We start from the raw sequence: 60948 nt of genomic DNA, 5'->3' as shown, positions 1-60948 counted from the left end.
ATGTGGCCAGCATGACTGAACACCGAGGTGCATGGAACGCTGTTACCTTTCCCGCCGAGGCGGTATCTGTTTATCTACTTGCAATTTCTTGCTTTCGAACTGCTAGGTTGGCAGAAGCTGGGACTGAAGATGGGAGCTCACTCCGTCACGCAGCACTCGGGTCTCGAACTGCTGACCTGCCGACCTTCCAGTCTGCAGTTCAGCGTCTTAACCACTAAGCCACCGCGGCCCTTGGGTACTGAGTCCAAAAGCAACTGTTGCGAAGATACGAAGCTGCAAAAATGTGTGAAACTGTGATTAAATAAATGAAAACGCCCCTCTGTGCGTCTGTAACTGCGCAGCTGTGAAGGGATGGGGGGAGTAAAGGAACGTCACAGAGTGACACAGGCACTACACACTCCTACAACATGCCCATTACAAAATGCAAGTCAGTTTGGGGAAGAGACAGACCCTAACTGTGGGGAAACCCGTAGCAAACGAAAAACATCGCAGCAAAACGGCTCCTTGGAACTCCGCATTTTCCGGGTGAAAACCATGGATGGCTGCGAAGTGGCAACTATGTCATCTGTCCTGAGGGACCTCGACTCGCACCTGCCCTGGAATAAAAGCCGGGTGTAGGTGGGTCCCCAGTTTGCAGCTTGTTTCAGTCTTAAGATGGTGAAGTGAAGGAGGAAGCACTCTGTAGACTAATTTTGTTAGACATTTTCAGGCCCAAGTTTGATGTGACATGGAGTGCTATGTATCATTCCCCTAACATTTTGTTGCCTCGTGAAATAACTCTAACTGAACAGTGGTCATGTGTTCTACTTTACAGGGGATACCCCTCCTTGACAAAAGGGAAAATTTCTGGATCTATAGGCTGAGAACTCCTAGTCCCAATGGCTAGGAGGACAATTCATAGGCATTCTACCACTCATACCTCTGCTTCTTTTTCTTCTCCTAAGGAACTTTAATCTCCAGGCGTTGCAAACTGCCACTTCTGATATCCATTTAACAGCACAGCTACTGATGAGGGAGGAAGCTGAAATGTTTAGCTTAAATATATTTTGGAATACTCTGCCGTTAGTCTTTCTTATATACATACATTATATATAAATTAGCGTATGCATATTTTACGCACAACTGTGAACTCTTCTGTCCTCTCTTTTGGGGACACATTTCTTCCATGCCCAGGTGACATGTTTGCCAGCTCACTGATGTCCAGCTGCTAAGTCTTGATGGACAACTTCAAGGACCCCTGTTCTCCCTTCTCAGGGTTCTTTATCTTTAAAACAGATGTGGACTGGACAGCTCTTCAAACAGAGGATGCCTTCAGATAGAGGACTGTCCTCTGACTTTCAAATAGAGGAGTATCCCCTGTAAAGTAGGACACATGGCCCCCCTAATGGCAGCTCAAAATATCAGCTAGCCCAGCCAGTTTATTTGTACCATCATCATTGCCACTATCTCATGGTAAAAGCAGAAGCATCGTTATGCAGGAGATACATCCCCACTTCATGCAGACAGTTCTATTTTTTTCATTTCCATCATGACATTCTGGGAATTAAATTGGTATAGGTGTTGATTTCCCACATTACATACTGCATAGACCATATTTGCAAGTTTACAAAAATGCTTTAGGTACAAAAAAAAAGTTTTCTTAGCATGATTTGTGGAAGGGCATGTTTCTTGGTAGGCTTTCCTCTCACCATTGCCTGCTGCAAAGATCTTCAACAAATGGACTGGGACTTTTTTTAAGGAGAGAGAAAGAGAGAAGGAGAAAAGCAGAGAAAGGAAGATAAGATAAATGGACAGATGATAATACATTTTTAAATGGGTCTCATGTTAGAAGTTGCGGCTAAAGATGCATCCCAAGATTGAAAAGGCTGCTGTCTTTTGGGCTGTTGTATGGACATGACGAGATAGTGTTATAGTGCAATCCTATAGATGTCTACTCAGAAGTAAGTGCCATTAACTTCAATGGGGCTTAGTCCCAGGTAAGTGGATATAGGATTGTGATATCCTGTCGTGATCTATGTTAGCACCATTAAAAGGTTTCATATTTGTCAGAAATTACACAATGCTATGGGAAGGGAGTGACTTGAAAATAGCAACAGTCAACATGTTGGAGCTACATAGATATTAAAGGAGTATTGACCTCAACATGGTATACTGTCATTGTATACATTGCATATATACTATCAAAATATTATAGTAATGCAGAAAAGCAATCATAATGAAAGACTTAGTGCACCCTACATTATGTTGAAACTTGGTTTAGATTTGTAATGCATACATGCCCGTGAAGAGAGTCTAACAAATAACAAACAACTCTTGCAATATACATTTCTGCATACTGATTCATAGAGTTAATATTTATTGCTCAAGTACAAACACTGAAAAGTTGGACTGGCAAGTTGTATTGTGCAAATGTATTTTGTTACTTAAAATCAGGGCCAAACTACACCTATTGTTAAATGTGTGGTTTGGAATTCTGTGTATTTTTTAAACTGTAAATATCAGCCACTGGGGGACTTCATTAGAATTGGGACTGTAGTGTGTGGGGAGAGGGGGCTTAACCTTTCCTCTTGTACAATGGTCCCCCCAAAATTTGCCCCCAAGCTTCCCTCCCATGCCAAATAGCAGCTTTGGTGTGTGAGTGTGTGTTGATTTTTGGCGGGATGATGGCATGGGAGGAAAGGGTAAATCCTCACTCTGTGCACTGAGGTCCTGATCCAGACTGGGCCCCCAAACAGCTTCTGTTAAAAAAGAAAAGAAAAAAGACATTTGCAACATAGTGGCCTCCACCCAAGCTTGCATGTTCATTGCAAAAAATAAATAAATGGCCAATGCCTTTTCTTCAGAATTTCTGGGAACAAAACGGATTTCTGAGTAATTTTTTTATGGCTAATTTCACTTCCTTGTTTCTTAAGGCATAAATCATTGGGTTTAGTAGAGGGGTTAGAAAGACATAACCCAATGAGATCACTGTGTCTTGCTCTGATGAGGAGGCAGACATTGGTCTCAAATACACAAAAGAAGCACAGCCAAAGTGTGTTATCACCACAGTGAGGTGGGAGGCACAGGTTGAGAATGCTTTCTGCCTTCCCAAGCTGGAGCGGATCCTCAGGATGGCAAAGAGGATGTAGATGTACGAGACACAGATCAGCACCGATGTGCCAAGCAAAATAATGGCACACAAAGTAACGATCTGAATGTTAGCCAGGTGGATGTCAGTGCAAGCCAGTCTCAGCACAGGTGAGAGGTCACAGAAGAAATGTCTGATTTCATTTGGCCCACAGAAGGGCAACCTGAAAATAAGGATGTCAATAATCAGTGATACGAGATATCCTGTCACACACGATGCCACTACCAGCTTGGTACAAACCCTTTTGTCCATCAGCACCTGGTATTGAAGTGGGTTGCATATTGCTACATACCGATCATAAGCCATAGCAACCAGCAGGAAACAGTTGTTTGCTGCCAAGCCAAAGTAGCAAAATATCTGCACAGCACATCCCGCAAAGGAAATAGATTGATTGCCTGTCCACAGTGTCACCAGCAGCTTGGGGACAATGACAAATGTGGTACAGGTTTCTGAAATAGAGAAGGCAAAGAGTAGAAAGTACATAGGGCTGTGTAGAGTCCGGTCAAGCAGTATGACTGACATGATGGTGAAGTTGAAGGCCAGGATTGTGCTATATGCAAAGGAGAAGATCAGGAAAAGTATAACTGGTTGCTTCCCAAGAATGGAAGACCCCAGCAAGAGAAATTCAGTCACGGAGCTGTCGTTGCCTGTATTCATGTTTTAAGCATCAAAGCTATCTGACCTGAGGGGAGAACAAGGTGAAGGCGAGTAAGTGTCAACATTATTTCCCAAGTGATCCAAAATGTCATCTGATGCTTAATTGAAGGGATTTATCAGAAAAGGCAAATGTGCATGGAATAGGTGGAAGTTGTGTAGAATAGCTCACCTTGCATGAAAAATAATACAACACTCAGACAATACCGAGTTAGATACAGATGAAGTGCCACCTCTGCCAAATTCTGAGGTGACCTCTATACCACCAATTGATGGAGTGCCCAGACCTGCCCGTTCACGATATCCCTGCTTAGTCTTCTGCTAGTGTCTTGGTCTAACTGTAAATGCAACCCACTCCCCCCCCATCATGTATTCTGAGGCTGAATAAACACATCAAAAACAAATGAAGAACCTGGGCCCTACCAATAATTATCTCCCTCTTCTTAGGGTTTGTTATATAACACAGGAAAGAGAGGGAAAAAAAGGGTTATTCTCATTCAAATAGCTGGCATGGTCTTCCACCTTGAAAACATCCAGTATTATTTATTTATTTATTAATTTATTTATTTGGAATATCATATGCTGCTTCTCTATTAATCTTTTTATTGTGATTTTAATAAAACAAAACAAATCAGGAAAAATGAAAAAGAAAAGAAAAAGGACAATGAATTACACGCATATCGATATTTCATTAAATACAACATTCTAAAAACAAGAGTTCTCAAAGACATGAGATTATGTGCAAGCTTCAACAACGAGTTCTCAAAGCAGTTTACACAGTAAAAAGGTGGCTCACATACATGTGCCAATGAGTTCTTTACAGTCTCAGCTGGGGAAGGCCTTCATGTGTAGATCCTCCACCCTTGAACAAAAGAACAGACTCCCTCACCTTACACCTGGCTGTCTACTTGGGTCCTGGCAGTCTTGGAAAGCAGCCCTCCCTGGAAGCACCCCAGGCCAAATCTGGAAGCGATCAGATAACCATCAGGCCAAGACATCAGTGCTGCTCCTGCCACAAAGTTCTTCCCTCAGACAGCCCATTCCCTCAGTTTACATGGCTATGTGTGTCTACCCAGAAGTTTAAATTAAGGGAGAAACAACCAGCCATATTCACATAGAGGTATTCAGGAGTGGTATTCCCTAGTTAATGGAATAAGAAAAAAGAATTGCACAACAATGAAGGTAAAACAAGCTAAGGGATGGATCTTCTCTCTGCAATCTAACAAGGCAGCATCGATGCCACTACTGAAATTATTGCAACTAAGGTGGGAACAACATTGTTATTAAAGGGAATTTTAAGGGGATACGGTAAGTAGAAATGTAACTAGAGATGTCGCATCTTAGTAATTTAGAAACCATTTCTCACATGGTCCTCTCTATGAGGCTTTAGGAGCAAATTCTGTCAAATTTGTCAATACCATTTTTGAAATGAGCATTAAAACAGAGAAGGAAGAAGGATGGATGGATGCAGGAGTGCATGGAAAGACAGATGCCATCACCAAGAATCTTACCTCCAACTAGACAGAAAAAGCTCTACTTATGGTGGACCTGTGTTTGCTTTTGTTACTGTTATTAATATAGGGCTTAGTTCACCATGTGGGATATGTTCCCCTGATAATGTAGGCAACTCAAACTTGGATAAAATAATTCATCTCTGGAGTCAGATGGCAGAGGTGGAGGTTCTGGTTGATAAAGCTGAGTATTGATATGAACTGTGGACATTGCTTCATTTCAATTTTGTTTTATTTATTACATGTCTATACTGCCCAATAGCCAAAGCTCTCTGGGCCATTCAAAAAGAGTGAAACCCTAAAACACAAAGTAAAACATAATATAAAGCCTTAAAAATTTAAAACACGATAAAACCAGAATAAAAACAAGCAGCAGGAAAAGATATAAAAACACAACACCACATTTAAAAACAAAACTAAGGATTAAAAGGCCTGGGAGAACAAAAAGGTCCTCACCTCATGCCAAAAACCCCACAATGTAGGTGCCAGGTAAGCCTCTCTCACAAAGGCATTGCAAAACTGGGATGCCACCACCGAAAAGGCCCTCTCCTTCATCTCATTTGGCAGGAGCACCCAGAAGAGGCCTCTGAAGATGCTGTTAGGGTCCCAGCAGATATATGTGGGAGGAGACAATCTTTCAGATAACCTGGCCCCAAGCTGTTAAGGGCCTTGACAGTGAATACCAGCACTTTGAACTGGGCCATGAAATGGACTGGAAGCCAGTGCAAATCACAAAGCACTGGGGTAATACGATCATATCATCCAGTCCCTGTTAACAACCTTGCTGCCCTAGTTTGGCCCAGCTGAAATTTCTGAACTACTTTCAAAGGCAGTAATGACAGGTTACCAGAGCATGGATAACTGTAGCCAGATGGTCTCTGTCCAGATAGAATCACAGTTGGTATATCAGCCTAAGCTGATGAAAGGTGCTCCACACCATGGAGGCTACCTGTGCCTCCAGTGACAATGGTGGGTTCAAGAGGACCCCCAAACGATGAACCTAATCCTTTAGGGGGAGTGCAACCCCCTCCAGAACAGGTTGAACATCACTTAGTTGTGGAGATGAACCACCCACTAAAAGCACCTTAGTTTCCTCCCATTTTTAGGGAAGGTTCTTGAGAGGATTGTGGCAGAGCAACTGCAGGCACACTTGGAAGATGCTGATTATCTAGGCCCATTCCAGTCTGGGTTACTATCTGGTTATGGGATTGGCTCAGCCTTGGTTGCCCTGGTGGATGACCTCTATCGAGAGAGAGACAGGGGGAGTGCAACCCTGTTAATTCTGCTTGAACTCTCATCGGCTTTTCATACCATTGACCATAGTATCCTCCTGGATCAACTCCGTGGGATGGGTATCAGAGGCAATGTGCTACAGTAGTCCAACCGATGGGGCCGATTTCAGAAAGTAACATTGGGTGACTTTTCCTCAGCCCCTTGGCCATTGATCTATGGGGTTCTGCAGGGCATCATCTTGTCCCCAATGTTGTTTAACATCTATATGAAGCCACTGGGATCAGTCATTAGGGGATTGGGAGCTAAATACCATCAGTATGCTGATAACACGCAGTTCTATCTCCCTGTGACATCTGAATCAGGAGAGGCTGTGCAAGTCCTGGACCAAGCCTAGACTTAGTAATGTGGATGCAGGCTGATAAACTGAAGCGGTATCCTGGCAAGATGGAAGCCCTGTGGATGAGTGGCTCCTGGAGATGGACTCATTGCCTGTTCTGGATGGGGTTGCACTGAAAGATCAGGTTTGTGTCTGGCAGTAGGCCTAGATCCATCATTGTCGTTGGAGGCCCAAGTGGCTGCTGAGGCTTGTTGGAGTGCCTTTTACCAGCTTTGGCTGGTTTGCCAAAGCTGGTAAAATGGCACCTTGGACAGTGGTCTGCAAGAGCTGTTAGGCTGGGGTAGTTCCTTGTGAAAGGAGCTGTTGCTCCAGCAAGGAACAAGCCGCAACTGAAGGCTTAAGTAGGCCAGTCAGCTCAGGTCTTTCAGAAGCTCCACCTCCCACTGGGTACTGACTACAGCCTTAAAGGGCCCATGCTCATTACCATAGCTGTAGGCTCCTATGTGGCTGAGGGACCCAAGAGGTTTTGGGAGAATGATTCTTGAGACTGAGGTGGATGGGAGGGATGAGTCCTTGGGTTTGTGGGGTGTGAGAGTGGTTCCTGAGGGTCCTTCCTGGAGTGGTATGACCAGTATCTCATTGGGTTCAGAATCCTCTGAGCCTCCAGATCTGGGGCCATGACAAAGACAACCAATGGCAATGTTCATTGTATTATTTATTAATTTAAAACATCCAATAGATTCCAGGGAAGTGAACAGAAAATATATCACAATAACACATGGATATATACAAGAAACCATAACATTAATGATAGAATGAGGCAGCAATTAAAGGCATGCAGCAGGGCAAAGCATTTCTCAAATGAAAATCCCTGGGGGTTTGTTTTGTTAACATAGTGCTGAAAAGAAAGGCATGCAGGAGCCAGGCATATTTCTCTAGAAAAAGCATTCCATAACGGACCACCACCACCAAAAAAGCCCTGTCTTTTTTTGTTTCATGGCACACTTGTGATAAGGAAAGTACTTGGAGAAGAGCTTCAGCGGAAGATCTTAAAACATGCAGATTTAGCTGATAAAACAATTGTTACAGGTCTTATCCGTCTCAAACAATTGAGATGTATTTGGAAAAGGGGAGGGGGAATCCCTCAATTTGGCATTTGCAAATGAAACTATAGGGCTTTTTTTTTGTAGGAAATTTAAAATGATAAACAAACATGCAAAAGCTGCCAGTTTGGAAGGTGCGCAATACTGTCTTTTAGCTCTGGTGTCAGTACATGTTTTGTCAAGTTTCCCTAACTATAGGTATCCCTCTACCCTGACTGGAAAATAATGTCCTGAAAAGAGAGAAAGAGGCTGTTGGCTGTCGTTGTCGCTGCTCTTGTTGTTTTGAGTCAGCCTTTCTTTTTCTGCATTGCTGTGAGACATGGCTGTGAGGAAAATGATGGTTTTCCCGCTAAACCATTTCCCCGCTACACTGTTTTCCACTCCACCCCTGCCCTGCAGCTCAAAATCACACATTATTCAAAGGCGGTTCCTCAGATGATTAAAGTATTTCAGAACTGTGCAATTGTTAGCAGAAAGACCGAGGCACCTGCCCGCTCCTTTTGATTATAGGATGCGTCCTGGAAGCCAGTATCCATCCAAGGACCCTTCTCATATTACTTTTGCAGTATGGTAACATCAGAAATGCTAGGTCACATGGATGTTATCCATGGCATACCACCCCTCCTCCCCGTACCTGCCTTTCTGGGACACCACCCCATACCTCTTTCTTGTAGGGGCAGCATGGTGTAAGGAGGAGCTGCAGCACAGGCTCCTCCCATATGACCCAGGTCTACTGAAATTCACTTCGCAGTGCAGGAGGGGCCGTTCTGTAGCTGTTCCCATGCCACGAAAGTAGCATGAGGCAGAGCTCCGATGTGCCTTGCTGGAAGCCATGAGTGCCAGAATGTGTTGACATCAGTGATGATAAGTAGCCAACTGCCCTCCCCCATGGTTGTGTCTTTGGGTAAACTTTCCAGTCTGTATAGTGTGCTTTAAAAAAAGTCTTTAGAGGTTGAGTGCTCTCCCACTGTATCATTCAAGCATGGGAGGAATCACGAAGCACAGCAAGCCAAAACAGTGGCAAATATCAGCAATGCCATCTCTTCCATGTGCAGCTGTGCCCCATCATTCCATTGACCATTTAAATTCCTTTGTTTCTCATCCTATTTTTTTTTTAATTTAGCAAAACAAAACAAAAAGGAAGGTAACAATTGTAGAGGATTCAGCCCTGTTTCAGGCAGCAAAATCTCATAGGCTGGCACTGTGCCCTGGCCCCAAGGAGTTCAGAACAGCATATGTGGCATCCATTGGTGTAATTATCAGACCCAGACCTGCTCAGTAAAAAATGGTCCTATATCAGGTGCCTTCAGATCAGGTGTCTTCAGACTATTGTCTTCAAAAAGCCATACACACCTCCCTGACGTATAATCTGCATGAATTGACTCCTATCCTTCATCTTCAGGTTCTGTGCTTGCTAGGTTTTTTTATCACTATGTTTTTATTTTGATTATGTTTATAAAAATAGGACCAAATTTGACAGTGCATCATATTTATTGTTGACAAAAGAGAATAGAAACTAGAGATGTTGGATCAGGACTTATCTTTACACACACATACACATATACCAATCCCATATTGTGCTCACTATAGATGATAAGTGAAAGCATCCAGGTTTTTCTCTTCTATCCTGGTAAAATAATTGTAGGAGCTCCTTAAGCGATAGGCACTGTCATCTAGTGGGCAATTATGGTAACAGTGTTATAAACTGCACCTGAATTGGTGGGTTTTGGGGTTTTGGGTTGTTTTTTTTTGCTTATCTCTGGGACAAACTACATGTTGCACACAAATGCATCTATCAAAGCCCTCATTGTTTTTTTTTCCCACTCCACTAACTGGGACACCAGTTAGGGGAGGGAACAGTCACCCAAACTAACCTTTCAAAGCTCAGTGGCCAGAGGGGAGCTGGGATGGGTGAATGTTTTAGGGTACAATAACATCACTGACACCACAGGCATACCAGCAAGGGCCAGGGATGTGAGTTATTTTCAGTTGTGTGGGCAAGGAACTGGAAAGTCCTGAGCTGACATCATCAGTCTGGCATGGACCCCTCTTCCCCACACAACAGTATAGTCTCTCACATGTTCAAACTCTCTCTCTCTCTCTCTCTTTCTCTCTCTCTCTCTCTCTCTCTCTCACACACACACACACACACTCACACACACACACACACACACACAGAACATATTCCATTCCTCACATGGGCATAGATATCAAAATATGCACATCTTTCCTCCTTGTATCCATCGGCATCTATCTGGATTAAACTTAGAGAGAACAATATTAAGGAAGAAAAGTCTGCTTTGATGGCTCAAGAATAGGCACTCTTCTTCCCCCCTCCACGCCCCATTTTCCCTGTCTTCCCCCCACCACAAGCTTTTATATCTAATCTCCATGCCCAGATAAATATAGGTCTGCAGACTTAGTTTGGATCTACCCCATTGTGAGGATGGAAATTAATGCTTGCCTTGCAAGGCATTCAAAGATTACAATAAAGGATGTAGTAAGGTATGGGACCACACCCATGACAGTTACTGTCTCTGAGAAACAACTTTACTTTCCAGCAGCCTTTTGAAAGCCTCTTTAACCTGCTTGTTTCTCAGACTGTAGATGAGTGGATTCAACATAGGGATTGCAAGGGTATAAAACACAGAGACAATTTTGTCCTGTTCCATGGAATATTTTGAACTGGGCCGTAAGTATATGAAAATGCCTGTTGCATAGAATATGGTGACAGCTGTCAGGTGGGAGGCACAGGTGGAGAAGGCTTTATGCCTGCCCTCAGCTGACTTGATCTTAAGGATGGTGACAAGTATGTATATGTAAGAGACAATAATGGTCAGGATAGTTACTGATACAATTGCCGTAGAGAAGGTGAAATGAATTATATCAATGACTCTTGTGTCTGAGCAGGAGAGCTTTAGGATAGAAGGCACATCACAGAAGAAATGGTTGATGATGTTGGATCTACAAAAGGACATATTAAATATAAATGAAGTCTGAACGATTGCATTCACACAACTTGTTAGATATGAGCCAGCCACGAGCAGATGACAGCGCTTATTGGACATGATAGCAGTATACAAGAGAGGATTGCAGATAGCTGTGAAGCGGTCGTACGCCATCAAACCTAGCAGAAAGCATTCACAGGATACAGCAATGCAGAAAAAGAAAAACTGCAAGGCACAGCCAGTGAACGAAATTGTTTTGCTTTCCATTGCAAAGGCCATCAGTGTTCTGGGAGCGATGACACTGGAGTAACCAATGTCGAAGATTGACAGATTGCTTAAGAAGTAGTACATGGGAGTGTGAAGTCGGGAGTCCATCCTGATCATTGTTACCATGCCAACGTTCCCCACCAGGATCAGCAAGTAAACCAGTAAGAACACTATGAAGAGAACAAACTGTAGCCTCTGGTTATCTGTGAATCCTAGCAAAATGAACTCAGTCCTTGTTGTGAAGTTTCTCTCTGCCATTTATGCAAAGGATGCTCTCATCTGCTAACAAGAATATGAGAACAATGATGAAAAAGTATTAGCTCCATAACAGTTATGACATGCAGTCACATGGATCAGTTGCTTAACCTTTCCATTTCTCCACTCCAAATCACCCTAGTTGTTTTTTCCCCTGTGTGTGGGAAAATATATAGGCACATTTTTCATTATTCATGTGCATTTGTGAATGCTTTTTTATATCAACCGTGAAATAAGAGTTACAATGCAGTCCAGAGCCAATAGAGCAGTTTCTAGGAAGCAAAGTTCTTAGGCCCTTCCACTTTCACATAACCCTCATTCCCCTGTGAAAGTGGGGGGAGAATATCAGGGACTTTTGGTGTGTGTATGAAAATTGCTTGAGTTTCAGATAAGGGGAACTAGCTACTTACAGTTTTACAAGGTGGAAAGGGTGGTTTTCTTTTTATTTCTTGTACTTTAAAAAGCAAAGCTGCTGCTCCAAGCTGCGGCTTGGCTGAGAGACTGGCAGCCTGGCTGCTGTCATGAAAATGGAACATAGAGGAAGTGGGGAGGTAGCGTCCTTCCCTTCCCACTCCCTCTCTGCTCCATTTCCAAAATGGTAGCCAGGCTGCCAGTCTCTCAGCCAAGCTGTAGCTTGGAGCAGTGGCTTCGCTTAAGTACAAGAAAAAGAAAGACAGAAAAAAAGAAAGAAAGAAAAGAAAAACACCCTTTCCACTTCATACAACTTTAAGTAGCTAATTCTCCCCCCACGCCAAATGTTTGCCCCCATCTGAACCTTCACTTCTTCCTTAACTATAGGTAGATGTTTGCCCCCCACCTCTACCTGAATTTGGCAAAACAAAACAAAATAAAAACCACTTGGCCTGAAATTCTTTGCCCAGCTCGACAAATTCTATTCCTTTTACAGATACAGCCTGTGTGAATATAAATAAAGAACACAGCCATAGGAGCAAGAAGTCTCTGCTATTAGGAAATGCTTTTTTGTGTGTGGTAGATATGAAATTCTTTGATCTAGAACGATATTTGAAGTTCTGCAGTTAACAGTTGTTTATCAATACTGAGATAAACTCAGGAAGGATTTGTAGAAAGTACAACACCCAGATGGTACCATCTACAACAAAGTTCAAATAAATAGGAACCATTCACAACAATGCAATAATGTTGCCCTAGTGGATGTAGGCACGCTCCGGGAGAGAGCGCAGGACAGGAAGGCCTGGCGTGCTGTGGTCCATGGGGTCACGAAGAGTCGGACATGACTGAATGACTGAACAACAAGTGGATGTAGAGGCACAGCTGGAAACGGGTTTGCTGCAAGGCCTAGTCCCTGCTTTCTATGTCTATTATTGCTGTGCCTGTTATTGCTGGTGATATAGAGACATAAATTAGAACCTGCAACAAATCCATATGACAACTCTGTTTCATTCAGGCCAGCGTTATTATATATCAGCCATACTCAGCCTCCAATGTCATATATACCATTACCTGCCAGCCACGCCTTCTCTGTCTCTATAGGACAAACAGGTCTCTATGCTACAGAATAAATTGACATAAATGAGACATCAAAATGTTCTGAAATTGGTGTGTGTGTGTCTCTGTGTGTGCTTTGTACAATCATCTCTGGCAGCCTGTAGTCTCCTCAGCTTCCTGCACTTCAATTAAAGCCCAGGGGAAGACATCATGAAGTAATTCCATCCGTAGGGCTTTTTTTTTCAGATCAGAGCACAGGGAGCCTGGGAGACTGCAGAGTAATGGGGAGATATGTCCCCAGATGTTGGGGACAAACAACAGGGAATGGCCATCAGTGTCATGCCCTGCTTGTGAACATTCTACAGACACCTGGCTGGCTGTTGCTGGAGATAGAATGCTGGACATTGGTCTGATCCAGCAGGGTTCTTTTTGTGTCTCTGCTAGGGATGCATGAGAAATTTGTGTCCATTCATTTTTGATCAGGATTTACCCCGTTCATACCTTCTGGACCGCACATGGACTTGGATGCAAACTGCAGTTGAAGTCTGTATGTTTCTGAGTTTGCCATGTGATTTGAGGACCTCTCCCCCCAGAAAGTGTTTGACAGCATGCATACATTTGAAAATACACATGAAAAACGCACACAAATATGCTTTAATCAATAGAAGAATGCATCAGTTTCAAAGATGCACACAGCTGATATGCACCTTTTGAAAAATACTCATGAAAATATGCACAGATTTTCATGTGAAAAGAAAAAAAAATCATGTAATCTGATATGGACTTGAGTTGGCATGATCTTTGAGATGAAATTTGGAGAACTTTGAGGATCTCGAGTTTTGCTGATTTGCAGATCCCAAGTCTCTGTGTGATCTTTGCTCTTCCCCAAGGTGTAGGGCTCATTGCCTTACCTGATATCCATGGCATTCAGCCACCTCCTTTTGCCTGCCAGGGATCTGCAACATCCACCAACTCTTTCCAACCCATACACGCTCTGTTGGACCTCCTGACCAAGTGGGTCAGCTGTTCCGCTCTGAGAAATCCTCCCATTACACTGAGGCAGTGAACTAGACGCTAGATAATACAATGATCTAAACATCAAGGATCTAATATTTCTAGACTGCCATGATATGGAAACTCTGTATAGCACATTAGACCTACCTAAACAATTCTCCAGCAATGTTCAGAATACTGTTTGCAGCACCACTAAGATTTCCTTTGGATTATCTTCCATGCTAAACCCAGGGAAAAAAAGAAGCATTATGCTGGCAAATGTGATTTTGAGGATATGGTGACTTTAGGCTTCAGATAGAATGGCTCCTGGGTGGAGTCCAAAGAGCATGATCCATCTGTATATGTTGCAGGGAGACTGAAGAAGTCTTTAAGTAGGAGGGAGATATATTTCATTCTTTGGCCCCAGAGAGATTTTGAATACTTGAATGTGAGCTGTTTTGTATTTGTTCCACAGGCGTATCAAAACAAAGTCCCTGAGAGACACTAATCACAAAGTCACAAATAGACAAACTCATTAACATTCTCTCTATATTTAATGATAGCAAATGAAGAGCTTTTTCTTTTTAGCATCCAATTTTTCTAATTAGTTTCCCACCGCAATCAAGCTTGCAATCCCCCTATACTGAGATATAAATTTATTTATTAATTTATTAATTTATTCATTCATTCATTCCATTTCTATAACACCCAATAGCCGAAGCTCTCTGGGCAGTTCACAAAAATAAAGTCATTGATGACAATGGAGACAATCCATCCCCATGACTGCAGCCCTCTTTCCTCCTTGGCCAGCTCAGTACCCATGGTGTGTGTCTCTGTGTATCATGCCCTGCACCTTATGCTACTAGATTGTGTCTAAAAATGGGTAGAGTTATCAGAGGATTAAGTACCAAGAAACCAGACAATGCTGCACCCAATACAGTGTGGATGGAACACTAGAGGTCTAGTGTGGTGGGAACCTATTGTGATGGTGGAATGCAGTATCAAACAAACAAATATGAGAGAAACAAGGAGAGATAATTTTCAAAGAGATAGTTTGACTATTCATGATTGTTCTAGTTTGCACGATTAATATAGAGGCACAGTGGTACAGAGGAGAAGTGTTCTACGCTGAGCAGGTTCGAATCTCTAATCAGCCAGAAAGCTTTTTGGAGGAGGGATAGAATACAAATGTGCTGTTGGTGATGGTGGTGATGATACAGTTATAAAGCACTTACAATTTTCTAAACATTGTATAGATATTAAAACTAAGACAGGCTCACAATATAATTGACACCGTACAAAATGGAAAAGGGATGGGGAGGGAAGAGGACAGCAAAGCCAGCATTGGACTGGAGCTGTTGCACTTTCACTGGCTGATGGAGGATACCAGGTTGGTGATTATTTCTTCCTGATGGAGGGGGCCAAGTTGCCATGTTCTTCCAGAGAGGCAGGGGGTACAAACTCCCAGTGGCCCTTGGTCCCTTGGCCAATGGCAGAGGTCAGAGAGTGTGTCTCCCATCAGCTCTGAAGTCCCAGGGTACTTTATTTATTTATTGATACATTTATTTATTTATTATGTTAAAATGAACAAATATGGACCCTAAAGGCCAGCTTATTGGAAGGCAGCCTAATAATGGTGCAATGGGTGGAGTGGGATAAAATGCAGTCCTCTCCTACTGGGGGCCTCAATAAGCTGAAATTTAGGATTTTTGTATCGCAGTCCACTGAGATAGCTGACATACTGGAAAAGTGCTGCTTTTATTGTGACCCAGAACAGCAAAGCTGGACCCGGAGCTCCTCCAATGGTCCTTTTCTTTTTGTTGTTATTGTGCCAATGCAAAAGTTAGTACCAACACTGGCCCTAGTACAGCTATAGCTAGTTGTAAGTCCAACGTATGTCCTACTTAGAATAGACCCATTTAAAGGAATGAGGCTTAAGTTAGCCATGACTAACCCCATTCATTTCAGTGGTCAACTCTAAGTAAAACATATGTTGGATTTTACAGCTGCAATGTTAAGGAAGAAAATTGCATTGAAAGCAACAGGACTCACTACTGGGGAAACATGGCTGGAATTGAAACAAACATCCCACAGAACGAAATGGCACTTAAATTAGAAATGGAAATAACTTGTTCCATTGGTTTCAGTGGGACTTGAGCACAATTCGCTTTAGCTGAATTGGGATCATTATTTCCATACAGAGAAGAATGGACTGTTAAGATGCGTTATCCAAATATCCCCAGCTCCCATTGCTCCTTGTGTCAAATTACATGTAGACAAAAGCATTTGAAAAACAAACAAAATAACACTTGGAGCAACTTATTACAATCCCCAATAGCTGATTTTTCTCAGCAAAGTTTATTTTTTCACTCCAGAGATTTCAAACATAGTTCTGTGTGTCTATCATGAGAATGGTGTAGTAAATCCCGTCAGGCTCTATTATTCGCTCAGGAAGAAATTCTGGAATTGGTGCAGGAAAGAATAATTCCATGAGGATCATTATGAATAAGACCACTCTGGAGGGGTTTGAGATGTATTCTCTAAATTTGACTTCAGCTTTCCCTTGTGACAAGACATCATATAGGAGCATGTAATACAGAAACAATAATAATTGCTGATTACTAATAGCCTAGTTCAGCATTTTTGAATTAACCAACTGATATGTATGTAGGTGGCTATATGAGGCAAGCACTGAAGGCCACAGAAAGCAAGCTTATTAAGTGTGTCCCATACGTAGAGATGCTGGCAATGCTCTCTGGGTTCAGGCCCAGACAATAGCTTTGGGAGCTTATCATGCTCACTTCAAAGAAGAAGTGTGCTTTTCAACCCCTGAATTCTTCTCAAGCTTTTGCACTAAGAGTTCTCTATGGGGGGTGGAGGGGGTTTGCTCCCCATAAGAAATTTTCTTCTGTACAGCCTGTTTATGTCAAATGCTTTGCATGGCCAAGAGAGATCTGATTATCAAATTGGAGAGAGCGAATCGACTTCAGATTGGCTCAGAAATGAGCCAGCCATTTCCCAGTTCTGGGGGGAAAGGGTTGGCTTCTGGGCCAACCTGATACAAGCCGCCCACATGTCCTGTTTCATTGCAGATTCCATGATCCCTGTCAAGTGATGGGTTAGGTGCCAGGTGAAGTAGGCCTGGAATAGAGCAGGTTCAGATCCCCGAACAGAACTGCAGGAGCTGATTTGGGGATTGTGGACTCTGATTCAAGACCATGGAGAGCAACCCTGCAACTCAGCTAAAGATGAAGTACCCTAGCACTGGCCTAGAACAATTGACAAAGGTGCTTCTTCCAGACAGCGGGTTCCTAGCACTACCAATCAGAAGACAATTTGCAGCAATTCTGTCTTTTCTCCCTTAAGGGATTTTCTTCAGTAAGAAAAAAAAAAAGATGGAAGAAGCAGTGGGAAAACATAGAAGGGTTACAAGTGGAAGCCGAAAAGATCTGGACCCTCTGTAAAAATCTGTGAATGAGACAGGGCAACGGTGCTTTAAAAGCCTTATCTGGAGGCACTCAGGGTTTTATAACCAGTCCAAGAAAGTCCTGTTGGGAGCTCTACTTCTGCAAGTCCTGCATCTGGGATTTTAACGGGCCTGTAGTCCATGGCTTCTTCTGGGTATTGTGTGTCTGAGGAGTGACAAGCTGGTCGGGAAATGCTCCCCAGTGCCTCCCTGCTCACTGGAGGAGTCTGAGGTCCACTTCTTGGAGTCAGGGGGCAGCAGCACCTCCTGAGGATTGATTGTTAAAGGGTGTGGGATCCAAGATTGAGGGCCCCACTTGCAGGGGTCCAGGAACTGGTTCTGACTCCTCCTTCCAGTTGCTGCTAGTGGAAACCTCTGTCTCTGAGGGCTCCTGGTTCCTGCCACCACTGTTGGGTCACTCATCTCTGCTCATGACTCTCAAGATGCCATTCATATTGCTGTCCTCAGATATTACTGAGTGACTGTAATCTTTACTTTATGTTTGTTCTACAGAAACTCACGTTCTGACCTAGCAGAATGAGCTTGCCACCCAGTCCTAATTTCTGTGCACTGGTCATATTTCAGGACCCTTGCCCATCACAAGTAGAAGATATATAATAGACAAAGTTCCATAGTTTCTGTGAAAGTGGAAATTTGTGGTGTGCTTATTTACTCAGAAATAAGTCATGCTGAGTTCATTGAGACTAACTCCCAGGTAACTGTACAGAAAATTACACAAAAATCCCTGCACCTATTTATATGAAACCTGGCAGGTTTGATCCTCTCAGAAGCAGCAACAATTTTCATCCAATTCTGCTAAGAAACAAAAAAAGTTATCAGCAGTTCCCTTTAAAAATAAAAATATAAAGCTACATAGAACAAAGGCCCCTGCACCTATTTTTCTGACATTTGGCAGGTGTAATCCCCCCAGAGGGGCTGCTATGCCTGCAACTTTCATCCAATTTTGACCAAGAGGAAAAAAAAGTTATAGCCATTTTTGGAGTTCCCATGATAGTTAAGGAGAAGCACAAAGCCTGAGATTTCTGAACCTCAACTTGGGTTCAGGATCAAGTTAAAGCAGACAGCCTCCAAATCGGTTTGAGCTGAATCAGGCCATTTTCTGAAGTACCACATCAGGATCTAAAGCAAAGCTGTGGGTCAGTGCACACCTTTACTTCCTAGGATCATAGCATGTATTTATAGGAAATTGTACGTTCTGTGCAAGTTTAAATGATGGCATTCTCATGGCCTTGCCTTGTAAGTCAGTTCATGAATGGCATATGGGAAGGGTCATATGAAGGGCCCCAGGTTCAATTTCAGGAAAAGACCCCCGTCAGAAACCCTGGAGAGCCGCTGCCTGTCAATAGTGAGCAAGATAGACCAAAAGCCTGATGATATAAGGCAGCTTCTTATATAGGCAGGATTTTTCACTTTTTCCCTGCTTTCTCCATCCCCCAAATTCCTTAAGAGCACAATCCTATTGAGACAGTCGGAATTGGAAGCTACTAACTCTCAAATGCAGGGTGGACAGAGCACAGAGGGGATCTTCTCCTCTGTACCTACCCGCCCTGCATTTGTGGCTAGATGCGCGTTGTCATGCATCTAGCTGCAGCTTTGGGAAGGGGGAGGGAACAGGTCTGGAGACCGGATAGGAAGCTGTCTAAAGCAGCTTCTGCAGTCTCCGCCCCTCCCCGCCCCTGGGAACGCCCCCTTTGCCCCATCTCTGCAGTCCATTTCTGAACGTGGAGATGGTGGCAGTGCTGAAAGAACCACGCCAGCTGGGAGGGGGCAGGGGAGGTGGGGTGAGGAGAGTGATTTTTGGAGCCCAAGGTCAGGCAACCTTGGTTTCCAGAAACTGAAAAATCCTATGGCTGTCTAGACAGTGTCTAGTGGCCATAGGATTACTCTCTAAATGACTAGCCACGGTTTTTATGGGCATTCTGTTTTTAATATTTTTTATATGGTGCTTTAATCTTTTATCTTTTTTGCTATTGTACTTCTTGTGTTCACCACTCCAGAATCTGTTTTGGATGAGGAGTGGTATACAAATGTTGTAAATAAAGTAAAATAAAGTAAATAATAAAACACAGACAGATTCAGTTGTGCTTTAGGGGGCTCATATGTGAAGGGAGAAAAATCTTCAGCTGGGGAGGAAAATGTATGTGTGTGTATAAATCATGTTATTTCATTAACAGAGAATTGAGTAACCAATGGAAGTACTATTGCTGAATCTTGAATAAAGGCTGCAGTATTTCTTTGATGAGGTTGAGGATGAGGATGGATGATGATTTATTACATTAATCACCAGACTTCCTTCAAGGAAACATTGGTGCCTTATGCCTCCAATTATACATCATTATATTTCTATGGCTCTCTCTTTCACCTAAACAGGTTTTTAAGAACATTTCATACTAGATTTTGTTAAATCCCTCTCTACTTTCATAGCAATTCCACCCATTTATACGGGAAAAATATTCAGAAATTGATTTATTTATGCTTGTGACTGAACTAAGAGAATTTTCCTTCCTACATACCAACTGCAGGATGCACTGTACCTTCCTGCTATATGGTAACTTGTGTGGAACTCCAGCCATACCATTAAAATAACATAGAGCAATAACATTAAACTATCTTATTCACTAAGATAACACAGCCTTCTGATTTCTTTCTTTAGTGTAAAAAAAAGGGTCATACATGCTACTTTTACTTCAGGAATGTCATCTTGTCTACCATCCTACTCACAGCATCCTTCACATCTTTGTTCCTCAGGCTGTAGATGAGTGGATTGAGCAAGGAGATCACAAGAGTATAAAATACAGAAACTATTTTGTCCTGATCCATTGAGAACCTGGAGCTGGGCCGAATATACATGAAGATGATGGTTCCAAAGAAGATGGTAACGGTGGTCAGGTGGGAGGCACATGTGGAGAAGGCTTTGTATCTTCCCTGGGCAGAGTGGATCTGCAGGATGGCAAAACCAATGGCAACGTAGGAGACCAAGACGACCAGAAAAGTTGTCAGTGCAATTGTAGTGGATAAAATGAAATGCACAGTGTGAGTGACATGGGTATCTGAGCAGGACAACCTAAGCATCGGAGGAGCATCACAGAAAAAATGGTTAATGATATTCGTATTGCAAAAGTTCAAACTGAATATCAAAACGGTCTGCAGAGTTGAACTTGCAAAGCCACAGGCATATGCAGCTACCACTAACATGGTACAAACCTTCTTTGACATAGCAGCAAAATAGAGCAACGGGTTGCAGATGGCTGTGTAGCGATCGTATGCCATCACAGCCAAAAGGCAACCTTCAGTGGTTATAAAGACAGCAAAAAAGAAAAATTGCACTGCACATCCTGTGAAGGAAATGGTTGTATTCCTTGCCACAAAGGTTGTCAATAACATGGGTGCAATGGCAGTAGAATAACCAATATCTACAATGGAGAGGTTTCTGAGGAAAAAGTACATTGGGGTGCGAAGCTGAGCATCAACCTGAGTTAAGATGATTATGCTAATGTTCCCCACCAGCGTGGTAACATATATGGCCAGGAACAACATGAAGAGGGGGACCTGAAGCTCTGGGTGGTCCATGAATCCTACAAGGATGAAAGCTGTCACAGTAGTGTGGTTTTGCTTCATTGTATATTCCTCTCTGATAGGACAGAAGTAGAGAAAGAATGTTTGCAGCAGGATGGCTACTGGAGTGCCTTAAAAAGAAAGAATCAATCAAAGTCAATAATATATTGGAGGAGAACATTAAGAAATGCTGTTCAAAAGCCACAGGCATTGTTACTTCCATAGTCTATTGAAATTTCTGGCAAATTTCCCTTTATTTTTTGAATCTGGATCTTACCCACAGTTATGTTTTTAAAATGCACTGTAATGAGACAAACTAGTAACATTAGGAAAGATATTCACAGCCCGACTTTCCTTAAATCTCAAGAAGAAATATAGGTTTCGATTAATCCTTAATAACGGTTCCTTTGACTTTTCTCTTCAGCTTGATAGATTGCAGTACTTTGCAGACGAACTTTGGCTCGGATTAGGGATGTACGAAAGTCACTTACCTTTTCGTGGATATGATTCGCGGTGAGAGGGGAGGCGCTCCGTCCCTCCCCCCGGAATCCTCGGCAGGGGGGAGGTGATCCGGTCCTCCCCCCCAGAATCCTGCCTGCCTGGCTCTGCTCCGTGGCAGCTCCACGGAGCAGCTGGCCAGGGACGTCTGCAGCCGGAGTTCCAGCCGCGGACGGGCTGCTGCGGCCGCCATTTGCATCCAGCCAGGCTGCTGTGATAGGCTATGTAAGTATTTACAGAGCCCATCACAGCAAGCAAAAAAAAAAACCCAACGCGTACGCAAATGGCGGCTGCTACAGCGGCTGCCATTTGCGTTCCTTATTTTTCGCCGTTTTATCTTACGTAAATATTGACGTAGGCCATTACGGCGAAAAAAAGGGAAATGCAAAAAGCACCCACTATGCTATTTGCATTCCCCTTTTTTTCACCATAATAGCTTACGTAAATATTAACGTAGGATAAAACGGCGAAAAACAGGGAATGCAAATGGCGACCGCCGTAGTTGCCGCCATTTGCGTACACTTTTTTTTTTTGCTTGCTGTGATAGGCTACGTAAATACTTACGTAGCCTATCATGGCCTCCGCAGGGACGCAAAAGGAGTCCCTGCGTTAGCCGTGATAGGCTACGTAAGTATTTATGTAGCCTATCACGGCTATGATGAGGAAGCGAATGGCGGCTGCAGGGCAGCCGCCATTCGCAAGTCAGCGCAGACGGCAGCAGGTAAATGCTCCGTTTCGCGCGCCTTTCGTGGGTTGGGGGGGCGGGGACTTCGTTCCGCCATGGATTTCGGGGGGCTGAATGCACTGGCATTCGGCCTCACCGAGATCCGTGGCAGAATTCTCCACCATCCCTAGCTTGAATCTCACCCACCCTCTCAGGGCTGGGTGAAAGAGTGATATATGCTGCTCCTGCATGTGAAGGTTCCATTTTGCAGTCAAAGGAGGCAAATATGTCAGCTTGCAATCGTAGCAATGGGGCTGAAGGAGAAAGGAAGTGAGCCATTTCGAAGGTGAAAAATGTGTTCCCCCTATTTTCAGTTGTGTAAAGCACTTTAAGACACACAAACACCCCCTCAAGTTTATTTGTTTATTGGAAATGGATGAGAAATGAATAGCAAAATTAACTGAAGCAAAGTTTTATTGATGGGGACAGTGCCACAAACCTAGGTGTTCAATGAAGTGTCCATCCTCCCATATAAAGTGGTGTCCTTCCTGACTTGCTTTTTCCATCCTCTTCAATGCCATCCTTTACTCATTTCCTATTCTCTTCAGTGCTTTTCTCCATTCACTTTGCTGTTCTCCGTACTTTTTCTTGTAACGCTTCCCTGCACCTCAGTGCAGAGCAATCCACACAACTGCTGCCCGCCAAGCCCTGTGAAGAAGTTGCAGAATGGCTTTTCTTTTAACGCAACAGAGAGGCCTCCCTGCTGCCTGTTATGGTGTAGGCTGCTACTAGGCCAGGCATACATGCTCCAAAAATATATGGAAAGCTACCCTGCACCCCACAGTACAGAGTGTCCAACTGGGTAGGGTATGCCAGCTGTTCTATTTTTCCTTTTTGACAGGTGTTTTATTTTTGACTTAACCCTCTACTGGAGGATGGGGCCATTATTATATATGAGCACTTTCTGACAAAATGGTGTCCATGAGCAAAGGAAGGATGCCTCGGTGTCACCATCACTTTGAACATATTCCAGACACCATTTCCACAGCAGACACTTTCCTTGTGAGAAGGCTATGATGTATGTTGTTGTTGTTCAGTCGTTCAGTCGTGTCCGACTCTTCGTGACCCCATGGACCATAGCACGCCAGGCCTTCCTGTCCTGCGCTCTCTCCCGGAGCGTGCTCAAGTTCATATTCATTGCATCCGTGATGCTATCTAGCCATCTCATCCTCTGCCGTCCCCTTCTCCTTTTGCCTTCAGTCTTTCCCAGCATCAGGGTCTTTTCCAGGGAGTTTTCTCTTCGCATTAGGTGGCCAAAATATTGGAGCTTCAGCTTCATTATCTGTCCTTCCAATGAGCACTCAGGGTTGATTTCCTTTAGGATGGACTGATTTGACCTCCTTGCAGTCCAGGGCACTCGTAAGAGTCTTCTCCAGCACCACAGTTCGAAAGCATCAATTCTTCGGCGCTCAGCCTTCCTTATAGTCCAGCTCTCACAGCCATACATTACTACTGGGAAAACCATAGCTTTGATTAGACGGACCTTTGTCGGCAAGGTGATGTCTCTGCTTCTTACTATGCTGTCTAGGTTGGCCATAGCTTTCCTCCCAAGGAGCAAGCGTCTTTTAATTTCATGGCTACAGTCACCGTCTGCGGTGATCTTGGAACCCAAGAAAGTAAAATCTGTCACTGCTTCCATTTCTTCCCCTTCTATATGCCAGGAAGTGATGGGGCCAGATGCCATGATCTTCGTTTTTTTAATGTTGAGTTTCAAACCAGCTTTTGCACTCTCCTCTTTCACCCTCAACAAGAGGCTCTTGAGATCCTCTTCGCTTTCTGCCATTAGGGTGGTATCGTCTGCATATCGGAGGTTGTTGATAATTCTCCCAGCAATCTTAATTCCGACCTCTGATTCATCCAACCCGGCATTTCTCATGATGTACTCTGCATATAAGTTAAATAAGCAGGGTGACAATATGCAGCCTTGTCGTACTCCTTTCCCAATTTTGAACCAATCGGTTGTTCCATGTCTGGTTCTTACTGTTGCTTCTTGACCCTCGTACAGGTTTCTCAGGAGACAGGTAAGGTGGTCTGGTACTCCCATCACTTTCAGAATTTGCCACAGGTTGTTGTGATCCACACAATCAAAGGCTTTAGCGTAGTCAATGAAGCAGAAATAGACGTTTTTCTGGAATTCTCTTGCTTTCTCCATGATGCAGCGAATGTTGGCGATTTGATCTCTAGTTCCTCTGCCTCTTCGAAACCCAGCTTGTACTTCCGGTAGTTCTCGGTTCGCATACTGCTGAAGCCTAGCTTGTAGGATTTTGAGCATCACCTTGCTGGCATGTGAAATGAGCGCAATTGTGCGGTAGTTTGAACACTCTTTGGCGTTGCCCTTCTTTGGAATTGGAATGTAAACTGACCTTTTCCAGGCTTGTGGCCACTGTTGAGTGTTCCAGATTTGTTGAATGCATATTGAATGCAGCACTTTAACAGCATCATCTTTTAGGATTTTAAATAGCTCGGCTGGAATACTGTCATCTCCGCTAGCTTTGTTGTTACTAATGCTTCCTAAGGCCCACTTGACTTCACTCTCTAGGATGTCCGGCTCAAGTTCAGTAACCGCACTATTATGGCTATCAGGGACATTCAGATCTTTCCTGTATAGTTCTTCTGTGTATTCTTGCCACCTCTTCTTAATCTCATCTGCTTCTGTTAGGTCCCTGCCTTCTTTGTCCTTGATCATGCCCGTCTTTGCACAAAACGTTCCCTTGAGATCTCCAATTTTCTTGAAGAGATCTCTAGTCTTTCCCATTCTGTTGTTTTCCTCGATTTCTTTGCATTGTTCATTTAAGAAGGCCTTCTTGTCTCTCCTTGCTATTCTCTGGAACTCTGCATTCAGTTGGATATATCTTCCCCTTTCTCCCTTGCTTTTCGCTTCCCTTCTTTCGTGAGCTACTTGTAAAGCCTCATCAGACAGCCACTTGGCTTTCTTGCATTTCTTTTTCTTTGGGATGGATTTCGTTGCTGCCTCCTGAACAATGTTACGGACCTCCGTCCATAGTTCCTCAGGCACTCTGTCTATCAGGTCTAATCCCTGAAATCTATTCCTCACCTCCACTGTATATTCATCAGGGATATGATTTAGGTCATACCTGAACGGTTTAGTGGTTTTCCCGACGTTCTTCAATTTAAGCCGAAATTTTGCAAGAAGCAGCTCATGATCTGAGCCACAGTCAGCTCCAGGTCTTGTTTTTACTGACTGTATGGAGCTTCTCCATCATTGGCTGCAAAGGACATAATCAATCTGATTTCGATATTGACCATCTGGTGACGTCCATGTGTAGAGTCGCCTCTTGTGCTGTTGGAAAAGAGTGTTTGCTATGATCAGCATGTTCTCTTGGCAAAACTCTATTAGCTTTTGTCCTGCTTCATTTTGTACACCAAGGCCATGCCTGCCTGTTATCCCGGTGATTTCTTGACTTCCTACTTTAGCATTCCAATCCCCTATAATGAAGAGGACATCTTTTTTTGGTGTTAGTTCTAGAAGGTGTTGTAGGTCTTCATAGAACCGATCAACCTCAGCTTCTTCGGCCTCAGTGGTTGGGGCATAGACTTGAATTACTGTGATGTTGAATGGTTTGCCTTGGATTCGTACTGAGATCATTCTATCATTTTTAAGATTGTACCCCAGTACTGCTTTTCCCACCCTTTTGTTGACTATGAGTGCTACTCCATTTCTTCTAAGGGATTCTTGCCCACAATAGTAGATATGATGGTCACCTGAATTAAATTCACCCATGCCTGTCCATTTAACTTCGCTGATTCCCAAGATGTCGATGTTCAATCTTGCCATCTCATGTTTGACCACCTCCAGCTTACCTTGATTCATTGATCTGACATTCCCGGTTCCTAAACAACATTGTTCTTTACAGCATCGGATTTTCTTTTCACCGCCAGACACATCCACAGCTGAGTGTCCTTTCGGGTTTGGCCCAGCCGCTTCACTCTTTCTGGCGCTACTTGGAAATACCCTCTGCTCTTCCCCAGTAGCATATTGGACACCTTCCGACCTGAGGGGCTCATCTTCCGGCGTCATCTCGTTTAGCCTTGTGATACATTCCATGGGGTTTTCTTGGCAAGAATACTGGAGTGGGTTGCCATTTCCTTCTCCAGTGGACCACATTTTGTCAGAACTCTCTGCCATGACCTGTCCGTCTTGGGTGGCCCTTCACGGCATAGCTTATGGCTTCATTGAGTTACGCAAGCCCCTTCGCCACAACAAGGCAGTGATCCATGAAGGGTATAACTTTATTCTTTATATAATTTATTATATTTTAATCATGCTCCATGGAGCTCAGAGTGATAACCTGAATTGTTTGGATTTTGTAATTATCTCCCCCAATCCTCAGAAACTACAATCCACTTTGACTCTGAGGGTTCTGTGGAATGCCCTTGTGGAAGAGCAAGGGCACTGGCTAGTTCCCAATACATCACTAATGACCGATGTCCCAGCTCTTCCACCTAAACCCAATACCATTTTATGCAAATGATCTTTATTTTAAATACCCTTTAAAATAATCTTTGAAATTTTTAATTCCTCTGCAGAACATCTTTAAAAGTCTGATCAGCCTTTGATGCACCACTGCAGAATGGAAGAGCTCCATCCAGCCTTTCTAATCCCCCACCCTCCTCAAGTAGGCAAACCCATCAATTCATGTATCTTTTCCTTAATTCAGTTCTCTTTTAGCGTAATGCATAAAAGATCACATCTAGTTCTGCGACTTGGGTCAACAGAATTTTAGAACAGGCAGGATTGTGTGGCTATATTCTACAATGTGATAATCCACCTACAGAAAGGCTATCTTCCCATTCACATGACAGTCTGGTGGGGCAAAGAAAAAAGTAAATTTCCCTGCAGTATGGAAGCTTACCTTTGTTTGCACATAAATGTGTTTGCTGGATCACAGCAAATACAGACAGAATGAGGAGATCTTGTAACTGAGGGTTAACTCTCCCTCCTCAATGCACCATTAATAGGATGTGTCTCTGATTAACTTCAATCTGCATTTTTATATGGGTTGAAGGGTATAGGCTGGCTACACAGCCAGATGAGAAAACACAACATAAATAGCTGAGAACTTCGGCTATTGGGCACTATAGAAATGTAATAAATTAAATAAAAATAAACCAATTTGCCTATGAACTTGATCCTGTATTTCTGGGAATCAGCTTCATGTGCTGGCTCCTTTCAGTCACAGGAAACCTGCAGGAGACATCATTTGTATGCAGAATCATTAAAAGTCTGCCAAACTACCCAGCTTGTGGACAGAGGGTGGGGGAGGCAATCTGAAATAAATTCTACATCATTTATTTGCTTCCAGGGAGTTGAGCTGTTCATTGATCTGACTGACAGGAATAACATTTCACAGGCATTTGAGAGAAAATCCGGTCTGTCAGAAGTAGCCAAAAGAGCCTTACCTATGAAGAGGATGGGATGTCATCCCTAAAGTCCAGGGGCAAGACTTGTAGATGGAATCACTCATTATACTTCGTTTGGTATTGGCTAAAAATCCCTGAACTCTCTAGTGAGGCCTATATTATTAACATGCCCTATATAACCTCTCAGCTAATCACCTGAGGACATCCTATCTGGGAATTTGTTCAATGTTTTTGCTATTCCTCCTTAATTAGTTTCAAACAGAACTGTTCCCTCTCGATTCAGTCCACCATCCTCATTAGTTACTTTCCTCTATCGTGTTTTAAAGTAAGCTTGTAGATTAAGTGGCTTATCCTCAAAATCATGAACAATGAAGCAAATTCAATAACGTCAACATAATTAATGGGAGTATGCTTTTAAAAAGTGTAGAATTTTGAGGTATAAAGTATGCTGATTCATACTCAAAATCTGAAATGGGGACATCTTGCATTTGCAAACATGTGTATCACACATAGATGCTCAGTAAGGCACCAGGGTTGGCTATGGCTCCTTGTAAATTAATTTCCAGTGGCAAACTTGAATTTGACACTGCATCATGCATAAAAGGGGCATGAGTGGCCATTAGTGGAAATTTGCATGTATGTTGGCACACATTTTTCAAATATATACATTTTTGTACGCATCTTTTTCAAATGTATGCATTTTTGTGTGCACTTTCCAAAATCTATGCATTTTTGGCAAGCAATTTTTCAATTGATTTTTTGTGCACATTCTCCAAATTATACATAGTTTCTGTAAGTACTTTTCCAAATGCATACAGTTTTTGTGCACAGTTTTTCAAATGTATTCATCTTGGGTATCCATTTTCTTTTGTGAACTGCATTGCAAATGTCGGAGAAGTATGGATTTTAATGACTAACTGTGTTTTAATTTGAGTCTAGGTTCAGTAATTAGCGCATTTGGTAAATCTATGTTGAAATCCATAGGCAACCGCCTATCCAAAGCAGCGCAGGAGAAGCACTAAGGAGATCGCGCTTCTCCTGCCCTGCTTTTTCTGCTACACAGCCAATCCCGGCTGTCTAGCTGCAGGAGCATGGAGCAGGGCAGGAGGCTGCTGTACGACACATTGGATGTGTCATACAGGCAGCGATGATCTCCCCACCCTGGAACACCCCCAGCCACACCCCTTTCCCCTGCCTCCACGCTTCTGTTGCAAGCGCAGAGGACAGGGCAGTTCCGCACTGCCTCCGAGGCAGCGTTGAAGTGGGGGGAGCTTGGTTTTCTGGGAACCGACCGCGGAGTGCAGTTTTTCTGAGGTCGGTTCCCAGAAAACAGCATATCGTATGGCCGTCTAGCCGCTGTCTAGCGGCCATAGGATTGCTTCCTAAATGAATTTCTTAATCACAAGCTGTGCTGCTTGGCACAGCTAGGGAAATGAATCTTTAGTGCAGGTATTTTTTATTTATTAATTAAATTTATTAATCGCCCATCTGGCTGGTCACCCAGCCACTCTGGGCAATGTACAAAGTATATAATAAAACAGTTTAAAACAATAACATTTTACAGTAAAAACATTTTCTAAAATACCCTAACCCACCCCAAATGCTTGCCTGAACAACCACATTTTTAATGCACGGCGGAAGCTCATTAAAGAGGGGGCATGGCAGAGATCCCTAGGGAGGGAGTTCCACAGAGTGGGGGGTAGGTCACCACAGAAAAGGCCCTCTCCCTCGCCCCCACCAGTCTAGCTGTCCTGGCTGATGGGACAGAGAGAAGGCCATCCGAGGCTTATCTTGTTAAGCGGCCTGTCTGGTGTTGCTGGAGGCACTCCTTGAGATAGGCTGGGCCTGAACCATATAGGGTTTTAAAGGTCAAACCCAACGCCTTGAATTTGGCCCGGAAAACAACCGGTAACCAGCGCAACTCCTTCAGCATTGGAGTGATGTGATCTCACTGGCGGCTGCCTTTAATCAGGTGAGCTGCTGCGTTCTGTGCCAGCTGCAGCTTCCGAACCGTCTTCAAGGGTAACCCCACGTAGAGCGTATTACAGTAGTATAAACAAGAGGAGACCAGGGCATGTACTACTGATGGGAGCAGATGGTCGGGAAGGTAGAGGCGCCGCCGCCATATCAGATGGAGTTGGTACAATGCTGTCCGGCTCACAGCTGACACCTGAGCCTCCATGGACAGCTGGGAGTCCAAAATGACCCCCAGGCTGCGGACCTGGTCTTTCAAGGGTAGCTGTACCCCATTCAACACCAGGCCAACATCCCCCAGCCTCCTCTTGTCTCCCACCAAAAGTACCTCGGTCTTGTCAGGGTTCAGCTTCAGCTTATTCCTCCCCATCCAGCCACTCACCGTCTCCAGACATTTGGACAAGGATTCTACGGCCAACCTTGGTGAAGAGTTGAATGAGAGGTAGAGCTGCATGTCACCCGCATATTGATGACACCGCACCCCAAACCTCCTGATGATAGCCCCCAGTGGCTTCACATAGATGTTAAATAGCATCGGGGAGAGGATGGAACCCTGTGGCACCCCACAAGTGAGCGGCCACGGGTCTAAAACCTCCTCTCCCAGTGCTACCCTCTGGTACTTGCCGGAGAGGAAGGACTGGAACCACCGCAATATGGTGTCTCCAATGCCCAACTCCTCCAGGCGGTCCAGGAGGATACCATGGTCAACGGTATCAAAAACCACTGAGAGGTCGAGGAGAACAAGGAAGGAGCATTCGCCCCTATTCAGAGCCCTCCTCATATCATCCACCAAGGAAACTATGGCTGTTTCTGTCCCATGACTAGGCCTGAAGCCTGACTGAAATGGGTCTAGATAATCGGCTTCTTCCAAGTGTGCCTTCAACTGTATCGCCACCACCCACTCAATCACCTTGCCCCAAAATGGCAGATTCGAGACTAGGCGAAAGTTGTTCAGAACTTGGAGATCCAAGAAGGGCTTCTTTAAGAGTGGTGTTATCACTGCCTCCTTGAGGGCTGATGCCATCACTCCCTCCTCAAGGGAGGCGTTCACCACCGCCCTAATCCCCTCACCTAATCTCGCTCTGCAGCCCATAATGAGCCTAGATGGGCAAGGATCAAGTAAGCAGGTGGTCAGCCTTACAGATGAAAGCACCTTGTCCGCTACATCAGAAGGAAGAAGCTGGAACCAATTTGCCACAGACTGCCTCTTGCTCACTAACTGTATCCACAGCGCATGGAATAACACTCCTAATCCGATCAATTTTATCTGCAAAGTGCCTTGCCAAGGCCTCACAGGAGGCCTTAGAATGCTCCAGTGGTTCTGGAGCCACTGGACCAACCAGGCTCTGGACCACTTGGAAGTGGCCTCCTGGGACAGCATTCTGCACAAGCGATAGAGGCTACATAATATTCCTTTTTTGCTGCCTTCACCGCCATGTGATAGGCTGAAGATACAGCTCTAGCCCATATCTGATTGTCTGTGGAGTGAGACTTCCGCCACTGGCGCTCTAGCCATCTCACCTCCTGTTTCAGAGCTCGTAACTGCAGATTGAACCATGGTGCAGTCCGAGCCCTGTTCAGGGGGAAAGGACATTTCAGAGCCACCCGATCTAATGCCCCAGTGATTGCGGCATTCCAGACACCCACCAGGATCTTGACCGAGTGGCCGTTGGTGTGCTCCAGAGAATCCCCAAGCACGTTCAGGAATCCATTCGGATCCATAAGACGCCCTGGGCGGACCATTTTAATGGGTCTTCACCCCCTGCAGATGGGTTGTGGAGCCGAGAAGTCTAACGTCACCAGATAGTGGTCTGACCATGACAAGGGGGTGGTGGATATACCCCCGACTTCCAGATCACTCCCCGCTTCTCCAGAAACAAGCACAAGGTCTAGTGCATGACCGGCAACATGGGTGGGCCCAGTTGGAATATGGTGGTGCTTCCAGGTAGCCATGGTCTCCATGAAGTAGGGGTGAGTGGATCACTTACTGGTTCTGGTGTGGGGCATCCGCTGGGGGGGGAGGCGATCCGTCCCTCCCCCCCGGAATCCTCCCCAGCCAGCTCCGCAGTAAAGCCCTTGCTCTTTGCTGTGATAGGCTACGTAAGTATTTATGTAGCCTATCACAGCCTAAAGCATGGACGCAAATGGCGGCTGCTACGACGGCTGCCATTCGCGGCCACAGCAGCCCAGCAGCGGCCGGAAGACGACCTGGAGCCACCGCCGCATCTGCTGCCAGGTAGGTAGGTCCATTCCGGTGGGAATTTCGGGGTGGTGGTGGTGGGGGTAGTCCATTCCGCCATGGACGCCGGGCGGCCGGATTAGAATCTGGCCTCACTGGAATCCGTGGCGGAATTCTCCAACATCCCTACCATGAAGTCCTGAGGTGCTCCTGTGATGGCCTCTGAATGTACGTTGAAGTCCCACAGCACCAATAAATTAGGGGACTGTACACACATCAGAGACCACCTCAAGCACCTCGGCCAGGGAGTCAGTCATGCAGCAAGGTGGGCATTACACGAGCAGAATCCCCAGACTGCCCTTCGGCCCAATCTCCAGTACATGCACTCAGCAACCTTGGTCTCCCTGAGAGGGGGTCTGGTGAAGACCAAGGACTCTCAGTAGATAACAGCCACTCCCCCTCCCCGATCCCTAGCCCTCCGCTGCTGTGCATATGAAAATCTGGTTGGCACATGGCCGCCAGAGTTGGAGCAGTGGCCTCAGCCAGCCAGGTCTCCGTAATACATATCAGGTCTGCACCCTCATCCAGGATCATGTCATGGATGAGGGAGGTTTTCTGGGTAACAGACCTGGCATTGCGGAGCAGCAAACAAAGGCCAGAAGATGGAGTCATGCCTCCCCCAGCCATGCTTTGGCTCTGGGCAGGCCTGGCACAGGGAAAAGATCTCCTTGTTCCCTTTACCTGGCATGGCCTGCCCCTTGCGCTCTGCTAGCGCCTGCCGCCCAGCCTCGGTATGTTCTGGCCCCCTCTCTCCTGCCTATCAGGTGGGCTACCCACCCCTAAAACACAACAGAATCCCCCCCAATTAAAAAACACACAAAAAACAACAAAAAACAATTAAAAAATCCCCTTTAAAAATACTGCCAGGCAGGAGTCCACAGCAGTGATAGTGGTGGGGCAGCAGCACAGCAGCAGGCCCACCTCTTCCCCTGTGGTGGCAGTTTCTCCTACAGGCCCTGGCTCTCCTAGGCTAGGGCAGCCAGCCAGCTTATGTAGCCTGTCCAGGAAGGGGCAGGCGGAAGCAGCACAGCTGGCTCAGTACCTGGGGGCCTGGTCCTGCAGGGACTGGCGGTCTGCCAGGCAGAAGTCCGCAGGGAAGGCCTGGTGTTGGTGGCGGCGGCAGCCTCAGCAGGTCCAGCAGCGGCAGGCACACCTCTTCCCCTGTGGTGGCAGCTTCTCCTGCAGGCCCTGGCTCTCCACATATGCTGCCAGGCATTCGGCAGCATATGAGAAGTTTTAATCGATCCTGGAATGTCTTATGGTTATGGTTGTTTGCTTTGAGATTGCTTGTTTGAAGTTGTTTTAGATATATGTTCTTTTGTGTATATTGTCTGTTTGTGTGTTTTTTATGTAAATGGCTTTTAATCTCTGTATATTGTATTTTTAATGTTTTTAATCTTTGTAAACCGCCCAGAGAGATTTGGCTCCTGGGCGGTATAGAAGGAATATATTTATATTATAAAATATAATAATATTTTATATTATTATATAAAATAATAATAATGATTCTGGTTTGGAATAAAAATGCAAACTGTTCTTACATAGGCGCTATATATTTCCCCTCTACTCAGCACTGGTTAGGCCTCATCTGGACTACTGTGTCCAGTTCTGGGCACCACACTTTAAGAAGGATGCAGACAAACTGGAGAGGGTTCAGAGGAGGGTAACAAAGATGATCAGGGGACTGGAAACAAAGCCCTATGAAGAGAGACTGAAAGAACTGGGCATGTTTAGCCTTGAGAAGAGAAGACTGAGGGGAGATATGATAGCACTCTTCAAGTACTTGAAAGGTTGTCACAGAGAAGAAGGCCAGGATCTCTTCTTGATCATCCCAGAGTGCAGGACACAGAATAATGGGCTCAAGTTACAGGAAGCCAGATTCCGGCTGAACATCAGGAAAAACTTCCTGACTATAAGAGCAATACAACAATGGGACCAATTACCTGGGGAGGTGGTGGGTTCTCCCACACTGGAGGCCTTCACGACGAGGCTGGACAGCCATTTGTCAGGGATGCCCTGACTTGGATTCCTGCATTGAGCAGGGGGTTGGACTCGATGGCCTTGTAGGCCCCTTCCAACCCTACTATTCTATGATTCTGTATCTCCAGAAGAGGCTCAGTATCTGTTTGATGACATTTATATGATCTTGGAAACCAGGGCCAAATCTGCCCCTTGTGTCTTATCGATATGATCCCAATATGGTGACACCGTATCCCTCTTGTACATGTACACGTCATAGCACAACAATGACATCTGCTGTAGTACTTCGGATAATACCAGATAAGATGCAGGAAATAACATAGAAAAGTGGCATATGGAATGTGTGATGTGTCCCAACGGTTATCAGTGCTCTTAACCCAGATAAAAAGCACTAGTGTAGAGCTAGACCAGGTGAAGTCCACATCTTTGTGAACTGCCCAGAAAACTTTTGACTATTGGGCAGTGCAGAGATGTAATAAATAAAATAACTAATAAAAGAAATAGGTACCAATAATATGTAGATAGCATATATGTAGATAAAACAATATCTACATATGTAGATATGTAGATAACCATTCTTTGGGGGATTAGAGGTAAAGGATAAAGATAAATCTGGGTCAAAACACTGAGCTTGGCTTATGGAGGAATTTACTTTTCTTACCAGGGAACATGGCAATCTGCTAGCTGGGACAGGGTAGAAATGGGGTGGAGAGAACAGGGAACAAAAGGGGCATTCTACCCTGACAGTGCTGGAGACTGTATGGTATCTAGGAAGCTGGAGGGCTGATTCTGTGGGTTTTAGGTATCTGAGTTCAGTGGGTGTGCGTGAAGTCATGCGTATCAGTTTTGGTTGATCTATGGCCCCACCCGCAGCTGCAGTACAAGCCTCTTTGCTTTTTACAGCTTTTCTGGGCTTTCTTCATTGGTAAGCTGTTTGTCAGGACTTGATATGATAACTCTGGCAGAGCACTGGAGAAGTGGGAGTGAGAGGGAGTCTCTCTTTCAATCCTCTTCCCCAGCACCTGGTGCTTGCCTGGCCTCCTGGTGTAGCAGGACCAACAGCTTTTCTAAATGAGGCATTTATTGTGTGCTCATGATTCCTTATGCACAGTTGTTTACGGGTTCTTTAGATGATGTCATGACCCTCCTGCTTCACCTCTGTTTTTTAAAGACCACTTTCCCGGTATTTTTTAGATTGGAGAAAATGGAGTATTATTTCTGAAAGCAAAAGAAAAGGTATTTTCCTACTTGTGTAATTGCAATACGCCACTATAGAACAGCACCACCTAGAGGTTATGTAGAGGAAAAGCAGGAAAGGGAAAGCTCTTTGTGTAGAGCTTGGATCTCAATTCTGTGATGAAACCAGAAATAAATACAGTGATTAACATCCTTATATAGAAAAGCTCCAAGTGACAGGCACTGGGGTAAAGGGAGAGATAATCCCCTCTCTTCGATTAAAAAATAAGCTGGAGAAGAACTCAGGGGTCATAATGTTTGTGTTGTATTTGAGGCAAGCATTACAAGTCACAAAGGATTGTATTTTCCCCCAGGGAAAGTGAATGTTGGTGACATTTCTTCTGTTTATACATCAGTTGCCAAAGGCACACCAACCTTCCACAGCCCGATTCCCACCAGATGTATTGGACTACAAGTCCCACCATCCCCAACCAGCATGCTGTGTGGGGATGATAGGTTTTGTGGTTCAGTATATCTGGAGCCACCAGGTTGAGGAAGGCTGTTCTACACAATATCTTGTATGGGATTCCAGCATTCCTCTTATGCATTTAATTTATTTATTTAAAATAGGGTTGGATCCAGATTTAGACGTGTGCTGGTCTGGCACATGGACTCCTGCATCTCTTCCTCCCCATGACTGTCCCTCCAGCCCCCTGAAAATGCTACACAGAGAGTCAGGCAACCATGATGAATGGAGTGAACTGGTGTGTGTGTGTGTGTGTGTGTGTGTAATGGAATCCCTGAAAATCAGGTGGAGGCATCTTCTGTGAACACAGCCTTTCAGCCCATTGAAGGCAGCTCCTGAATCCAATCCAATATTTCTAAGTTGCCTTTAAGGGCAAAAGCCCTCACAAGGTGGATTACCTAATAAAATCCCATACAATGATAAAACAGCAAAAATTAGTAAAATCAATAAGCACCAATGATAAAGCATCCAGTCAAGACAATACTAAAATCTAAAGCACAGTTCTAGCTAAAAGCCAACAGCAGTCCAATAAAACATACTCAGGGAAAGGCCAGAGTAAACACAGACCTTGGGGGTTCATTTTAAAAGAAGTGGCTGTAGCCACACTATTTTTACTTTAGGAATGTCATCTTGTCTGCCATCCTGCTCACAGCATCCTTCACATCTTTGTTTCTCAGGCTGTAGATGAGTGGGTTAAGCAAGGAGATCACAAGAGTATAAAACACAGAAACTATTTTGTCCTGATTCATTGGGAAACTGGAGCTGGGCCGAATATACATGAAGATGATGGTTCCAAAGAAGATGGTGACAGCAGTCAGGTGGGAGGCACATGTGGAGAAGGCTTTGAATCTTCCCTGGGCAGAGTGGATCTGCAGGATGGCAAGAACAATGGCAACGTAGGAGACCAAGACAATCAGAAACGTTGTCAGCGCAATTGCAGTGGATAAAATGAAATGCACAGTGTGAGTGACATGGGTGTCTGAACAGGACAACTGAAGCATTGGAGGAACATCGCAGAAAAAATGGTTAATGATATTTGAACTGCAGAAGGACAAGCCAAATATGAAAATAGTATGGACAGTTGAACTTGCAAAGCCACAGGCATATGCAGCTACCAGTAATATGGTACACAACTTATTTGACATGATAGTGAAATAGAGCAAAGGGTTGCAGATGGCTGTGTAGCGATCGTATGCCATCACAGCCAAAAGGCAACCTTCGGTGGTCACAAAGAGACAAAAAAAGAAAAATTGCACTGTGCATCCTGTGAAGGAAATGGTTGTATTCACTGCCACAAAGGTTGCCAACAACTTCGGAGCAATGGCAGTGGAATAACCAATATCTATAATGGAGAGGTTTCTGAGGAAAAAGTACATTGGGGTGTGAAGCTGAGTATCAACTAAAGTTAATAGGATTATGCCAATGTTCCCCACCAGTGTGGTAACATAGATGACCAGGAACAAGATGAAGAGGGGGATTTGAAGCTCTGGGTGGTCCATGAAACCTACAAGGATGAACTCGGTCACAGTAGTGTGATTTTGCTTCATTGTTTTTTACTCTGTAATAGGAATTAAAAAAGAAGGTATGGTTGTGGCAAGATGGCTATGTGACTACCTTTTATTCCTGTCCCCTTCCCACATTTAATGAACTCGGTTGTGAAATATCAGTGATCTTATGTAGCTGGATTTCACCCAAAGTAATTTTTTAAAATGCCCTGAATATGATGATGATGATGAATGAGTTCCATTTTGAACATATGTACAGCCTAACTTTTCTTAAATCCCAGCAAGGAAGACATTATTATAGTCACATTTCTATGAAAGCTTAGAAGGATCTTTCACATGTTTTCTCCTTAGCTAGATGCATCACACTACTCTGAATATGAACGTTAGTTCTCAACAGCACTTCCAAAAAGGTATCAAGGGAAGCAACCTCCTCTTAGCTGGAGATACAAAGAGGGAAAGCAGAAGCGTTCCGCTCATCTCACCCTTATGATATTAATATGACACCCTCTATTAAAGAACTATGGCTGTTGCTTCAGGTGACTGGGGGAAATGGAATCAACAAGGGTTGTTATAAAAAACACATACGGATCCCCAGTCAATTACAGTTTGCATTATTTGCTACTTTAGAGCACAAAACACTCGTGGCAGCCATAGCATAAACATTTTGTTTCTGCCTTAATGTATTTATTCATAGGGAATCAAAAAGAATTGGATAATTAAGTAAAGCAGCGATTTATTTAGGGGAAGATCGCCCTCCCAGTCTCCTCATGACTAAAACATGGGAAAGCAACTTCTATCCTTTCATGTAAAATGGGGTTCAGCATTTTCTAGAACACTGTCATAAGACTACTGGCTTTGGTGTTCAATCTGCTAACGAAAAAAGAGGCACAATGGATTTTTTCAGATTGAATAACAGGTTAAATGGGTGTGCAGATTTCTTACCACTCTTGAAAGGAACTATTCAAAATGTCTTTGCTTTTGTACCTTTCCCTCCCCCTTGTCTTTGTATAGGATTCAGTTTTTAATGCTGAATTAGTTTGCCATCCAAGGAAATTTTTATCTATGTATTCATTTAAGCATTTATTTATTCTAGACGTTATATCAAGAGCTTTCCTTGTGGGAGGCCTCATCTTTTTTTTTTTGCACTGAAGTTGCTACAACTAATTTGCTGGGATTTTGAAAGTCTGTCCTGCCTGCACCATATGTGCACAGGAAGCACAGCCAACTGTGTCCATGATCTGTGGGGTGTACTTGTGCAAGAATGATGGGCACTATTGGCTAGTGTCCATCTCATCATTTGTGACACCACCCTTCCACCTACCCCACCCCCAATCCAATTTTCCCCCCTTCACATATCCTTTTCTTGCTTCTAAGAAGAGCATAAAATGACACTGGAGCAAAGCAACATGCTCCATCTAGGGGCAGACAGGTCAGTTTATTTCTGATCATTTTCACATGTGCCCATTTGCAAAGCCATTCTGCCCTATTTCCACATTAATCTGCACATTTTATTTTTTTTAGATCTGCACAGATCCATATTTAAATACATATTTTGAATGCATTGTCTCGCAAAATATACATTTGAAAATATAGTTTCTCTTAGAGTACACATTTTGAAATGCATTTTCCCCCACATAAAATATGCATTTTTATGTGCATTTTGGTACATTTTTTGAGCTGAGAACTGCACCATAAAATGTGTGGAGGACAGTGAAATCCAGGGTATAGCTGTGCTCTGATCCCCACGCTAGTCCAAGAAGTGCAGATCTTATCTGTTTGCTTTGACATGTGGACTCCGGGAAATCCTTGAGTACCCCTAGCCCTATCTAGTCCAGTCGTCCCCAAACTGGCACCCTCCAGAAACTTTGGACTTCAACACCCATCATCCCCACACAGCATGGGCAGTGTCAGGAATGCTGGGAGTTGTACTCCAAAACAACTGGAGGGCATCAGCTTAGGAAGTTTGATTTAGCCTTTTAAATCCATTTAAAAGGAACAGCAGCAAGTCAACACACCTACTATGACTATGCGATTCTGCCATTTAATGTTTTTTCCTAATCTTTTAAATTTTATTTTCTATTTTTATGCATGGGTTGCATCCAACACTGTTTTATTCGAACTTTAATGAAAGCCAGGATTGCAGCTCTACGTCTTGCTGCTGTGTCCTCTCCCATCTGCAGAAAGGCTGCCCCTATTCGGTTTGAAGGGGGCTATAGCAAATAAAGGCATAAATAGACCTGACACATGCACAGTCTTTGGCATTCATGAAAATTTGCTTCCTGGATTACAGCCGCAATAGATAGAATAAGGAGATATTTTAAGCCAATGGTAAAATAAAAATCTGAATGCACAAATAAGGGTTCTCTTCAATCTGCCTTCCCGTGGGTTGTTATTTATATGCAGGCTGCAATCAGAGCAGGAACCTCTGCCCCCATCTACATTGATAAATGGATGGATCTATGTCCTTCAGTTGACACTTCATGTGACGACTGCTTACAGACACAGGAAAACTGCAGGAGACATCTCATGCAGCACCATAAAATGGCTGCCAAACTCTACCCAAATTTTGTGGGTGGGAAAGGGAAGACAAAAATAAATTCCAGATAATTTTTGTAGCTTCCAGACAGTGTATCTGTTCATTGTTCTGATCACCAGAAATACATCTGCACTAACATGAAGGCTGCAATACTTACTTGGGAGTAAATGGGGCTTACTTCTGAATAGATATTTATGGGATTGTGGTGTCAGAGAGTCAATCCAATTAAGCATAAATAGTCTAAGGCTGCAGACCTATGCACACTTTCCTGGCAGTAAACCCCATGGAAGTCAATAGGGCTTAGTTCTGAGTAGTCATGCATAGGATTGCATGTAATGAATCTTACCTGTGAAGAGGCCAGGATATCATTCCCAAACCTAAACAGCAAGCTATGTGGTTGGTATCACTCATTTTATACTCGGATTGGTATTAGTAGAAACTGAAAGGCTGAAACTCTCAGGTGAAGCCTATATCATTAAAGTATGCTGTATGACCTCTCAGCATAATCACCCGAGGACATGCTATCTGGGAATGAAATTCATTATTTCTGTTAATTAGTTTGAACGAAAGAAGTTTCCACTCCATTCATTCCACAATTCAGTACATATTTCCATTAGTCAACCTGCTCAATCTTGTTTTAAAGTAAACAATGATGTCATTTACTAACTGCTTCTTCCCGTTAGTGCAATACTCACAATCAAGCACATTCAGTACCAGTTGCATTATATGGTATCCTATCCCAAAATCGTGAACAATGAGGCCAGCCCAGGAATGTCAACAACATATTTGTCATCATCACATGTGATGTATATACTTTAAGAAGTATAAAATCTTGGAGCACACTTGAAAATATGAAATGGAGGGCAAACTTGCATCTGTGCATCATACACATATTCTTATGACTAGGAAGCCAGGAGTGGCCTGTGGCTCCCTCTTGAGTGTACTGTCAGTGTCAAATCAAATGTGGGCTTCCCATTGTAGAATGTGTACAAAAGGAAAGTTGTGTGCAAATGGCTTCTTGAAGTTCTCCATCCTGCTTGTGGGCAGAACATTTCACCACATTTCTCTGAGGGGGAGCAGAAATTCTCCAAAGGTTTCTCTGGGGCAGGCCTCACCATTAGGAGTGACAGTAGCATAGCTTCTCCCCCCCCCAAGTTGCCCCCACTCCTGCTTCTGCTGCAGTCATTGCTGCTTGCTACTGAAAGTGGCAGCAGCAGTAACTGTGTTGACCCCCTGGCCATAATCCTGCACCCCCTACAATGCCCTGGACCTAATGAGGCTGGTGGTGTACAGTGGGGGCAGGGGAAGGAGGATGGCAGATGCCACAAAAAAATGCTAGTGAATATTTGGAGAAAAAATGGTAAAGTCTTTTTCAGAAAAATGCCTTCTGAGAATGTTAGGTTGAGTGATATCAATAGCTTAACTTAATATTTAATGTAAATATACAAATCCTTGAGCAATTTGTTGTTTATTCGGTCAGTTGCTTCCGACTCTTCGTGACTTTATGGACCAGCCCACGTCAGAGCTTCCTGTCGGCCGTCGCCACCCCCAGCTCTCCCTAGGTCGAGACCGTCACCTCCAGAATATCATCCATCCATCTTGCCCTTGGCCGGCCTCTCTTCCTTTTGCCTTCCACTTTCCCTAGCATCAGCATCTTCTCCAGAGTATCCTGTCTTCTCACGATGTGGCCAAAGTACTTCAGTTTTGCCTTTCATATCCTTCCCTCAAGTGAGCAGTCTGCCTTTATTTCCTGGAGTATGGACTGGTTGGATCTTCTTGCAGTCCAAGGCACTCTCAGAATTTTCCTCCAGCACCACAGTTCAAAAGCATCTATCTTCCTTCGCTCAGCCTCCCTTATGGTCCAGCTCTCACAGCCATAGGTTACTACGGGGAAGACCATTGCTTTAACTATGCAGACCTTTGTTGTCAGTGTGATGTCTCTGCTCTTCACTATTTTATCAAGATTTGTCATTGCTGTCCTCCCAAGAAGTAAACGTCTTCTGATTTCCTGGCTGCAGTCAGCGCCTGCAGTAATCTTTGCGCCTAGAAAGACAAAGTCTGTCACTGCCTCCATGTTTTCTCTCTCTATTTGCCAGTTATCAATCAAGCTGGTTGCCATAATCTTGGTTTTTTTGAGGTTTAACTGCAACCCAGCTTTTGTACTTTCTTCTTTCACCTTCGTCATAAGCTTCCTCAGCTCCTCCTCGCTTTCAGCCATCAAAATAGTATCATCTGCATATCTGAGATTGTTAATGTTTCTTCCAGCGATTTTAACTCCAGCCTTGGCTTCATCAAGCCCAGCACGTCGCATGATGTGTTCTGCGTACAGGTTGAATAGGTAGGGTGAGAGTATACAACCCTGCCGTACTCCTTTCCCAATCTTAAACCAGTCCGTTGTTCCGTGGTCTGTTCTTACCGTTGCTACTTGGTTGTTATACAGATTCCTCAGGAGGCAGACAAGATGACTTGGTATCCCCATACCACCAGGGACTTGCCACAATTTGTTATGATCCACACAGTCAAAGGCTTTAGAATAGTCAATAAAACAGAAATAGATGTTTTTCTGAAACTCCCTGGCTTTCTCCATTATCCAGCAGATATTAGCAATTTGGTCTCTAGTTCCTCTGCCTTTTCGAAACCCAGCTTGTACATCTGGCAATTCTCGTTCCATGAATTGCTGGAGTCTACCTTGCAAGATCTTGAGAATTACCTTACTGGCATGTGAAATAAGTGCCACTGTTCGATAGTTTGAACATTCTTTGGTGCTTCCCTTTTTTGGTATGGGGATATAATTGATCTTTTCCATTCGGTTGGCCATTCTTGTGTTTTCCAAATTTGCTGGCATATGGCATGCATCACCTTGACAGCATCATCTTGCAAGATTTTAAACAGTTCAGCTGGGATACCATCATCTCCTGCTGCCTGGTTATTAGCAATGCTTCTTAAGGCCCATTCAACCACACTCTTCAGGATGTCTGGCTCTAGCTCACTGACCACACTGTCAAATCTATCCCTGATATTATTATCCTTCCTATACAGATCTTCCGTATATTCTTGCCACCTTTTCTTGATCTCTTCTGCTTCTGTTAGGTCCTTGCCATCTTTGTTTTTGATCATACCCATTTTTGCCTGGAATTTACCTCCGATGTTTCTCATTTTCTGGAAGAGGTCTCTTGTCCTTCCTATTATCTTCTTATTATTCTATTATCTTCTTCCGCTTCCACGCATTGCTTGTTTAAAAATAATTCCTTATCTCTTCTGGCTAACCTCTGGAATTTTGCATTTAATTGGGCATATCTCCCCCTATCACTGTTGCCTTTTGCTTTCCTTCTTTCTTGGGCTGCTTCCAGTGTCTCAGCAGACAGCCGTCTTGCCTTCTTGGTTTTCTTTTTCTTTGGGACGTTTTTTGTTGCGGCCTTCTGAACAATGTTGCGAACTTCTGTCCATAGTTCTTCCGGGACCCTATCTACTAAATCTAGTCCCTTAAACCTATTCTTCACCTCCACTGCATATTCATGAGGAATATTAGTGAGCTCCTATCTAACTGATCTGTGGGTCTTCCCTATTCTCTTTAGTCTGATTCTAAATTGTGCAATAAGAAGTTCGTGATCTGAACTACAATCAGCTCCAGGTCTTGTTTTTACCAACTGCACAGATGTCCGCCACCTTTGGCTACAAAGGATGTAGACAATCTGATTTCGGTGTCGACTATCTGGTGAAGTCCATGTATAAAGTCATCTCTTAGGTTGTTGGAAGAGAGTGTTTGTTATGCACAGTGAACTGTCTTGGCAAAATTCTATCAGCCTATGTCCTGCTTCATTTTGTTCTCCCAGACCATGCTTGCCTGTAATTCCAGGTGTCATTTGACTACCCACCTTAGCTTTCCAGTCTCCTGTAATGAAAATAACATCTTTTTTTGGCGTACTATCCAGTAGGTGCTGCAGATCCTCAGAGTAGGGTTGGCGGAGAATTTCTCCCCGAAACTTCGGGGGGCCGAGCGCCAACGTGTTCGGCCCCCCGAACAAGTTTCGGGGAGAAATTCTTCGCACCCCCTGCCCCCCGCACCCCCCCCGGGACGGGACTTACTTTTGGCGAATGTCCCTCCCGGCGGCGGGTCCGGCTGGCGGTTCGTCGGGTCTTCGTCCAGGGCGGGAGCGGCAGCCGGTCTTTCGACCGGCTGCCGCCGCTGCCATTCCAATCAAAGAAAAAAAAAATGCCCCCGTGATAGGCTACGTGACGATTAACGTAGCCTATCACGGCTAGATTTGCAAAGTCAGCCGTGATAGGCTACGTAAATTGTCACATAGCCTATCACGGGTGACTTTAAAAAAAAAAAAGCGCGTACGGATAATGGCGGCCCCTATAGGGAGCCGCCATTCCTGTTCCTTATTTGGTCACTGTAGTCTACGTAAAGATTTACATAGACTACGGCGAAAATAAGGGCAACGCTATTTGCGTTGCCCTTATTTTCGCCGTAGTCTACGTAAAGGTTTACGTAGACTACAGCGACCAAATAAGGAACGTGAATGGCGGCTCCCTATGGGGGCCGCCATTTGCGTACGCGCTTTTTTTTTTTTTTAAGTCACCCGTGATAGGCCACATGACGATTAATGTAGCCTATCACGGCTGACTTTGCAGATCTAGCTGTGATAGGCTACGTTAATCGTCACGTAGCCTATCAAGGGGGCGTTGTTTTTTTTTTAAAGTTTTGAGTTCGCGGCTGGGCGAGGCGAGGCGCCTCCTCCCCGGCCTGAATTTCGGCCAGGTGAGGCGGGAAGCCTCCCCCCCCCGGCCTGAACTTCGCGGGGGGAGCAGCGAAGTGCCTCCCCCCCACCGTGAAAAGCTTCGAGGACAGGTAAGTGACTTTCGTCCATCCCTACCTCAGAGAACTGATCTACTTTTGCTTCTTCAGCATCTGTGGTTGGGGCGTATATTAGGATCACTGTGATGTTAAATGGCTTACCCTGAATTCGAATTGAGATCATTCTGTCATTTTTTGGATTGTATCCAAGCACTGCTTTAGCCGCTTTATTATTAATTATGAAGGCTACTCCATTTCTTCCGTGGTCCTCTTGTCCACAGTAGTAGATCTGGTGGTCATTTGATGTGAAGTGTGGCCCATTCCAGTCCATTTCAGTTCACTGACACCCAAAATGTCTATATTTAATCTTGACATCTCCCCAATAACCACATCCAATTTGCCCTGGCTCATAGATCTTACATTCCAGGTTCCTATGGTGTGTTGATCTTTAGAACATCGGATTCGTTGTTCACCACCAGCACCGTTGGCCGCTAGCCATCCTGTCGGCTTTGAGCTAGCTGCGTCATCACATCTGGGGCTAGTTGAACTTATCCTCTGTTCCTCTCCAATAGCATTTTGACCATCTTCCGACCTGGGAGTCCCATCTTCCGATGGTATACCGACATATCTCTGTTTGTACTGATCCATTTAGTTTTCATGGCAAGAATACTGGGGTGGGTTGCCGTTTCCTTCCCCAGGGATTGTATTTAGTCTGACCTCTCTGCCATGACCTTCCCGTCTTGGGTGTCCCTTCACGGTTTAGTTCATGATGTCATTGAGGTGCTCAAGCTCCAGCACCATGACAAGGTAACAATCTCCTTTGCTGGAGCCTTGAACAATAAAATTAATTAATTAATTAATTAATTAATTACATGTCTATACCACCCAATAGCCAAAGCTCTCTGGGCAAATCACATTTATTTTTTCACTCATGGCAGCGTCATTCCCCCTCCCCCCCAATAAACAAAGGCAGTTAAACACATAAAGTGATAGCAGATATTTTGACAGGCAAAACTAATAATGTACAAGGAAATGACATTTTGGTGATGATCCACTTTATTGACAACAGGTATTGTAATCTGCTATATTTGTTCTTGAAATAAAATCCTTGGTTTGAAAGCGGCCGCAACATGAAGAATGGAGGCAAAAATTTAGACATGTCCAGACTCACCATTCTATGACAGTAATATATCAATTGAATGTGATAGGTAGGGATGCTAACAGGAGTTCCAGAGTCTGGAAAGTACTCTCTCTCTCTCTCTTTCACACACACACACACACACGCCTGCACACACATACTTATTACTGAATTTGAGAACTGATAGCTCCTAATGTTTGCAAGCTTAACTGGCAATTAAAAAAAGACCAAGTTTTTCCCCCTGGAGTTCACATTTGCAATGCTGAGAGTTTTCTGTTACAGCAGCTCTTCTTTTTACACACAGGTCTATCTAAGCCCCTTCATGGATCACTGCCTTGTTGTGGCGAAGGGGCTTGCGTAACTCAGTGAAGCCATAAGCTATGCCGTGCAGGGCCACCCAAGACGGACAGGTCATGGCAGAGAGTTCTGACAAAATGTGGTCCACTGGAGAAGGAAATGGCAACCCACTCCAGTATTCTTGCCAAGAAAACCCCATGGAACGTATCACAAGGCTAAAAGATATGACGCCGGACGATGAGCCCCTCAGGTCGGAAGGTGTCCAATATGCTACTGGGGAAGAGCAGAGGGTATTTCCAAGTAGCGCCAGAGAGAGTGAAGCGGCTGGGCCAAAGCCGAAAGGACACTCAGCTGTGGATGTGTCTGGTGGTGAAAAGAAAATCCGATGCTGTAAAGAACAATATTGCTTAGGAACCTGGAATGTCAGATCAATGAATCAAGGTAAGCTGGAGGTGGTCAAACATGAGATGGCAAGATTGAACATCGACATCTTGGGAATCAGCAAACTAAAATGGACAGGCATGGGCGAATTTAATTCAGGTGACCATCATATCTACTATTGTGGGCAAGAATCCCTTAGAAGAAATGGAGTAGCACTCATAGTCAACAAAAGGGTGGGAAAAGCAGTACTGGGGTACAATCTTAAAAATGATAGAATGATCTCAGTACGAATCCAAGGCAAACCATTCAACATCACAGTAATTCAAGTCTATGCCCCAACCACTGAGGCCGAAGAAGCTGAGGTTGATCGGTTCTATGAAGACCTACAACACCTTCTAGAACTAACACCAAAAAAAGATGTCCTCTTCATCATAGGGGATTGGAATGCTAAAGTAGGAAGTCAAGAAATCACCGGGATAACAGGCAGGCATGGCCTTGGTGTACAAAATGAAGCAGGACAAAAGCTAATAGAGTTTTGCCAAGAGAACATGCTGATCATAGCAAACACTCTTTTCCAACAGCACAAGAGGTGACTCTAGACATGGACGTCACCAGATGGTCAATATCAAAATCAGATTGATTATGTCCTTTGCAGCCAAAGATGGAGAAGCTCCATACAGTCAGTCAAAACAAGACCTGGAGCTGACTGTGGCTCAGATCATGAGCTGCTTCTTGCAAAATTTTGGCTTAAATTGAAGAACGTCGGGAAAACCACTAAACCGTTCAGGTATGACCTAAATCATATCCCTGATGAATATACAGTGGAGGTGAGGAATAGATTTCAGGGATTAGACCTGATAGACAGAGTGCCTGAGGAACTATGGACGGAGGTCCGTAACATTGTTCAGGAGGCAGCAACGAAATCCGTCCCAAAGAAAAAGAAATGCAAGAAAGCCAAGTGGCTGTCTGATGAGGCTTTACAAGTAGCTGAGGAAAGAAGGGAAGCGAAAAGCAAGGGAGAAAGGGGAAGATATACCCAACTGAATGCAGAGTTCCAGAGAATAGCAAGGAGAGACCAGAAGGCCTTCTTAAATGAACAATGCAAAGAAATGGAGGAAAACAACAGAATGGGAAAGACTAGAGATCTCTTCAAGAAAATTGGAGATCTCAAGGGAACGTTTTGTGCAAAGATGGGCATGATAAAGGACAAAGAAGGCAGGGACCTAACAGAAGCAGATGAGATTAAGAAGAGATGGCAAGAATACACAGAAGAACTATACAGGAAAGATCTGAATGTCCCTGATAGCCATGATAGTGCGGTCACTGAACTTGAGCCGGACATCCTCGAGAGTGAAGTCAAGTGGGCCTTAGGAAGCATTAGTAACAACAAAGCTAGTGGAGATGACAGTATTCCAGCCGAGCTATTTAAAATCCTAAAAGATGATGCTGTTAAAGTGCTGCATTCAATATGCCAACAAATCTGGAACACTCAACAGTGGCCACAAGACTGGAAAAGGTCAGTTTACATTCCAATTCCAAAGAAGGGCAACGCCAAAGAGTGTTCAAACTACCTCACAATTGCGCTCATTTCACATGCCAGCAAGGTGATGCTCAAAATCCTACAAGCTAGGCTTCAGCAGTATGCGAACCGAGAACTACCGGAAGTACAAGCTGGGTTTCGAAGAGGCAGAGGAACTAGAGATCAAATCGCCAACATTCGCTGCATCATGGAGAAAGCAAGAGAATTCCAGAAAAACGTCTATTTCTGCTTCATTGACTACGCTAAAGCCTTTGATTGTGTGGATCACAACAAACTGTGGCAAATTCTGAAAGTGATGGGAGTACCAGACCACCTTACCTGTCTCCTGAGAAACCTGTACGAGGGTCAAGAAGCAACAGTAAGAACCAGACATGGAACAACCGATTGGTTCAAAATTGGGAAAGGAGTACGACAAGGCTGCATATTGTCACCCTGCTTATTTAACTTATATGCAGAGTACATCATGAGAAATGCCGGGTTGGATGAATCAGAGGTCGGAATTAAGATTGCTGGGAGAATTATCAACAACCTCCGATATGCAGACGATACCACCCTAATGGCAGAAAGCGAAGAGGATCTCAAGAGCCTCTTGTTGAGGGTGAAAGAGGAGAGTGCAAAAGCTGGTTTGAAACTCAACATTAAAAAAACGAAGATCATGGCATCTGGCCCCATCACTTCCTGGCATATAGAAGGGGAAGAAATGGAAGCAGTGACAGATTTTACTTTCTTGGGCTCCAAGATCACCGCAGACGGTGACTGTAGCCATGAAATTAAAAGACGCTTGCTCCTTGGGAGGAAAGCTATGGCCAACCTAGACAGCATAGTAAGAAGCAGAGACATCACCTTGCCGACAAATGTCCGTCTAATCAAAGCTATGGTTTTCCCAGTAGTAATGTATGGCTGTGAGAGCTGGACTATAAGGAAGGCTGAGCGCCGAAGAATTGATGCTTTCGAACTGTGGTGCTGGAGAAGACTCTTACGAGTCCCCTGGACTGCAAGGAGGTCAAATCAGTCCATCCTAAAGGAAATCAACCCTGAGTGCTCATTGGAAGGACAGATAATGAAGCTGAAGCTCCAATATTTTGGCCACCTAATGCGAAGAGAAAACTCCCTGGAAAAGACCCTGATGCTGGGAAAGACTGAAGGCAAAAGGAGAAGGGGACGGCAGAGGATGAGATGGCTAGATAGCATCACGGGTGCAATGAATTGAACTTGAGCACGCTCCGGGAGAGAGCGGAGGACAGGAAGGCCTGGCATGCTATGGTCCATGGGGTCACGAAGAGTCGGACACGACTGAACGACTGAACAACAACAACAACTATCTAAGCACCACTGTTCATTGGGAAGAAAACATCCTTTGCATTATCCTCTTGAAGGCATCCTTCACCTACTTGTTTCAGGGAGTTGAGAATCGGAATCACCAGAGTATAGAACACAGAGATGATTTTGCCCTGGGCTACTGCAAAACTGGAGTTGGGTCTTAAGTACATAAAGATGACACTTCCATAGAAAATGGTCACAGCAGTCAAGTGGGAAGCACAGGTGGAGAAGGTTTTGCGTCTGCCTCCAGTTGAATTGATTTGGAGAATGGCAGCCAGGATGTATATGTAGGAAACGAGAATGGTCAAGATAGTACTTGACACAGCAGTGGTGGAGAAAGTGAAGTGTACAATATCGGCAATGTATGTGTCAGAGCAAGACAGTTTCAGAATGGGGGGCACATCGCAGAAGAAATGGTTAATGACATTGGAATTGCAGAAGGACAAACTGAATATTAAACTTGTCTGAACAACTGCATTCACAAGGCCACAGACATATGCAACAATAACCAGCAGCGTGCAGAGCCTTCTGGACATGATGACTGTATACAGCAGTGGGCTGCAGATGGCGGTGAACCGATCATATGCCATTGCAGCCAGGAGGTAACACTCAGTGGACACAGCAACGCAGAAGAAGAAGAATTGTACTGCACACTCATTGAATGGAATAGTTTTACTGTCCAAAAGTGATCAAGTCAAGCTATATATTATGTAAATTACGTCATGTGTAGTTGACTTTGCTCTTTGTTTTTTTCCTCTAGTGTGAATGTGTGTGGCCCCCAGGTCAGATTTATGTATTTGCAACATTTATATCCCACTCCATGTCTAGACAGATTCTGGAGTGGTAAACAATAAAAGATAAGAAGTTAAAAGAATGAAACTCCATATTACAAATTATTATTGGGACCACAGCACACTGGGAGGGTACGATGAAATCTTTCCACACCATTTACATCCCCCAATTACCTCCTTGTAAAAAGCAGGGGGGAAGCCGCCGTTGATGCCAATGGAGGCTTTCCCCCCCCTTTTAACCCACATGTGTGTGTGTGTGCATGTATGTCGGTGTGTGGGAATTTTGGAAAGTAAATGGGGGGGGGAGGTTTAATCCTCCCTTCCTAGTGTGCTATGGTTGCAATCCAATTGGGGCCATACACTTTTACTAGAGTAAAAATCAAAGAGTGGGGTCAGCTACATGCTACGTAATTAATGTAACATATTATTTGGCCCTCGGAAGTAAGTCCCACTGGTTTCAATGGAGCCTCTTTTCAGGTATGTTTGATTGCAGATTGTGGCTGCAATCATAACATCCATTTGCCATCTCTTGGCTCATTTTGGGTGCTTCCAAATGAAGGGGTCCTAGCGCTAATTGTCAGGAGGCATTGTGCAGCTATTTCCTGAGTGCCATTTTTGGTAGAAAGGCGAGCTACAAGTCAAACAAACAAACAAACAAACAAACATTCTGTCTTTCTTCCTTAATTGGTTTTCCGCTGTAAGAAAAAAGATTTTAAAAACACCTGGGAAAATATGGGTGTGTTATGGGTGAAAGGCATCATCATCTGGACCACCACCGCCATCCCTGTAGAATTCTGTGAATGAGGCAGGGTGATTACACCATAAACACCTCATCTGGGAGCACCCCCTGCCTCTTTGGCTGTGTGATGTTCCAGCTTAACCTCTGATTCTCTGCTTAAGGCAAAAAGATTCAAGAAAATGACCAAGCCAACAAAAACAAGAATCCCACCCAATCCATGGCTTTATGTGGGATTCATTGACAAAGCCACCCTCAAATGTAACAGTAGAAATAGACAACAGTAGAAATAGACAAACCGCTACCCTAAGGATCTGCAGTCAATCAATGTAGCTGCAAAAAGAACAGAGACAAAGCCCTGAACAGCCGTACTGCCTGGAAATCACTTCTGGAAGCCCCAAGGCTCAAAAACCAATGAAACCAAACATAAGACAAGCACGCTACTAAAATGTCAAGTGGTGCTCCTGTTGCAACAGACACCTGCTCAGATGCTGGACTGTTCTCCCTACTGCAGTTGATGAAGCTGAGATGGGAAATTGAATTCCAGCCATCACAGCAGGGAAATCTGAGGCGAAATCCCTTTTGTGAAATCCCTTTTTATCCCTTCCTTTGAATGGGCGGAGGTTGCGGAAGGGTGCAGTTTAATTACTTATTCCTGGAAACAGCAAAGAATCCCAGAGGCTATGCTTATACAGATGGCATTATTCTTAAGAGAATAAATATTTTGACACCACTTTGAAGAAAGCTGCTGTGAGATAACAGAGCTGTTATGTTTCATGTTCTAGGTCCAGTTGGTTGAAAAGTCCAGAATATCCCTGTTTCATGTGACACTGTGTAATCCAAGGAGCTGCTCCCAACTAAATAGAAAGCAGGGATGGGAAACTTGTGGCCCTCCAGATGTTTTGGCCTACAACTCCAATCATCAGCCCTCATCAATTATTTATTTATTTATTTATTACATTTATATCCCACCTTTTTTCCTCCAAGGAACTCAAGGTGGCGTACATAATCCTCCTCCTCCTCCATTTTATCCTCACAACAACAACCCTGTGAGGTAGGTTGGGCTGAGAGTCTGTGACTGGCCCAAAGTCACCCAGTGAGCTTCCATGGCCGAGTGGGGACTAGAACAAGGATCTCCCGACTCCCAGTCCAGCACACTAGCCACTACACCATGCTGGCTCTCCAGCATCCATAGCATCATTGGCTATGCTGGCTAGCGCTGAGGGACGTTGGAGGTCAAAATGTCTGGACAGTGCCAACCCCTTATGTAAAGAGTGTACTATATTAAGGTATATTTATACAAAGCAGTTGTAGGCCAAAATATTTGGAGGGTGCCCACTTAAACACATCCCAAACACATGTATAAAGAGTGTACCATATTAAGATATTTTCACACAAAGCAGTTACAGGCACTATTGTACTTCCCTTGTCTCTCTAACACTCCCTTCCCGCCTCCTCCTCCTTACTTCCTGTCTCCTCCTTCAAATTGCTCTTCCTTGCTTTTCCTCACCTTACTTCTGAGCTCCATAGACCAGGGTTATATCTTTCCTTTTACCAGTTCAAAATAATGAATGCAGGGCACAATCCTGTGTTCCCTGGGAGGACCTACATACTTTCTTTTGGTTTCAGTCATTGTTTCACTAGCAAAAGCTATGTGCTCCTGGTTCTGCATCAGTACTGTTTCAATACTTCCTTATGAAGCATCACATTGTAGTACAAGTTGGGCGAATCTACATTGCGCCTGCCATCGCAATTAATTCGGTGTCCTGTCGGGTTAAATGCTCTCGCATTAAAACGTGATTATTCACACTCACCCATTTTCCCCTTTGCAGTGCTTCATTGAATGCGCAAGCTTGGTTCACACTCGAGCGCTGTGCTGTTTTCCTGCGCGTGCTTGTCTGATCTCAGATGCTAAGCGGGGTCAGCCCCGGTCAGTAGTTGGATGGGTGACTGCCTGGGAATCAGGCTTCCTGCGCTGAGCAGAGGGTTGTTGTATCCCTTCAAATGAGGCTAAGTTTTACTCCCTCCTATCCCCTGCTCAGGATGTTTTTTTTTTTTTTAATTAAGGTGTTATCCTCACAGAATTGGGGCTTCTCCACAATGTTTTTTTTTCTAATTGAGGCATGATTTTCGAAGATTAGAGGCTGTGAAGCTTCATGCCTCAATTAGAAAAAAAAACGTTGCAGAGAAGCCCCGATTCTGCGAGGATAACGCCTTAATTAAAAAAAAAAGCACCCAGAGCGGGGGATAGGAGGGGGTGAAACTTAATCTCAGTTGAAGGGACACAACAACCCCCTGCTCAGTGCAGGAAGCCTAATTCCCAGGCGGTCTCCCATCCAAGCACTGACCAGGACCGACCCCGCTTAGCTTCCGAGATCAGACAAGCATGCACACATTCAGCCCTTTGCTTGTTGCTGATGAAACAGGGGCTGCTGAGGAAGCTATGCGATCAGTAGCCGGAAGAAGACATGGGGCCGTCGAGAGCTGTGATTGGACAGGAGGCAAATACAAACACTGCCGCATATGGACAGGCGGGGGAGGGGACTACGACTGGATACGGTAGCGAAGGCGGAAAATCAGAGCACATTAAGGGGAAATACTGGGATATTAGGGTATTGAAACCGGGAGCACAGAAGTGGGAAATTCTGGTTCCAATTCGAGGCAGCTACTGCGTAGTGTGAAAGGTGGGCGGTGAAACCTCATTGGAAGTGAAAAAAGGTGGTAAGTGTAGATCCAGCCATTGTTCTGCTGATTTGTAGTACTTCAGTGTTGCTGCCTTGCTCATAAGTTTCATTCCCCCACCTGATAAATGCCTCCCTTTGGGTCTGTGCCCATTCCCAGACTGCATCAGTGTGTGTTAGGAACCTCACAAGCATTGGACAAGTGCATACAGAATTTGGACAGATAGTTGGCCATCCCAATAAGATGCTGTACTCCTCCGACATCCTATGGTCTGGGTATCTCCCTAATGCTTCTCCTGGTCTGGCTGTAGTCCTTCTGAGGTCATCAGCTTTCTAATATAGGGCATTTCTGTTCTTCTCAGCTGTATTTTCTCAGCATTCAGTTGTTCCTCTCCCAGCATACAGTCTGTGATGGTCCCATATTGCTTCTTCATAATCATCCCCTTCCCCTATGACAAATACATCCTCAGCCACCATTTTGATGCCCCAAAGCCTTTTTAGTGCCTGGTTTAGCTCCTGCTGAAAGATGTGATAGTGAGATAAGGGGTATAGGAATAGCTGGCAAATGTGAGATAGTGGGTATAGGTATTGCTGGACAATACCAGTAACAAAGGATCTGCAGCTGTGTTTCCTTACTCTTGGTGTAAGGAAGTAATTAGTGCTAAGCTTCAATCCACCGCATTACGGGAGTATCAGCAGAAGGAGAAAGGAGAGCCTGGACAGGGGGTGGGGGGAGGAGGTTCTCTTATTGGTTGAGCAGCCCCCACTGATCTGATGACATTTACTCTGATCCCCCCACCCCACCCGGAAGTATGTTCTGTGAAGCGACTTATACTGGTGCGGTGCAGTGGAGCCCTGCACGGACCAAAGCACACCAAAGCCAATTCCTTGAACAAATCTGGGTAATTCTCCAATCGCTTCTCCTTCCGTTGTTGTTGAGAAATCTCTCAGGTTTGTCCATTCTTTCTTCAGTAGGTCCAGCAGAGCTAGAGGGAGAAAACCCAAGCCAGGACTCCCAGGGGCTGCAGTCCCTGCATAGGATGCCACTCAAGAACCAGCACATCCTTGCTCCCAAGGCCCTCCCATGCCAAACCTGCTCAGGCAGGGTGCCACCTGTAGTCTGCCTGGCAAGAGATGGTGTAGAGATGTCAGAGGGCTCGGCGACAGGCCAGAGGGCTTCCCACGTAACCATCTTCATTCTCCAGAAGGTTGGCAAGGCCTGGGAGTGGCTGTCAGGTTCAGGAATTACATAATTTCCACTTAGCAGCACAAAATGTGAAGGACATGAGAGTAGGCATTTTATTCCTCTTGTGTTTTGATAGATACTTTCAGGGGTGAGTGCAATGTCGGTATGGCAATTTAAAGAACATATATATTAACGCATACTTATACATCATTGGATTTTTTTTTTGGGATTCATGTTCACAGATCTGCACCTGACCTTCTGGAATTGCAAGTAGGTCAATTTCGTGTCCAGGTTGAGAGCTTAGGGAATGTAAGATTTTCCATAGGATCTAAACAAATACATGGGGCCCTATCCAATTGGTTGTATCCACTCTTAGTCTAACTTAAGTCCCATTCATTTCAATGGGTCCACTCTAGGTTGGATTAACATTACATACAAATCCATGGTGAGTTATTACATACAGCTCTGTGCATAGTATTTCTGCACAAGGTGTCATGGCGAGCAAGATATGAAATTAGAGAAACGGAAAGGTAACATTTTTAGTTTAAGAATGTTCCTCCTGATTTATGCCAGCCTGGGTCTGATTCTTTTGCTTTGGGATAGGTAATCCTATATCATGGGGCACTTCGACAAAGTGCCCCATGATATCCTGATGAGCAAACTAGCTCAAAGTGGGCTAGATGAAACAACGATCCGGTGGATCCACAGTTGGCTACAGAATCGGACTCAAAGAGTGCTTATCAATGGGACCTTCTCAAACCGGGGAGAGGTAACGAGCAGGGTACCGCAGGGCTCAGTCCTGGGCCCAGTGCTCTTCAACATTTTTATTAATGACTTGGAGGAGGTGGTGCAGGGAATGCTGATCAAATTTGCAGATGACACAAAATTGGGCGGGATAGCTAATACTTTGGAAGACAGAAACAAAATTCAAAGTGGTCTTGATAGACCGGAGCGCTGGGGAGAAAACAACAGAATGACAATTAATAGGGATAATTGCCAAGTTCTGCACCTAGGAAAAAGAAACCAAAGGCACAGTTACAAGATGGGGGATACGTGGCTCAACAACACTACAAGTGATTAGATTAGATTAGATTAATCTGATTAGATGTGCGCATATCCACAATTGCCATTTTCTTTTGCAAAATGGTGCTTGCAGTGCTCGTGAATGGGTCCAGGGTGGGTACAGGCAACTTGGCAAGTGTGTGTGTGGGGATTTGAGCAGGGGCAGGGGCCTGGCAGGCATGGCTCAGGGCCATGGATGGGGGGGGGGAGTTCGCTGGATGCCCAGACCCAATTGGCCACCCGCACCATCCCTATGGAGGCTGGAAATGCATTGACTGTGCTTGAATGGATAGTTCTGTGCTGTGCCCCAGCCTTGGGGGGAATCTACATGGTGACAGTTTGTGAAATGTTTTGTGGTTATATCTAGATTTTCATGAAATCACCTTGGTCCATCAGCAGCACACAAAGCAAGAAAAGTGGAGCATACACTGCCTAAAAACATGCTTTCATGGGTCACACGGCACTTGAGACTGCCATATTTCAGGTTTGGGTGGGGGGAGTCCAGCGAGTAGAACTAAACATCATCAACCATGTAGGTGAAGCTCAGCCACTGAGGGAGGCTTGTTCCCTCTCTCCCCTGCCCTCCCCCCCATGTTCACGCTCCCCTGCTCAGGAAAGGTTAATGGAATCGCTGAATTAAGCCCCTGTAGTTGATCCCACAGCTCTCCCCTCTCATCCACCATTGGGATATTGTGAATGGTTAAAACAGGCTACAGAGTGTGAATGGGTGAAGCAGGCTAGTGTGATATTGTGAATGTGAAAACAGTGCTACTGTGAAACTGTGAATGGTTAAAACAGCGCTACAGATTGTGAAGGGTAAAGCAGGCTACTGCAATAATGTCAGAATATCACAGTGCTACTGTGATATTGTGATTGGCCAAAACAGTGCCACTGCAAAGCAGTAGGGAAAAGAAGCCTGTGTCCAAAAGCACCGGACTGCGAATGGGGAAAAAGAGGGAAGGCGGGGAGGGGTGGCCCCACCCCTTGACCATCACTGCCAGTTCACAGAAACACCCCTGGGAATGCCCTGAATGTAATGCAGGGGGTGGGGCACACTGCAGCAGAACTGCACGGGAGCTGTGTTTAAGGGGGAAAAAAGCACTAAAACGACTTTGCAAACACGCGCTGTTTCCAGAGGGAAGCTGTGGAGTTGTTGCAGATTGGTGACAATGTCTTCTGTTATGAACAACCCTGATGTGTTCTCGCTCTGCACTAAATCAGCTGTGTAGATTGGGTCTAGGCTGTGTTGAACCTGCACGTAAGAGTGATCATGGTGCCTGCATCTTGGACAAAATCTACACGCTGGCAAGAGTGGCTTCAGCACAGCATCTCTGCATCAAATGCTATCCTTTCTTGGGCACTGATGGACAATGAGCCAGAAAGATGGAAGGCCTCTCACACAACTGCTTGCCGAAACATTATTTTCTTTGGCCATCTCATTTTTAAAAGATTTCAAAACTGTCCCTCATCTTCTTTCTCTAGACAAAGACCAAACACCTTGCAATAGAGTCAGTACAGCAGCCAGCCTGCATGGCATTCTCTGTTCTCCAGACACTCCCCAACTGCTATCCTGTACCCATTTACATGGGACTAAACTCCATTGATGTAAATGGAGTACACATGTATAGCATCACACTGTAAGAAACCAACTGCCAAACCTGACATGTAACAAACTGCTTCATCCTATTTTAATTTCAATTTGTCTTATTCTAAACACCTATTTCTGTAGAAGTTTTGCAAGACTCATTTTTCTCTCTCAAGTAATTATGGCTTTATCCAGCCAAAGTTAACCACCTTTAAGTCCCATTGATTTTGGTGAGATAATTTAGGCTGCAACTATGCTCATTAACTGGAAAGTAAGTGGGACTTACTCCTGTGTAAACATAAATAGGATTAAGCAGTTAAGCACCTTAATTTTACCACTGGAATCAATGAGATTAACATGTATAAGTTTGGCTGCTTTTTGAATTTCATTTTCCCAAAGGTCCAGCTGCTACAGGAGAAAAAGTGGCCTAACACTAATGAAAGTATGATTATTTTATTTTGATACATGGGAAGCATAACTATGAATAACAGCTGAAGACTAAGGAAAAGGAGATGGAGATCACTTCTTTCATATACCAAAAATCATATCTTGTAAAACATCTGAAAGTGCAGCAACAAGAACTGCAAATGTAATTTTCCATGGTAGCTGATCCTTAAAAAAAAAAATCATTAATTTCTGCACCGTATCATCACGCTGGACAAACTAAGGTAATACACTCCCCTCTTCTTTGATTTCCCTTTCATTGCAAAATGACTGTAAATCATCCTAAGACAATAAGAACCAAATTAATCATTTCGACAACTGAACACTCTCTTCAAGGCATCCTTTACCTCTTTGTTTCTCAAGCTGTAGATTAATGGGTTCAGCATTGGGACCACCAGGGTATAGAACACAGCTGAGATCTTCTCCTGGTCCTGTGAGTACATGGAACTGGGCAGCAAGTGACTTAAGCTTACTGGCCCATAGAACAAGGTGACAACTGTCAGGTGGGAGGCACAGGTGGAGAAGGCTTTGTATCTGCCCTCAGAGGAGTGGATCTTTATGATGGAGGACAGAATACACAGGTAGGAGATTATAATGATCAGGAGTGTAGAAAGAGCAATTACCCCAGAGAAGGTCACCAAGAAAAGCTCATTAACATGGATATCAGAGCATGCAACACTCAACATAGCCGGTGTATCACAAAAAAAGTGGTTGATTATACTGGGGGCACAGAATGACAGTCTCAGTAAACCGGATGTTTGCGTGAGTGAGTTCAGTAGCCCACCAAAGTACGGCCCTGCTACTAGGTGAATGCAGACCCTTTTGGTCATGATAGCAGTGTAGAGCAGTGGATTACAAATGGCCACATAACGGTCATATGCCATTGCGGCTAGCAGGAAGCCTTCAGTGGACACAAACACTACAAAGAAGCAATGCTGGGTGATGCATCCAGTGTAAGAAATGGTTTTAGATTGGGCTAAGCTCATCAACAGCCTTGGGGCAAAGATGGAAGAATAGCAGAGATCTACCACTGACAGATGGCTGAGGAAGAAGTACATAGGGGTATGGAGTTGGGGACTGATCCTGATCAGTACAATCATCCCCATATTCCCAGCCACTGTCAGAAGATAGATCAGCAGGAATATCACAAAGAGAGGGGCTTGAAGCTCCAGCCGGTCTGTTAGTCCAAGAAGGATGAATTCGGTTGCCATAGTGTAATTGTGCACAGCCATTTAGTTGTGATGACATGATACTGCACCTGCGGAAACAAAATGAAAGGGTGTGTGGGTCATTCAATTGGACATATCAAATTGGCACCACAGTATCTTAGAATGCTCAAAGGAGGCATCCTGGGTTGCAGCCGATGCTAGTCCTACTTAGAGTAGATACATTGAAATGAATGGGACTTCATCTAGACTAACAGAGGATACACAACCCTCTATGAGGACAACACTGTAAAACAGCCAGCAGGGTGGCTTATATCCAAGTAGAGGAAAGAACTGAGTCAAATTTTCAAGTCTGATAGACAGTTTCTGAGGGCTCCAGTTTTGTGAGAGGCAGCTTTACCTGAATATCTTTGCATACCGCCAGCCAGTCTGGTATGGGTAGAAGGTGATATCCAACAGTGGATGAGTGGAAGACATGGATTTTTTTCTTCCCCTCCTCCTCCTTGCAGCCCCCTGTGGCCACCTGGAAAGCCTTTCCAGAGGACTGGGAAAACCTACTGAACATGGTGGGCTCTTAGGGGGCTTCAGTGGGAGAGGGGAGTTGGCCAAAACTGAGAAGAGGAACCTTGCACTACTTGTGCAAAGTTCCAATTTCAGCTACTCCCCCCTTCCCACTTTTGCAGCAGGAAGGGGGGAAAAGATTTGTCAGGTGAATGACTCACACAATGTGGGATATCATCCAGACAGTTTTTCAAGTGAAAGTTGGGGTGTCTGTGGAGAACTGGGGCCATCACTACATTTCCAATAGTTCCTGGGGGGAAAAATGTAGACCACCAGAAAGTCTTTAAATGCAGTGGCTCATAATATTGTTACCAACTTAAGCCCAAACATGGAATAAAATATTAATTATTACCTCCAGTCTTTGTGGATTATGCAACCTCAGAGGAGATATGATTGTGAACTTTCTCAGCTCCTTTTGGATGCATGTCCTTTACTGTAGATTTCTCTAGGACATTATTGGGGCAGCTTTTTCTTCCTGATTTACAGACCTGTTATATAACAGACTCAAGGGTGGAGGCACATGTTGTGTTATGCGTTAATTTCCATATTAATGAGAAGGAATTAAATTATATGACTGTTCCAATCTGAGTGCATTTCTATTTCCTCCCATCTAAAGTGTGTGCAGATATTTGTGCAGATATGTGTGCAGAGAACTGTGTGCAGAGAACTATGTGCAGCACTTCAGGCTGTGTGCTTGGACAACATGGATTTACTTCCCATGCTGAAGCACTGTGATCCTATATGCATCAAACAGCATCTGATCTGCTGCAGTCCATGACATTTGGAGGGCACCAGGTTGGGGAAGCCTGATTGATTGGAGAGATCCTGTCTTTCAGCCTAATTTCCTCATCTGGTTAATGTATATAATTGTGATCTGCCTCACAGAGATAGTAAACAGATATAGAATTTAAAACACGTCATATTCTAAAAGGAATAAAACAGCAACAACAATATTTCTACTTTTTAAAAGTGTCCTTCTTTAATAACGTAAGAACAAAAGAAGAGCCTTGCTGGATCAGACCAAGGGTCCATCCAGTCCGGCATTCTGTTCACACAGTGACCAGCCTGCTGTCAACCAGGAGCCCACAATCAGGACCCGAGTGTAACAGTGCCCTCCCGCCCATGTTCCCCAGCAGCTGGTGTACACAGGCTCACTGCCACTGATACTGGAGGTAGCATGTGGCCATCAGAACTAGTAGCCATTGATAGCCTTCTCCTCCAGGAATTTGTCCAATCCCCTTTTTAAGCCATCCAAATTAGTGGCCATCTCTACATCTTGTGGAAGTGAATTCCATAGTTTAACTGTTGATTGACTTATTTACAATTCCGTACCGTCCAATAGCCAAAACTCTCTGGAAGGCTCACAAAATAAAAAACTTAAAATGCAACATGATAATACATATTATTAAACACTTGTAATGGTTTAAAACAGAATAAAACCAAAGTGATGCACTGCGTGAAAAAGCACTTCCTTTTATCTGTCCTGAATCTCCCACCAATCAGATTCATAGGATGACCCTGGGTTCTAGTATGATGGGAGAGGGAGAAAAAAGCCCCTCCCTATCCACTTCTCCATGCCTTTGTTTTCTGTCTCCTGAACTGGTGTATCAAATTTCCGTGGGACAGAGCTGTACATTATGAGGCCAGCACAGGGTGTCCAACCACTGTCTTCCTTGTATCAGATGTGGGAGAAACTTGCAGGGAGAAATTGGCAGGAGGTGGATGTGAGAACAGTGATTTTTAATGTGCCCCTCCAGTGATTTTTAATGTAACCCCAGTTGG

General features: G+C 44.4%; 6 protein-coding genes across 9 annotated transcripts; all 6 read right to left on the bottom strand.

Moving 5' to 3' along the window:
- Positions 1-2839: 2839 nt before the first annotated feature.
- LOC146358103 (olfactory receptor 10K2-like) lies at positions 2840-3784 on the bottom strand. Its single transcript, XM_084856792.1, has one exon. The coding sequence runs from the start codon at positions 3782-3784 to the stop codon at positions 2840-2842; it is 945 nt and encodes a 314-aa protein (XP_084712918.1).
- A 6709-nt stretch (positions 3785-10493) lies between these two features.
- On the bottom strand, positions 10494-11438 carry LOC146358102 (olfactory receptor 5AP2-like). The gene has a single exon (XM_084829135.1). The coding sequence runs from the start codon at positions 11436-11438 to the stop codon at positions 10494-10496; it is 945 nt and encodes a 314-aa protein (XP_084685261.1).
- A 4600-nt stretch (positions 11439-16038) lies between these two features.
- Positions 16039-32911, bottom strand: LOC146358101 (olfactory receptor 5AP2-like). Of its 2 annotated transcripts, none has more exons than XM_084860622.1 (2): positions 20104-21000; positions 16039-16068 (listed from the first exon to the last, which is right to left on the bottom strand). In XM_084860622.1, exons 1-2 carry the CDS (start codon positions 20998-21000, stop codon positions 16039-16041), a joined length of 927 nt encoding a protein of 308 aa, XP_084716748.1. The 2 variants fall into 2 exon arrangements, with proteins under 2 accessions (XP_084716748.1, XP_084716739.1); XM_084860613.1 differs by lacking the exon at positions 16039-16068 and adding an exon at positions 32797-32911 and having other exon boundaries at positions 19838-21068.
- A 3136-nt stretch (positions 32912-36047) lies between these two features.
- Positions 36048-41125, bottom strand: LOC146358100 (olfactory receptor 5AR1-like). Of its 3 annotated transcripts, none has more exons than XM_084860580.1 (2): positions 41114-41125; positions 36048-36977 (listed from the first exon to the last, which is right to left on the bottom strand). In XM_084860580.1, the coding sequence occupies exons 1-2, from the start codon at positions 41123-41125 to the stop codon at positions 36048-36050; spliced, it is 942 nt and encodes a 313-aa protein (XP_084716706.1). The 3 variants fall into 3 exon arrangements, with proteins under 3 accessions (XP_084716706.1, XP_084716717.1, XP_084716727.1); XM_084860591.1 differs by lacking the exon at positions 41114-41125 and adding an exon at positions 40058-40066; XM_084860601.1 differs by lacking the exon at positions 41114-41125 and having other exon boundaries at positions 36048-36983.
- Positions 41126-48970: 7845 nt separating this feature from the next.
- On the bottom strand, positions 48971-49637 carry LOC146358099 (olfactory receptor 5AR1-like; the record flags this gene model as incomplete). The annotated part of the gene is given in 2 exon segments (XM_084856656.1): positions 48971-49031; positions 49033-49637. Coding segments are annotated over 2 exon segments (666 nt in total), but the record flags the coding sequence as incomplete, so codon positions are not given.
- An 8104-nt stretch (positions 49638-57741) lies between these two features.
- Positions 57742-58671, bottom strand: LOC146358098 (olfactory receptor 5J3-like). Its single transcript, XM_084829121.1, has one exon. The coding sequence runs from the start codon at positions 58669-58671 to the stop codon at positions 57742-57744; it is 930 nt and encodes a 309-aa protein (XP_084685247.1).
- Positions 58672-60948: the final 2277 nt, after the last annotated feature.

The sequence above is a fragment of the Heloderma suspectum genome, chromosome 1 (genome assembly GCF_057233095.1).
Source record: "Heloderma suspectum isolate Gila_16-S chromosome 1, 16-S_ref, whole genome shotgun sequence".
NCBI classification, from domain to species: Eukaryota; Metazoa; Chordata; class Lepidosauria; order Squamata; family Helodermatidae; genus Heloderma; species Heloderma suspectum.
Note: the sequence above shows the minus strand (reverse complement) of the source record. Positions and strands in the feature narration are given on the sequence as shown.

Bases quoted from the DNA above. Each gene is read 5' to 3' on its own strand.
- LOC146358102 (XM_084829135.1), bottom strand. From the start codon at position 11,438: ATGGCAGAGAGAAACTTCACAACAAGGACTGAGTTCATTTTGCTAGGA.
- LOC146358098 (XM_084829121.1), bottom strand. From the start codon at position 58,671: ATGGCTGTGCACAATTACACTATGGCAACCGAATTCATCCTTCTTGGA.
- LOC146358103 (XM_084856792.1), bottom strand. From the start codon at position 3,784: ATGAATACAGGCAACGACAGCTCCGTGACTGAATTTCTCTTGCTGGGG.
- LOC146358101 (XM_084860613.1), bottom strand. From the start codon at position 21,000: ATGAAGCAAAACCACACTACTGTGACAGCTTTCATCCTTGTAGGATTC.